At 40.9% G+C, this 72,089-nt stretch overlaps 1 protein-coding gene across 1 annotated transcript; it reads right to left on the bottom strand.

Moving 5' to 3' along the window:
- Positions 1–30,287: 30,287 nt before the first annotated feature.
- On the bottom strand, positions 30,288–41,074 carry SFRP2 (secreted frizzled related protein 2). Its single transcript, XM_072621305.1, has 3 exons — positions 40,325–41,074; positions 37,535–37,615; positions 30,288–31,802 (listed from the first exon to the last, which is right to left on the bottom strand). Exons 1-3 carry the CDS (start codon positions 40,824–40,826, stop codon positions 31,498–31,500), a joined length of 888 nt encoding a protein of 295 aa, XP_072477406.1. The 5' UTR covers positions 40,827–41,074; the 3' UTR covers positions 30,288–31,497.
- Positions 41,075–72,089: the final 31,015 nt, after the last annotated feature.

Raw genomic sequence — 72,089 nt, forward strand, 5'->3', positions numbered from 1 at the left:
AGTGGGTCCTTGACCTTGGATGGGAAAAGAAATTTTTCCTTCCTTCCTTCCTTCCTTCCTTCCTTCCTTCCTTCCTTCCTTCCTTCCTTCCTTCCTTCCTTCCTTCCTTCCTTCCTTCCTTCCTTCCTTCCTTCCTTCCTTCCTTCCTTCCTTCCCTCCTTCCTTCCTTCCCTTAACATTGTTCTTAGGAGTCCATAGGACTCACCAGATTGCCCTAGGAGAGCATTATACAGAGAAGTTTAAGAAGCATTTATCTAGTACCACTCCTCTCATTTTGCAAATGAGGTTACTAGTTAGGAAAAGTAGATTACTTTTGTCCCTGCTGTTTTAGAATATGTTCTCTGGAAAAGAAGATTCTTTTCACTCTGCTGGAATAGTGACAAGTGTTAATTTTTCACAACTATTAATAAACATGAAAGAGGTTTAACTTAAGCAGAGAAAGTCTTTCAAATTCTGCATATAAGAAGAGAAATTTAACTGAAAGTCCTGCCATTCCCCCAGTATACCTGATATTCAAGACTTCCAGCTCATGCTGAACTGAAACCTTTCAACTGAAAGGTAGCATGTGTCCAAAAATTATGGAAAGGAAAAAACCACAAGTGACCCAAATATGAAAATGGAGGGAATGGAGTTAAATAGGATTCCATTTCTAATTTAATTGGGTGTTGAGTCAGTGTAAACTCTTAAGCTATGTCTTTATGTATACAAAACAAAAACCCCTGATTTCATCAGTGTACATACCCCCTCTACAGAAAAATGCAGTGAAGAGAATGCTTTCCTTGGAGTTAGTAAGCCTCCTACCTCAGACACACTAGCAGTGTGACTCTGGCAAGGTCACTTACCATCTCTGAACCTCAGTTTCCTCATCTGTAAAATGAAGAAAATAATAACACCTCCCTTACGGGGTTCCTGTGAGCATCAGGTGAGATTATGCATGTAAAGTGCTTTGAAAACTTAAAAATGCTATATACATTCAGGCAATAACAACAATTAGTGCTGAAACAGGTCCTAACTCCTCCTTGCCTTCGCTGTGAGTGTTTGTGAGTTTCTATGACCAAAATGACTGAGCTGGTGGCCAGCCTTATGCAGATGAGCTTCTACATTGAGCTAATCTGGTCTTCAGAAGAAACAGTCCATCGCTGGGCTTGTGCTTGAAGCCTTTCCAACTGGACAGGACCTGATAGACTTTGTGTTTTGCTGGAGGTCGTGACCTTCCTGAGGTCCTCTCAAGAGGACAACTGCTTTATCCTTTTATTTTTGCCACTTTACATTTAGTATCAGGCAATGATGTGGAGGAAATTTAGGGAACCTGGAATTTTTTCATCTACTCTGCCATCTTCCCAGAATCCCTCCCTCCCTCAACCTTCCTGGTTAGCTTTCTAAGACACAAGGATGACTTCACGACTTCCCACTGCAGTGATGGATGGCAGCCTGATGGAAAGTGAGCATTGCAGTTAGATGGGCCAATCAGCTGATGACTAAGGTTTTCATCCGCTTGTTGTCATCATGTGTGTAAGCAAGTCTTCTTCCCAGCACACTCCATTCTCCAAATACGTTTGTTTCTTTTGTGGTTTATTTTCATTGCTTCACTGCCTTCTCTCAAGCTGCTTAAAGATCCTGGTGCAGAGAAGACAGCCTGACTAGCTCGACAGGAACTGACTTAAGAGGAACAATGTATAGTAGAAAATGACATCCATAACAGAGAGCTTTACCATCTATTATCTTACTGGAGCCTCACAACCATTCTGCGAGGTCCCTTTTTTATGGATGGGGAAACAGAAACTCAGAGAGATGAGTAAGTGATTTGTGTATGGTCACACAACTCATAAGTATCAGAAGTAGGTCTTCCCGACTGCAGGTCTAGAACATTACCCACAATGCCAGGCAGCCTCTCTTGATCAAGAACTTGTCTGAAAAGGCTCGAAGGATCAGTTTTTGGCCTCTGAAAACCTGGCTTCAAATTCCAGCCCAAAGAAAATGGAAAAGTAGTATTTGGGACCTTGCCTTTGTATATATACATGTATACATACACATGTTCATGTATGTTTACAGTGTATACATAGGAATATGCACACACATGTGTGCATAAAACATGCGAATATATGTATAGGAGTGTGTGTGTGTGTGTGTGTTCACTTTGCATCTGCTGCCTTGCCTGATTTTAATTCCAAGGAGCAAGATGCCCCCCCCCCCCCCCCCCCCCCCCCCCCCCCCCCCCCCCCCGTGTCCCATCTCTGCCCTGATTCTTATCTCCTGTTGGGTGTTGCCTCCCTCTTTAATGCAAGGGCTAGCTATCTTTCACTTAGCACAATGCTTAGTGCTTAATAGCTTAGTAGCTATTAGTAGCTAGCTTAGTAGCTGCTTAATAAATGTTTATTGGATTAGATTGGTAGATGTGTGTGTGTGTGTGTGTGTGTGTGCGTGCGTGCGTGCGTGCGTGCGTGCGCGCGCGCGCGTATACACATGCCTTTCCCCTCCCCACCAAGTATAATGTATTTATTAGCAAAGCTAGCAGTTGCCAATAGTAGAGGCCAATCTCCCTTTCCCCCTGCCCATGACCAAAGACACACCTTACGATCAGAGCAGTTTTTTAATACAGTTTGGTGGTTACATAAAATCCAATGATGCAAATTAAACTAAGACTGTGGTTGGTCTATGATTATGCAAAAAGGTGGGGGGAAGTGTTTTCAGAATTCATGGTAATGAGGAAAACACAGAAATGAATATTCTCTGTTGCAGAGACAAGGTGTCCCAAAAGTCTTAGTGTTCTTTTAGGCTTTAATAGCTTCAGAATCATAACAATGAGAAACATATCAATATTTTAAAATTTTAAAATAATTAACTTAAACACCTCCCTCCCCCCCATTTGTAGTAATCATATTTCTGAGGTTACTAAAGCTTTAAACTGAACTGAGACTTTTGGGACATCCTACATGTCACACCACTCCTCTCTGTTAGCTACTAGGAATCTTTTTTCAGAAGGACTACACAATTGCCACAAGGTAGGCATCATATGTGCTCATGTGTTTTGCTTTGAATTGGTCTAGTAGGTCAAAATATCTACATTTATAGAAGAAATGTCAGGAGAGAATTCCCATGACCTCTACAAGAGAATTGACAATCTTTTCAATTGTGAATATCAATTTCTTCAACTAGAAGGAAAACAAGTTTCCATTTTATGCATTGCTAAAGACACCTTCCAAAAAGGGTAGGGGCAGAAGCTCCATATAGCATAAGATTATAATAAGAATGAACTTCATTTCTTCAACTTTTTGCTTAAAAAATGATCATGGCAGTGCCTTCCTTCTCCTGACCCTGACTTCTTATGGGACAAGAGCCTGCTCAAACATATTTTCATTCACACAGAACCTAAGCTGAACATATCTATTGCATAAAGTCACACCAGTAGATAGATCGATAGATAGACTGACAGATCAAAAAACTGATAGACAGAAATGAAGAGAGATTACTAGCTGTGTGATCCTGGGCAAGTCACTTAACCCTGTTTGCCTCACTTTCCTCATCTGTAAAATGAGCTGGAGAAGGAAATGGCAAACCACTCCATTATCTTTGCCAAGAAAACCCTAAATAGGGTCACTACTGAAATGACTGAACAACCACAAGTGTTCCAGGCACATCTGGGTGGAAAAAGAAGCAAAGAATGGTCCTTGCTGTCAAGGACTTCACAGTGTAATCGGAGAGACAGCATGCAAAGAAATATATACGAAGCAAGCTATATATGGGATAAATAGGAAAGAATTAGCAGAAGGAAGGCACTGGAGCTGTGATTAGGTTCATTGAACCAAATTGTGTTATTATAGAAATTTTATTTCAGCAAAAATTCTCTAGGATGATGGAAATCTAAAACTATCAAGTGGCAGACCTACAAGAACTCATGTCAAAGCAACTTTCCTTGCATATTCTTGGGTGGGGAGTTTTGGAGTTTTTCAGGTTCTATGTTTCATAGCATGGTACTAATTTGCATTAGTTCTTCATCAGGAAGGTGTAATATGGAGGAAACAGCACAGGAGTTGGAAGTGCTTACTACCTGTATGGCATTGCGCAAGCCTCTTAACCTCCCCGGGCCTCAGTTTCCTCATTTGTAAAAGAGGAGGTTGGATTAGATGGTCTCAGCGATTTCTTGCAGCTGTAAATCTATGAATCTATGATACTATGTTGACAATAAATGTCAAGAGGTAACATTGCTAGTAAAGCAAAACAGGACCAGCCCAAGCTGGTTCCCATTAGAAGGAAACTCTGACTTCTTATATTCTAAATTATAGCCGTAGAGAAACAGAAATGACTTCATTTAAACTTAAGCAATCCCATGAGATTTTTTTTTCATTTCTGAATTTGGCAAGAGCTGGACCTGGAATGAGGAAGACTTGGATTCAGATCCAGTCTCAGACACTTACTGTGCCTGTGCGACCTCAGGCAATTCACATAACCTCAGTCTACCTTGGTTTCCTCATCTGTAAAGTGAGAATAAGAGACATCTAACTCCCAGGGTAGTTGTGAAGATAAAATTAATATCATAGTTGCAAAGTGCTTTGCAAACCTTAAAGTGTCATTTAAATGGTAGTAGTAGTAGTAGTAGCAGTAGTAGTGGTAGTAGTAGTGGTAATAGTAGTAATGGTAGTAGTGGTGGTGGCGGTGGCACTCCTCCTCCTCCTCCTCCTCCTCCTCCTCCTCAGAGTAAAACACCAAAGAAATGCTCATCAAGCATGGGTCAGCTGAGAAATATTTTCTAACTCCAAGCTACAAAGTGATCAGATTTATTGAGAAATTCAATTTATTTAATAGATTTAAGCCAATTCAATTCAATAAAGCATTTATTTATTAAGCACTTAAACACACCAGATGCTGTTCTAGGTGTTGGGCATACAGAGTTAAGAGCAAATCAATCCCTGCTCTCGAGTTTACCTGCTGGTGGAAGTGGGAGGTGGGAGGATGGTGCACTTGACATGTTCCTATAGAAGTAAATTCGAAGTATTTGATGGGTCAGGGAAGAAGCACTAACATCTGGTAGGAAGAACACCTGAGCTGAGTCTTGAAGGGAATTAAATCAACTGTCTTCAGATCTGAAAAAAAATTATTTTTCAGTGTTTTCTGGACAGACACTTTGCCAGAGCCAGGCAAAATAGACATCTGGTTAGAGTTCAATATAAGTGGGCAGCTAGGTGGTGCAGTGGATAGACCACCAGTGCAGGAGTCAGGAGGAACTGAGTTCAAATCTCACCTCAGACACTTGACACTCACTAGCTGTGTGACCTTGGGCAAGTCACTTAACCCAAATTGCCTCATCCTGGGTCATATCCAGTCATCCTGATGAATATCTGGTCACCGGATTCAGGTGGCTCTGGAAGAAAGGTGAGGCTGGTGACCTGCACAGTTCCCCCCCGCCCCCACTCAAAAAACAAAGTGAAGTGCAAGTCATGTCATTATTTCTCTGATGGCATGGTCTTATTTAGCAATGAAGGATGAACACACACACAATATAAGTGAAAGGACCTTTTTTTTAAGTATTAAAATTTTTTTTGAAATAAAGTTTATGACAACAGATTTACAAATAGAAGCTTTGCCCCATATGCTAAAGTATACAAAAAGAGGATTCTATCTTAAACTGCAAATTCCCATTTAATCCTGATTGCTTTAACGTCTCTCCCTCCTTCCCTCTCTCTCTCTCTCTCTCTCTCTCTCTCTCTCTCTCTCTCTCTCTCTCTCTCTCTCTCTCTCTCTCTCTCCCTCCCTCCCTCCTTCTCTCTCTCTTACCGTCCCCATCTTTCTCTGTCTCCTCTTTCTCTCTGTATATGTATGTGTGTGCGTGCGTGTGTATAATTGTAACTTTAGAAAAAGTCCTGCTTGCCTGCACTTCCTTCTGAAATTCCTTCTGTTCTCTTAAAAAATTTGTCTTGATATCTTTTGTTTTATATCACTAATATTTTGCAATTAATCTCCCCTTTAATAATTGAAATAATAATTGAAACAAGAAAAAAAAGTTAAATAAAGCTAATACAGCAAAAAAGCCTGACTTTCCATGTGGTAGTTCACACCTCTGGTTCCTCTCTGAAGCCTCTTCTTCCTCCTTTTTGGGGCCAGCCTTAGTTATTCTAATGTCAGAGGTTTTAGTTTCAATTGTTTTGTTGTTTTTCCCATTTAGATTGTTGTGGCTTACTTTATTTTGCCTAATTTCATATGCCTTCCCATGCTTCTTTACAGTAAGATAAAAATGTATCCTTACATCAGAGTTACAATCACTTATTTAAACATTCTCCAGTTAAAGTTTTGTGATTACAAAAAGTGTTGTCCTAAATATTTTGGTGCGTATGAAGTTCTTCATGAGGGAGGTGTAATATGAAGGAAACCACAGAGAAGCTGGAAGTACAAAGGATCCTCTGATGCTTGGGGACATGTTACTAGCAGTGGGATTTCTGGGTTGGGGGTTATGGACATTTTATTTATTCTTTTCACATAATTCCAATTTGCAGTTCCACTAACAATGCAAGGAATATTTATGTTTAATGCCAGAAACAGTAGTCTCTGTGGCACATAGGTGTTAAGTTAAATTCAAGTCTTGTTAAATTAAACAAAGTCTTGCTGCTAGTCATACCTATCAGATTGGAAAAGATGACAGAAGAGGAAAATAATTTTTAGAAGGTATGTGGGAAGGTCGAAACATACACTGTTGGTGGAGCTGTGAATTGCTCTAACTGCTCTGGAAAGAAACTTAGAACTATTACACTTCCAAAAGTCACTAAACTGTGCAAAACTTCCTGTTCTGTCAACCTTTCTATATTTGTGTCCAATGTAGGAACACTGCATTTGAAAAATGAGCTTAGAAATTTTAGTTGCCTCAACTACTGAACCTCTGAACTTCCATTGGTGTTTCCGCTGTGGAGGCACACCTGCATGGTAATAATAATAGACACTTAAGTAGAGCTCTAAGATTTGAAGTCTTATTTGTATTTCATATCATCAGAGCCTCATAACAGCCCTGAGAGACAGACACTATTGGCAGGTTTATCTTAATTTTACTTATAAGGTTACTGAGGTTAAGTGATTTGCCGGTGGCCGCACAGTAGGCACATCATGAAAATCAGAATAATCTCTTTGTGCATAGACTTATCTCTCCAGTTCATTACAGGTAACTTTCCTCCTGAATTATATAAGTATGTATGTACACATATATAGAGCTTGTATATTTTAAATCTATATACCTTATCAACACCTTTAAATTTAATAAAATTAATTAATTAGTTTTTGTACTAATAAGCAGAATCTGGGCCAGGTAATTTTAGGTCCAAAAGAAAAGGATCAAATGTCAAAAACCAAATTTTAATTGGGAAGTTTAGACTCTCCAGTGCTAGAAAATTTGAACAAGTAGGGGCCTTAGATATCCAGTCATATAATTAAGGTTTACAATTAGGTGGCATAGTGGATAGAGCTCTGGGCTTGGAGTCAGAAGGACTTGAGTTAAAATCTGACCTCAGACACTCACTTCACCCTGCTTGCCTCAGTGTCCTCATCTGTAAAATGAGTTGGAGAAGGAAATGGCAAACCACTCCAATATCTTTGCCAAGAGAACTCCAAATGTTTTTTTTTTTAACTTCTGTACTTGGAATTTGTATTATCTTAGGTTCTGCGTTAAGTCTTAAGAAAAGCGTGTTATGGAGATTCCTACATGGAGAAGAGGTATATCTTTCCTAAAGTATTGACTTGTAGGGCTGACTGAACTCCCTGAGAGAGCTTTAGAAATTATTCTAAAGTAGAAAAAGTAATGAAAAACTAGGAAACTCATCTCAGCTTGGCCCCTAACCTGCCACATGACCTTGGGTCAAGTCACTGAAGTCTCTAAAATCTCATCTAGAAAATCAGAAAATTGAGCCATGTATGCTCTGAGCATTTCCTGCTTGAAAGTGCTACTGTTTGAAGAATGAACCTTTTTTTTAATCTCCAGGAGTTTGTGGATATTTGGAAAAATCCAGGTGATGACCATATTTTTTCAATTTTTCACTTGAATGCCTGGTTTTAAAGAAGCAAAGAAATATGCAAGAGAAAACTGAGCAGCTGGGGGCAGGCTTTGGTGGGCAGGGTGGAGGGGAGATGAAGATGATCTTGAACATAGTATTTCTATGCCTCTTTAAGGTTTAAAAAGTTTTTCTCATGAGTTATTTTCCCCTCTGTACAGCAGTTCATAAAAATAAAATGACTTACTGAAGGTTACTCAGCTAATAATTCATGTTTGTTTTTGTGGTGCCCAATCCTCACTTGGGATTTTCTTGGCAAAGATGCTGGACTGGTTTGCCATTTCCTTCTCTAGCTCATTTTCAGATGAGGAAACTGAGGCAAACAGAGATAAGTGACTTGCCCAGGGTCACAGAGCTAGTAAGTGTCTGAGGCTAGATTTGAACTTAGGGAGATGTTTGTCTGATTCAGGATCTGGAACCTAGATAAAGTCAGAGTGGCATAGTGTCTAGAGAGCTGGTCTTGAAGGAAGGAAGTGTTTGCATTCTGCCTCCACCACACACTAGTTGTGTGATCTTGAGCAAGTCACCTAGGCAAATCTCTAAGACTCCATGTTGCGAAAAGATGCTCAGATGTATTGGTAGAGTTTCCTTGCTCAAGAGGTGCTCATGCCAATAAAAACACAGGTTCCAGTCCCATTCCTTTGTTGTATGTTGTTTATCCTTTTTTCTTGAAGACCACCATGACATCAGGAAGATGATGCTATGACTTGCAAGTGAATTGAATTTAAGTGAGGGAGGGCTGGGCAAGGTCACCAGCCTCATTTTCTCCTCTGGAGTCATCTGGGTCCAGTAACCAGATATTTATCAGGACAACTGGAAATACCCTGCCCCTCATCCCATCCTTTAAGGTCTGCAAGTAAGTCCTTTCCCAACCACAACCAAATGTCCTGCTGGTATTATTTTTTCCATTTTATAGATTTGTAAACTTAAAACTGATAGAGGAGAAGTGATGTATGCAAGATCACATGGTCTGGAGTATTGGAATCCAGATGAGAACCTCTAATTTTGATCTTTTGGCTGCAAGGCTAGGACTTTTCCTACTATATCATGAATTCTGAAATGTGACTGACACGAATGCTTTACTCCCCCAAGTCCCTTCCTCCTCCCTAAGTCATCAGAGGATCACATCCATAAACCCCTCTTGAGTTGTCTATCTCCTTTATAAGCAAGAAATAGCACGGAAAAGAAATTTGTCAGAGCCAATGAGGAACAACACTGGTGGGAGGCAGTAGCCTCACTCTACCCCATTTCTTTGTTTGTTAATGTCTTTTTTTCTTGACTTTCCGAATGTTTGTGTACAAATCTCATTGTGATCCCTTCTCCTGCTTTATCAATAGCAGAGAAGCCTTGAACAGCTCTGGAGGAATCTCTCCTAGACGATTGGCATCATTCCTTTCCAAAACCTTTGCTCTTGGAGTGCCCCCTGCTGGAGAATGCTGTAGCTATCTTTGTTTTGGGGGAATGGACAGTTGTATTAGAAGTGGATAACTCCGAATTTTATAGCTAGATGAATGGTAAAGTCGTATCTGCTCCATGCTTCTCATTTTACAGATGAAGAAACTGAGACCTAGCAAAGCAAAGCAACTTGGCCAAAGCCTCATGGGCAGGAAGTGGCAAAGGTGAAATGTATCTCCATCACCTTTCTAATTCCAAACCCACTGATCTTTCCCCTGGACCATTCAGTGAGGAAACAAACCCAGAAAGGGAAGAGTCTTGCCTAAGGTCACACAGGCAATACCTAGTAGAGTTGGGGTTCAAACTTGATCTTCTGGCCCCAAATACATTAGTTTTTTTTATCATATCATGGTGTATTTATACAGATATGGAGATTCAACTTTGTAGTATTGCCCATGTATCTATACAATAATAAATAAATCTACAGAAATTCCCAGTAAGGTTCAGTTTATAGTTTTTTTCTCTTACAACTATCTCTCTGAATACTTTCTAAATTCTGGGAGAGGTGAAATTGATTCAGCTAAAAAACATTAATTATCTCTGATGAAGCACACAAACAGAGAGAGTGGGATAGTGAATAGAGGACCTGCCTTAGAATGCAGAAGATCAAGGTAAAGTCCTGTGCCTGACACATACAAGCTAAATCACCCTGTGCAAGTCATTTAACATTTCAACGTCAGGGGCTAGGAGACTCCAAACTTTTTTGATTGCACATTCTTCTCAGTTAAAAACAAATTGTTGATGACATAGCTCTAATATATGAATATTCATTTATAAATTACATCCAAGTATTATATTTATGATAAAGCATACATGTAGAAATTTTAAAAGGAGGCCTTAATGAGAAAATAAGGAAAATTTTGGATTTATTATAGTATTTTAGTATGAAACTCTTTTTGCTCTCACTAAGATATCACTCTTATGAGTATGGGCATTGTGATGGAATACACTTCATCATTTTTAAAATAATCCCTATATATTCTAGAGGCAAACATATAAATTACAATTGTTGATTAAAATGGATTCTTCAGGTAAGTTGACCAGTGTAGCTAAGTGAATTTCTGTGGTTATAATTTTTTAAATCAAAAGACAATATAAGAATGGGATATTAGGATAAAACAGAGAACAGAACACCTTTTGAATAGGAGTCGCATTTCACCAGTTTGGGTGCTCATCACCAAAAAGCAACGCAGAGACAATGGGAACAATTCAACTTGTCTCTGATTGAAACTCAAAGAGAAGTTTTAAAAATAAGTTCGTTCTCTTTATGTAGTTCCTTTTAATGGGCAGTTCTGTATCATGCTTTCCTGTTTGTTTTTAGGCATTTTAATTATGCTTTTGGATGAGTATGGAGCCTAGCAAGATGGCCAATTTGGCAGGAACGAAGAATGTTTGGAGAGGCATAAGTGGTGACAAGCATTAGGTTGGGGCCAAGTTGTCAAGCCTTTTAAATGCTGAATAAGAGAGTTTATATAGGGGGCTGGAGATAACAGGAGGCTACTAGCTTTTATTGAATGAGAATGGTGGTGGTGGTGGTGATGGTGACATGGTCAGACTTATTATGCTTTAGGAAGATCAGTTTGGCGGTTACATGGGGAAAGGATGGATGGAGAAGGGAAATAATGAGGGAAAGACACCAACTAGGAAACTACTGCATTAGTCCAAGTGATGAAGATTTGTACTAGGATGGCATCTTCATGAGTGTAGAGAAGGAATGGAGAATAGAGCTGTGGTGGAGATGATATAGTACAGTCTTGTACAGATGAAGAAACTGAGGCATGAAGAACCTGAGATAAATTTTCTCCTGTGTGAAATGAAAGGGTTGAACTAGAAAGGTTTAAGGTCCCTCCTCTTCATCTTTCCCTGCTCATGCTCATCCTTATTTCCCCTTCTACTTTTTCCCTTACCTCCCTTCCTCTTATTTTCCATCTTCTATCTGCTTTATCACCCACTGCTCTCCCCACCCCTGCTTGCATCATACGATTTAGACATGGAAGGGATTTTAGAGCTTATGGAAATCAATCTCTTTTGATGAAGGAAACTGAGATGCCGAAAGATGAGGTGATTTGTCCCTTCCTTCTTCTTCTTTTTCTTCCCTTTTCTCTTTTTCCCCTTTCTCCTTTTTCTACTTTATCCTCTACTTTCTCTATTCTCTCTTTGCATTGTTCCAGCCTCCCTCCCCCATCTTATCTTCCTCACCTTCTCCTATCTGCCTCTCCTTCACCACTTCCTTTATAGCTCTCCTTAAGCTCTCATTTTTTCCTTCATCTTTTTTTATCCTCTTGTCTTCCTATCATGCACTTCATCGCCTGTGCTCATCTTCCTTTTACCACTCCTTTCTCTCCTCTTTCATGGCTGTTGCTATGGTCTGTCAGGTTTGTACCATCCACCATCCACAAGGCCAGTGCTGCTTGCATCCCTCCTTCTCTCTCTCCTCTCTCTCTTCTGTCTCTTTCTGTCCTCTCTCTCTCTGTCTCCTCTCTCTTCTCTCTTTCCTCTCTCTCTCTTTCTTTCTCTCCCTCCCTCCCACCTTCCTTCCCTTCTTATTCTCTAAGCAAGGCTTTCAGGGGCTTTCCAGGCCAACATCAAGCAGGGGAATTTGAAGCATTGTGGCTGCCTGTTTCTCAGTCAACTTGGTGCAGAGAGGGTTTGGTTCTTTGGTAGCTACCCTGGGGGTAGCTACTTCCTTTGATAAAGGAAAAGAGAAGAAGCTTACTACTGGCCACTGGAATGAATGAATGAGGCATTTATCAAGGGCTTACTATAAACAAGGTGCAAGAAGAAGCTGGTAGTAGGAGTTGGTAAGGCAAACAAACTCAGAAAAGGAATGATGGTGCCTGCCTTGGCAGTCTCATGGCCAGAATCACAGAAGGGAAGGACCCTGGAGATCACCTAGAATCTAGACAATGTGTGGCTGAGAGTAGAGACTTAATAAAAGCTTATTGGTTTGGATCAGATTGGATCTAGTCTAATTTATGCTGGTCAAGAATCTACTCAACAATATCCTTAACAAATGGTCATCTAATCCATGTTTGGGCAAATCACTTCCATTCAATAAACACTTAATAAGCACCTACTATGTGCCTGGTGCTATGCTAAGCACTGGGGATACAAAATGAGGCCTCAGTTTCCTTATCTGTCAAATGAAGGGTTTGAATCAGATGGTCCTGAAAGTCCCTCGCATCTATAAATGCATTATGAATTGTAGTGATGGGGAACACACTAACACCTAAGGAAGTCCATTCTACTTTTGGAAAGCTCTGATCATTAGGAAGTTGGGAAGTGACATTTCAAAATGGGAATTTTGCTGAATTTGGAGTCAGAGGATCCAGGTTAAAATCCTGCCTTTGTTGCTTACAATCTTAGACAATTCATCTTGTTTCTCTGGAGCTCAGTTTTCTTATCTGCAAAATGGAAAGGTTGGACTAAATCTGGTATGCCATGAACTTTACAGGAAGCCTAAATGTGCCTCTTTGTAACTCCCATCCCTTGCTTCCAGTCTTGTCCCTGGGTTTATGCTTAACAAATCTAATCCCTTTTCCATATGACAGTCTTGTAGAGAGCTATGATTCCCCCAAGTCTTGAAAAACATGGCTTTAAGACAGTTATGATGCCTTCAAGTCTTCCTTTTTCTAGGCTAAACATGCCTTATTCCTTGGACTGCTCCTCATATAATATGATCTAGAAGTCCTTCACTGCATACTTTCCAGCTGATTAGTATCATACAAAATGTGATGTCCAGAAGTAAACATAGTACTCCATACGTGGCTTTGACCAGGTCAGAGTCATTTAACTTTACTGTGTCTCAGTTTCCCCACCTATTCCAGTTCTAGTCTTCTATAATTCCCTGAAATTTGAAGTTAGAGCAATGGATGAAGATGTTAAGGCACCAAAGGGTAGGAAATCTAGGGTCCCATTGTTGCTATCAGCTCTTCTGACAACATTGAGATGAGGAGTCCTGAGTGCTTGTAAAGGTTGCACCAGACGAGTCAACCGGTTTTCCCCGTCCTTTTAGTAGCAGCTTCTTTAGCCAGAAGAAAGTTGCAACTTTTCTTAGGGGCAAAAGGGATTTTCCACACCTTGGCCAAGATAAGTAGCTTCACTTAGGCACTAACAATATTGAATCAGAGACAGGAAAAACCAAGGATGGTAGGGACTCGTTGCTCCTGGAGGGAGTCAAGGAAGAGTTGGTGTAGAACAAAAGAAAAGAAAAAGAGAAGAGACAGCTGGGTCTGTAGATTCCATTCTGACTTGGGGATTTTCTTTTCTCCAATGGCTAACTTTGGCTAAAAGGTTGACTGGGACTGGACAGAGCAAATCTAACCACTAAAGCCATGAAGCGCTCACCCTAGAGCTGTAACCAGGGCACTTGAGGCTTTTTTCAGAGTGCCAGATATAGAAGGTGATGACCATACTTGCAGTATTTCGGCAGCTAGATGCTACAGAGCTTAGCTCTTAGTTGGCAAGAATAATTAGCTAAATTAAGAAGTTACCAGAGTGGCCTCTACGACCCACCCTGCTTCTCCCTTGTCCTCACCTCCTTAAGCATTACAGGCATTGGGGATAGTCAATGCAAAGGCATGGAGATAATTGAGAGAATTGGGTGTCTGCTTATAATCTACAAGGTAATGTACATTTCTGGTACCTTTCCAAGAGGAAGGTGGAGAAACAGAATGCTATTGGCTTTGCCAACCCTTGTAAACTGCTAATGAGCCTTAAAGTGCTGGGCATTTAGACTGAGAGGCAGCATGGTAGTCATGCCAATTATTGTAGACGTTTGCATAGCATTTTCAAGTTTATCTCATTTGATAATAGTACAATAACAAGGATATAGAGAGATTAAATGATTTTCCCACGGATACTCAGTTAGTGTTTGGTAGGATTTGAACCTCGGTTTTCATGACTCCATCTACTCTATCTACTATACCATGTTACTGTACTCTACAGCCTGGCTCTCCTTTCTTCTTTCTGTATGATCTTGGGCAAGTCAAGTCACTTAGCCCATCTTAGCTTCAGTTTCCAAAGCTGTGTAATGGATGCTGGCCAATGAGTTGTGAGGACATGTGTATTTGGTGAGCTTCCTTCTGGAGTAAAAGGGCTTAACTCTCCATTTCTAAAGTCTTTCCCAGTTTGCTTCCTGCAGGCTTTTTTGATTGGTTGCTATGGCAGAACTGGATATGCAATGCAAAAAGAATGCCACCAGGGAAACTTAGCCTTCTTTCCTGAATGACTGAATTTATGTGAGGAAGCAAGAATTGCTGTAAATCTTTGGGTGTAGAGAGGGAGGAAGGGAGAGGAAGGGGAGGCCTCCTCACACTGGGGTTGTCATGAAGTCATGGCTGTGTGTCCCTGTTAAATTTATTCTTTCCTACCTTAGATGAAGGAATATTGGGCTGCCCTGTGAGCTTCAAAATCAAGAAAGCCACCAGAGGTCTAGTGGTGGGAGTCCATCTGGAGCCTGTGACTAAAGCCTTGAGAAACACCTATGGGACCCAGTTCAGCAATGAATTAGATCTGGTGGATAAGATGCTGCTTTCTGGTGTGACTTTTTAAAAAAATAAATTAATTTATCTTTAGTTGTCAACATTCACTTCCTTAATTTTGTAAATTTTCTCCCCCTTCCTTCCCTCCGCCTCCCCAAGATGATGTGCAATCCAATATAGGCTCTGCGTATACATTCTTATTAAACAAATTTTCACATTAGTCATGTTGTATAGAAGAATTAGAACAAATAGGAGGAACCATGAGAAAGAAAAACAAAACAAAACAAAAAAAAGAGCAAATAGCATGCTTTGATCTTCATTCAGATTCCATAGTTCTTTCTCTGGATGTGGATGGAATTTTCATCTTGAGTCTTTTGGATTTTTTTAGGTCCTTGTATTGCTGGTAGGGTTTGCCTATCAAAGTCACTCATTGCACAATGGGACTCTGAGTGTGTACGTTGTTCTCCTGGTTCTGCTCACTTCACTTCGCATCAGTTCATATAAATAAGTCTTTTCAGGTTTTAATGAAGTCCACCTGTTCATCACTTCTTACAGCACAATAGTATTCCATTACATTCTTATACCACAGCTTGTTCAGCCATTCCCAGTTGATGGGCATCCTCTTGATTTCAAGTTCTTGACCGATGCAAGCAGAGCTGCTATAAATATTTTTGTACATGTGGGTCCTTTTCTCATTTTTATGATCTCTTTGGGATATAGGCCTAGAAGTGGTATTGCTGGGTCAAAGGATGGAATGACTTTATGGATTGACTATACAACATTTAGATGTGAACTTGGTAGAATGAACGTTTGAGTCCATATTCCTCTGGACCAAGGAGGCATGGACGAGAATGTGACCCCATTCAGGAGAATAGGTTATACTTCTATTCCTGCTATATCTCCTCAATAAATGTAAAATGGATGTTCACTGATTGCTGCCAATTGGTATTAGGGAAAATACACCAGAACGGGGGCTTGAGCTGGTAGTGGAGAAAGAAACCCCCAAGGGTACTCCTTGAACCCTAAGAGGAAGATACAGCCAGCTTTGCTCGGGAGGACATAAATTATCAGTGCTAGTGAGAGCTGGGATAAGGAACACTAGAGTTTAGAAGAACTCCAAAGATAAAAAGTGACCGTTGCACTAGAGCAGTTACTTCCAAACTTTTTAGATCAAGCACTTCTATCAACAAATAGGTGTGGGTATTCCTGAGGAGGTGGAGAAGTGAGGGAGGGGATTTCCCCAGTAGTACGTATGCAACTGCTGCTGTGGGTACCCATTTGTGGATCAAGTTATAACTGTACTGAGTCACTCAAGTGAGGGTTAAAAAGAGGAAGGTTGGAAATTCATATGGGGTAGGAGGGGGGATAGTAGGAGAGTGTTGGGCTATAATGAGGAAATGGTAGGTGTGGCTGGACTGGAGGTAAGCTCTGTGATTGGCTATTGTGCAGAAAGTGGAACAGAACAGATTTTCCATTCCTCTTACTGTTTCATCACGTATCATGTGGAGGTTGATCCGTAGCCATCACTTTGAAGAACATTGGGTCAGACGATCTCTAAGTTTTCATCTAAATCTAGAGCTGCCTCTGACCAAATGATAAGCAAGTGTATTTTTCCTTGTTTCCTCTCACTCTCGCCCAGGCATCCTCCCTCTTCAGCCAGGATGTAGCACTATAGACAGTACTTATAGGAATTATTAATACTGTTTTCCCGTTGGGAGATTTTATGCCCTCTGGTGGCCTGTGTCCCAAATGACCATCTGAAGGAAGAGAATCACTGGAGGCTCAGTTTTTTGTTGAACTGCATCCCTTTGGCAAAGACTGAACAACATATGTTCCATTCCTAAGGGAATTAGCAAGCAAGGGTCAATGACTTTATGCACTTTGTCCCCCAGAGCAAATGGCTGACTCCTGAGTCTGTCATAAATTCCTGGGATGAGACAAAAATCTGTCCTGTTATTCCAGAATTCCACATGGTTCAATCATCAAGGACCTACTCCAAGCTTTGGTGACTCTTTGACCTTCCTGTTTGATCTTAATGGATGACTTGGTTAGGCCATGGTACAGACTGCCCACAATCATTCCCAGGAATTTTTCCTTTTGATAAAATCAATAGAGTAAATACATTTTATTTCTGTTGTTCAAAACCCTGCTCTTTCCTGAATGTCAGTGTTTCCTTGTTTAACCTCTCATGGCTTTAGGTGGTGGTGATGATTGCAAGGACAGACGAAGTGAAATCCTGACCTCGGAAGCAAAAGAGGTTATCCAAATGAAAGTCGATGATGCTGCCTCTCTCTGAGAATTCATTTGTCAGGAATTAGCACAGAACCAGACAACTTCTTTTTTTTATTGGACTGTCCTTTATTTGCTGATGTCCAAATCCAAAATTGTATGATCATCAGTTAAGGGGGAGAAGAGGAGAGGAATGCTACTGACGTTGTAGATGGAGTCTTTGCCTTGGGATGAGGAAGAAAGATCTAGGTTTAAAGTCTGACTCAGACACTTCTCAGCTGTTGAATCAATAGATAACTCACAATTTCCTTTTCCTCATCTGTAAAATGGGGATGGTCACATCTGCAGCACCTAGCTGACAGGGCTGTTGAAAGGATTGAATGATACAATGTATTTAAAGCGCATTGCCAACATTGAAACCAAACATAAATGTTACATTTTATTGTTGTTATTATGTTAACAAATGCCCCTGACTGGATAATAGTGCCACAGGCTGTCTTGCAGGAAACAATTAGTTACCATTCTAAGCACTTTTTTCTTCCCTTCATGTTATTTTCTGGACCCAAGTCTATGCATTGACCCCCTATTAAAGTTGGCTCCATCTCTTCCAAGTTTGGACACCTATTACTGTCTAGTTCCCAGAATCCGTCCCCTTGTGGATTTGGGGCTTTGAACTTTAGATGTGACTAGAGAAGCCTCACGGTATAATGTGGTTAACCATAGACACCTGGCTTTGAATCCTGGCACTGACGATTGTGTGGCCATGAGTAAATTACTTCTCTCCTCTAGAGAATTATCTTCCTCATCTAAAAAACAAGAAACAACCTCTCTCTCTCTCTCTCTCTCTCTCTCTCTCTCTCTCTCTCTCTCTCTCTCTCTCTCTCTCTCTTTCTCCCCTCTTGCTCAATTTCTATTTATTATCTATCATGATTAAAACAAAATTGGAAAATGTTTAACAAAAGAGCTAAAATATGGTACAACATAGATGATGTTAATTTGTGGTGTTCTAAGTCAATATGTAGGCAATAGAGCTACATTTCTATTTGAGTTTGAGACCTACGCTGATGAAATGATCCCATTTAAAAAAGTACTATAGAAATGTGAGTTATTGTATTACCAGTTGCCCTCTTTGATCCTTGGATTGGGGCATTAGGCCTAGATCCCTCCTATTTCCTTGGTCTTATTGACTCTTACCTGATACTCACCCTAATCGCTGGCCTGAGCTGGCCCCCTAGAGCTTCAGGCTCTCATGCCTAGCCTATCAAACACTGTCTAATTAGGGGATATGAATGACAGGCACAGACTCATAGAATTTTAGAGATGGGAGTGACCTTAGCAGACTTCCAGTCCAACCAATATCGACGATTAACTGAAGACTTTCATGGGTGTATTCTCACTTTTTCAGTGTATTTTCATTCAGTGGCTAAATAGTCATCCAATCTTTGAATAATTCGAGTAAGGAGGAGATCACTCCTTTTTGAGGAAGTCCTTTCTGCTTTTGGCTAGCTCTAATTGTCAGGCAGCTTTGCCTTACATGTGGTCTGAATTTGTCTCATTGGGACTTTTAACTGAGGTACTCGGAGGCAAAGGAACACATTTCTAGTTTCTCTTCTATGTGATAGCATTTCCATTATATACACACCTTGTTTTGTTGCACTTTGCCTTATTATACTTCACAGTTATTTAATTATTTTCTACAAATTGAAGATTTGTGACAACCCTGCATCAAGAAAATCTATCTACGCCATTTTTACAACAGCACATGCTCACATCACATGTCTATGTCACATTTTGGCAACCCTAGTGATATTTCAAACTTTTTTATTATTATCATATCTGTTAGAGTGATCTATGATCCATGATCTATGTGGTTACTACTGTAATTATTTTGGGGCACCACAAATCACACCCACATAAGATGGTGAACCTAAGCCATAAATGTCGTATTCAGACTGTTCCACCAACCAGCAGTTCCCCACCTCTCTCCCTCTGCTAAAGCCTCCCTAATCCTTAAGACACAACAATATGGAAACTAGGTCAACCAATAACCCTACAATGATCTCTAAGAGTTCAAGGAAAGGAAGAATCAATCGATGCAATTGTTATCTTATTTTAAGAAATTGCCATAGCTACCCCAGCCTTTGGCAATCACCATCCCAATCAGTCGGCAGCCATCAACAGCGAAACCCTCCACCAGCGAAAAGATTGTGACTCACTGAAGGCTCAGATGGTGCTTAGCATCATTTATTTGTTCATCTATCTATCTATCCATCTATCTATTTATTTGTTTATTTATTTTTATCAATAAAGCATTTTAAAATAAGGTATATATATATATATTTTTAGATATAATACTATTACACAATTAAAAGACTACGATATGGTATAAATGTAATTTTTGTACGCACTGGGAAACCAAAAAATTTGTGTGACTTGCTTTATTGTGATATTTGCTTTATGCCTGTACTTGAAAAACTGTTTCATGCCCTCTGTGAATCTTCTCTTACCCAGGTTAAACATCCCTAGTTCCTTCAAACTAACATGGTCCTCTCCCATCCTGGTTGCACTTCTCTTGATGCTCTCAACTTCACAATGTCTTTCCTGAATTGTCATGCCCAGAACTGAACACACTATACTAGATGTGGCTGGTCCAGGGCAGAGTACCGTGGGATCATCGCCTCCTTAGTTCTGGAGGTGATACCTCTTTTAAGGCAGTCCAAGATCACATTCCCTTTTTTGACTCTGATGTCTCTGCAGACTCATATTGAGAATTTAATCTATTATCAACAAACATTTATTAAGTCCTACTATATGTTAGTTGCTACATTAGGCATTGAAGATGCAAGGACAAAAAAACGAAATTATTCCTTGCCCTCAAAGCCCAGGGCAAATAATCCATCCTGGAATGTACTCACTCCTAAACTCCAAGGAGTCCTTCTCTTCCTTTAAGAGAATGCTCAAGTACAGTCTTCTTCATGAAGCTGCCCCTGGTCCCCACAACTGCTAATGCCCAGCCCCCAAGCTAGCTCACATTTAACTGCTTTGTACTTCTTCATTTCTTATTTTTGCTATCTGTAGTTATAGGGGTACTTGTACTACCCTGCCTCCATTCTTTGTACTTGTCTTAGCCTAGCACACTGCCCTGCACATATTAGGCACTTAATAAATGCTTACTGAGTGAAGGATCTCTTTTTATTCACAGGTCTTCTTTTTCATGACTTTTTCCCACTTTTCATGTGCAAGTAATCATTTGTAATGTGCTGCTGTTCAGTTGTTTTTCAGCAGACTCTGGGATTTTCTTGGTAAAGATACATGAATGGTTTGCCATTTCCTTCTCCAGCTCATTTTGCAGATGAGGAAACTAAGGCAACTAGGAGTAAGTGACTTGCCCTGGGTCTCACAGCTTTTAAGTGTCAGAACAGATTTGAAGTTGGAAGACAAGTCTTCCTGATTCCAGGCCCAGCACTCCCCTAACACCTGTCAGACTTCTCAACATGCTTCTGTGTGTGGATGACATCATGCTAAGTGCATCAAGTGTGAGAACATCATTGAGATTATTAGTTCTGTAAATATTTTGTGATTTTTCATACTAACTTTAACATCTCTGAGTTGAGTGATCGCTGACTAGGAATTAATCTTTTGTTTGCTACTAGTATCCATGTTTAGCCTGGAGAATGAAGCAGTTTTTCAAGTATAGGCATTAGTAATATTTACTAATATTCCTAAACCTGGAATGTCCCAGTCTGCTCCAGGTGTGGGCACAGAGAAACTGTTCGTTGGTCACTTTCAGATGCCATCCTTAACCTGAGTGATGCTTTCACTGGTAATGTCCTACACAGTGAAGTGTATCCTGAGATTAAGTAAGACAGACTCCTGCCTTTGTTTTGAAAGTTAGCCCGACAGTGTAATGGTCCAAATGATGTTTACTGGGAGCCCTCATTACTGTGGTCTTTGTTTCTCATCATTGATGGGAAGTTAGGAACAAAATTTCCAATAGCATCTTTGAACATAGTGAATATGTTTGAAATTAAAATTTTTCTTGTTATTGAGATTGTTAAAACCTTTAGACTTGTAGTGCTATTCTGGGTGGCCTGTCCTCCCAAGGGGAAAGAATTTGAGCTTCCTTGGGAGCCCAGGAATCCTTCCTTTTGTTGGGTCTTTCTTTTCCTTGGAAGCCACACAGCTTCCATAACTTGCAACATCAGTGAAGGATTAGATCTGGGTTGCTTTTCCCTCGCTCCCCATTATGTCTCCTTTCTGTGTCACTGCCTGGTCTTGGTTTTTTTCTTTCTTTGTCTTCTCAATCATGAGGAACTCTCTGAGAATCAGGTGTCATTTTCCTTTGGACAATTTCTTTTTTCTCCTTTCCGCTTCTGATTTCCCATCTGGTGCTAGTTTCTTATTGCACATGGGTTGGGAGGGAGGAAGGATATGTAGCCCTGAAGAATCAGGGAACCAGCTTCTCTTAGGTGTGTGGACTGCCTGTGAACCTGAGTCTATGCCAGGACAAAGACCTCATTAGTGGGGCAATGAGGGTCAAGATAAGCCAGGGAGACACAAGAGGGAAGAAGGACTCACAAGATTACCGTTGGTACATGAATGGGAGCAAAGGCTGTCCTAGTGAGAATCCGTTTGAGGGGAAAGGAATATCCTGGAATTACAGAATCATCTCCTTAAGCCTTTAAAAACCTACGAAGTGTTCTTAAGCCACTTGGAGAAACTCTATGAAAGTCTTCAGCTGGAAAATCCTCATCTTCTTAAACTTTTTTCTGCCCACTCCAGTAAAATTCAAGATAAATGAAAATGATGTATTTTTCAATATTATCATCTATCTGCACTTTGGGGATTTCAAAGTTGGTATATCCAGCTTTATCCAACTTACTTGTCTTCTTAGTTTCTGTTTCTTTTGATGGCGTTGCCTTTCTCTCAGTCCTCTAAACTTGAATCCTGAGTCATTTTTTACTCACTTGCCCTCATATAAAACCATCTGCCAAATTCTGTCAATTCTACCTTCATAATATCTCTCATTTTCCCCTTTCTCTCTACCACCATCCTCATTCAGGTCCCTCTCACTACTCACTTGATTTATTATAATACTTCTCTGATCTACTGATTTCTAGTCTCCCCTCTCCAGTCCATCCTCAAAACAATATCCAAAATAATCTTTATAATGAATGCACCTTGCTCCAAACCCTTCAGTGATTTCATATTTTCTTTAGGATAAAACACAAACTCTTCTGTCTGGCCCTTAAAACTCTCCCCCAGCCTGATTCCAAGCTACCATTCCAACCTTACTCCACATTATGTCCCTTTGAATGATGTACGTCCAGGTCTGCCACTGTTCTCTGAGATTGCCTGCCATTTTCTGCATGTATCCAGGGCATCCCTCCTGAGCACTGCTTGTGAACATCCTTTACCTTCTTGTAGGCTGAGTTCAACTGCCAAATTCCCTCAAAAGTTTTCCTTGATCTCTTCAGCTAAAATTTTTCTTCACTGCCTCAAATTTTACCATAATATGTTGTATCCTTCACTTGTCCTGTCACCTCATACCTTGTAATGCATACACACATATGCATAAATGCTCCTGTGAGCATATGTGTTCTGTGCACATGTGATATTCCCTTTAGTGTTCTCTAAGCCTCTTGAGGTCAGGCGTCTTGCTGATTTGTATCTTTTTATCCCCAGTACAGTGCCTTGAACATAATGAATGCTTCATAAATGTTTGATGAATCAAATATGGCGGAAGCAATTTTCTGCAGTTTTCATTGTAGTTCTTCCATGTTTCAGGTAAATTGTGGGTTAAGTGAGTTTCTGTGGGCTAGCCTGCGAACCTAACCATAATTTATAACATTGTTTCCATGGGAAAATGTGTTTTGTACTCTAAATAACCAACTTACAAATGAACTTTTGGAACGTGGCCCTTCTGTAAGTTGGGGACTTCCTGTATTAATGTTTCTTGGCCCTTATGTAGCCCCGTGGCCAAAAGTGCATAATCCTGACATGTGGTTTAAGGTTCATATAACAGCCGGTTCATTTAAATAATGTTAACTGGAGCTCAGTTTTCAGGTTCTCAGATTTCTGGCTAATTTGAAATAGTGGAGACAACAGACTAGAAGCAACAATTCAGTCAATAACATGGACAGAGCACCCAGTATTAAGTCAAACTTTGTCAAGAAAAAAATGGGAAAGACACAATTCTTGCCTTCAGAGAATTTATAACCCAGGTTTTGGGAAGTAAGCATCTCTGTTATGAAGGTAGAATCGACAGAATTTGGCAGATGCTTCTATTTGAGGGGCAAGGGAGTAAAAATTTAGCCCTGTTGAGCAATTGATCTTAGGAAAGAAAAGTTCCCATTTGGGAATTTGTAGTTTCTAGCCTCAAACTTCCGTTTAGGTTATTCTTATTTATTGAGAGCAAGGATTCTCTGGGCAGGAGGAGAAATCTATCTAAATTCTCAGTGGGTCCCTTGTCTTTCCATGTCTTTTTTCCTTTCCTCATTTCCTCACCCAGAAGTGGCCTCAGTTCTACATGAAAGTGTTCAGAAATCTTGAACAAGCCTAACATTTCTAATCTGGGACTGCTGTTCCTGAATCAATAAAATATCACAAATATGTCCCATTTTGAGATTTCTGAGACCACTTAAAGTTGGTCTCTGGGCATATGAGGAGGCCCCTGAGTCCACTGAGGATGTTGCTGGAAACCTCTGACATGGCTTAGAAATTATATGGGTTAGATTTAGACTGTTAGGTGACATAGTGGGTAGAGAGTTCAACTGGGAGTCAGGAAAACCTGAGTATACATCCTGCCTTAGTCACTAACTAGCTTAGTGACCACAGGCAAGTCACTCAATCTCCTTTTTGCACCTATAAAAAGAGGATAGTCATATCTGCAGCACCTGCCTCACAGAATTGTCATGAGGATCAAATGAGATTTTGTTATTTTTCATTCACTTTCAATCTGACTCTTCGTGACTCATTTGGAGTTTTCTTGGCAAATATACTGGAGTAGTTTGCCATTTTCTTCTCTGGCTCATTTTATAGACAAGGAAACTGAGGCAGATAGGGTTATTTGACTTGCCCAGGGTCACATAGCTAGTAAAGGTAGCTAGCTAGTAAGCTAGTGACTTAGGTCTTCCTGACTTCAGGTCTGGTGTTCTATCCATTGCAGAGCCACCCAGTTGCCCCCAAATGAGATTATATGTGTATGTATGCATGTATATAATTGTGTGTGTATGCATGTATATATGTTATATATAGTTTGCAAAGATGCATGTGTCTGTATGTATGTATATATACATATATACACAATACATACACATATCTTTGTCAGCCCTCCCTCACTCAAAACAAAGTCAAGTGCAAGTCATGTCATTATTTCTCTGATGGCATGGTCTTCTTTGTCAACGAAGAACAAACACACACTCACATATCTTTGTAAGCCTCAAAATTCTATATAGAGATTAACTAATATAATAATGATGATGGTGGAGGTGGTGATGATGATAATTACTATTCCTGGTTAGCCCTAGGAGAGTGCCAATGGTCTTCCTTGATCTTAGGGTCAATGATGAGTGTCTATTGTATGTTCAATACACAAAGGGCAGGCTATCATGAGAAAAATCTCCATAAATCTTCCTTTAGTCTAACCTTTACTGGACCCTTTCATCTCTAGGGACTTATTATTTTTTAGTTATAGAAATATGGAAATAGAACCTGAGAGTGTGGCCATATCCCTAAGTCACTGTATCCCAATTGGGTTTATCTAGTAGTGAGAAGTGCCTGGAGACACAGACTCAGAATCCCAGAATCCCAGAGCTGGAAGGGACCTCAGAGTCTACTGAGCCCACCTCTTCAGGGGTCTCCAAGTCAAGGTTAGAAGTGGGTCACCTCACACCTTATTGAAAATAGCCATTGAACCTCTGGTTGAAGATCTCCAGAGAGGGGGAAACCTATGACTTTCTGAGGACATTCCATTTTTGACAGCTTTAGTTATTATGTTATGAGCTGGGGTAGCCAGGTGGCACGGAGAGTGCTGAGCCTGAAGTCAGAAAGACCTGAGTTTAAATCCAGCCTTAGACAGTTAGTAGCTGTGTGACCTCGAGCAAGTCATTTAACCTTGTTTGCTTCAGTTTTCTCATCTGTAAAATGATCTGGAAAAGGAAAGAGCAGATCACTCCATTATCTTTGGCAAGAAAAGCCCAAATGGGGTTTATGAAGAATTGAACGTGACTGGTCAACTAGAACAGCAGTACCAATCATTAGATGGCTTACATTCTCTTCTTTGCAACTTTTCCAAAATCCTCCGAATTTGCTCTTGGGGGCCAAGGAGAACAATGCCATTCCCTTCTCCTGCTACAGCCCTTGAGCTGCCAAGTGGCACATAAAAATGAACCTGGAGGCAGGAAGACCTGAGTTCAAATGGTGACACAGATATGTACTAACCCTGGGCAAGTCAGCTAACCTCTGTCTGCCTCAGTTGTTCCATTAATAAAATGATGATGATGAAGAAGATGATGAGGATGACTATGACAGTGACAATAAAAGCACCTACCTCCCAGGCTTATTATGAGGATCAAATGATCTTGGTGAAGTGTTGTGCAAACCCTACAATGCCATATAAATAGTAGCTATTACTATTGCTGTTCTAGCCCTTTAGATCTTTAGAGCTAGCTAGAACATTCCCTTCTAAGCCTGTTCTTCCTCAGGCTAAGCATTCTCAACTATTTCAATCCAACCTCCTACGGTGTGGATTCAACACCACCCCCTGGCCCCCACTTCACCATGTTGGTTAGTCTCCTGGGGATACCTTTCTGCTTGCTATATTTTTTGAAACTGTGGTGCCTAGAATTTAAAATAATATTCCAGATCTGATCTGACCAAGGCAGAAAAGAGTGATTCTCTTGCCTTCCTAGTCTGGCACACTGTTCTCAAAGCAGACCTTTTAATCTATAGATCACAGGTTTTAAAATGAATCCTAGCCTAACTCAAAGTTATCAGACCCTAGGGGCATCCATCAGATTGAATCACACAGTGACTTCGGAAGATATAGCCTTCCCATTCTGGGGAGAGATAGTGGAAAATGTGTATACCGGATATGGAATATTGCAATGGTATTGTTGTGATATTCTAGAGAGCCATCTGAGTTTTGGTTCTGGTTCTGTTACTTCCTACCTATGAGACTTTGGACACATTGGTACCTCTCCAGGCCTCAGTTTCCTCATGTGTAACAAGGGGGTTAGACTAGATAGTCTCTAAGGTCCCTTCTGGGGTATGTAGGGTGTTCAGAAGAACTAGAATCTTGGTGTGAGGGCTGCTCATCTACCTTTGGGGTCCACCTGATTCATCCAGTTCTCACCTGTGGCTCCAAGAAGCTGTAGCATGCGTAGCAGTCACATCCCAGTAAACTATCTGGGCAGATGGGCTAAACCAGGTTGAGGGTAACTGATAGGCCTGCAACCCTGGGGTAAGTTAGGGGGACATCTACCTCAAGCATGTGAAGACTTCCCCTGGCAGACTGGGTAGATTTGTTCCACCGACCATGAAGGTGGCTGAAGCAGGTTCTGTGGAATGCTTAAGGCTTGGTCAGATATCAAAGATGCCAAGGACATCCACTGCATCCTGAGCCATTGCCTGCCATCTTGACTTTTGTCATGCCACTGGCCTTTGATGACTCAGGAAGGGAGAGTGAGGCTGACAACTAACACTGCCTCCCTTAAATCCAATTCTCCTGAAAGTCAAGACATCACACTGTGATATCATTTGTACTCTTTGAAAACAAAGGACAAATGATAAGAATGTTCCTTCTAGCTTGAAAGCCTATGACCTTGTGATCTCAATCACAGAGGCCAACCCCCTTTTGTCATCAACTCAGAGACCTATGAAAATTACTTACCTAGCCTTTGTTTTATTTTTAAAAGATAGAATTAGCAGTTTTCACAATCTAATTCAGTCCTGAATAAGTATGATCTTAGGGACATTGAACTGTATGTGACAACACCCACAGCTGCAGGTAGGAATAGGTGTGTGCTTCTCTACCTTATACAGAGAGTAAAGCTGAGTTATTGACAAATGAAAGAATAGGTGCTGAGCAGAAGCCAGGTCTGAGAAGTCCAGCAGAAATCTTTATCAAAAACAGTGGGAAAATCTGCCTTTTGCTACATAACACTCAAATGAAAAAAATGCACGACAAATGAGTATTGGAGATACAACTGCCTTTCCAGTTTATTCTATTAATGCAACAATCCTAGCACGTCACATAATAGCTTAGAAGAGGGCACACATGGTGTTCGTTTTTGTAATAAAACACATACTTGCAGCATTTTGGAATACATGAGAAATTGAATACTGACTCGGTTGTTTGTTGCTGTTTCACCTCTTCTATTGGGAAGGATTTAAATGATTCCAAGCAACGCAATAGTTATAAATGGAAATTTTGTGCAGGGCGTGTTGTTCAATTAGGACTGTTCTTTAAATTTAATATCTCAGTATAAAATTACTTATGCATGCTTAATTTTTACAGTAAACAAAGTCTTGCTGTGTCTATGGAAGAGGAAAATTTTCATTGGCATTGTTAGTGGGGTGGGGGCCTGGCTTCCTAACTTAGTATCAAAAGGCCTAGAAAAATAAACTGGATATTGAAGGGTTGGGCTGGTCTTTGCTAGTTCAAGAAAAATGACCTTTAGATCTTCTGGGAATTCCTTAAAGGTCCGTTGGAAGTGACTTTACAACACAGTGAAATTTTCTTGGAGTTTATCTATTTGAATATTTCAATTCAATCTAATCACCACCTATTATACTCCTAGTGTACAGAGCACCATGTTAGACTCTGGAAGGAAGAAAAATTTTAAATATAGCTTTTCTTAGAGCTGAGTCTAGTAGGGAAAGGACACCAACACAGATAACCAGGAGACAGTGCGGTGTAGTGGAAAGGGCTTTGGAGTAAAATGACCTATGTTTGAATCTTGCTTCTGTCCCTTACCAGTTTGGGGCAAGTCACTTAAATTCTTTGTTTCAGTTTCTAAATCTTTAAATGAAAGGATTAGATTTAATGACCTCTAAGGTCCCTTTGAGCTCTGAAGCTGAGATGCAAATTATTTAATTCATTATTTAATTATTTGATAATCATTTATTTATAAATTAAAATTCATAATGTTGCATAAAAAGTTGAAACCAAGCACTATGTCAGGCCCAAGGGGAGGGAGGAGAAGCTATTACTTGCAGAGGGATCAGAAAAGGTTTGTTTTATGGAGCAGATGGCATTTGAGCTGGGCTGCAGGAGTAGGAATTCACCCAACAAAGAGGGTTAGGGAGGCCATTCCAATACATGGAACTCTCTAAGCAAAGGCTTGGAGGTGGGAAAACTTAGAGTATGTTGAGAGGAAAAAGAGTCATGTCATCTAGTTGGAGTCCAGAATTGATTGAGGGGAGTCTTATGAAACACATCAGGAAAGGGTGAGCCAGATTGTAGAAAGCTTTAAATGTCAAATAAAAGAGTCTGAATATTACTCTGTAGGTAATAAAATGCCACTGAAGATTTCTGAGCAGAAGTAACATGGTGATAGATTATATGGGTCCATAATAAATATGGACTCTGGCATAGATACTTCTCCAAACCCTCCTCAACTAACCAATAACTTCTCCTTTAATTTTTCCAACAAGCGATCTGCTCAAAAACCAAGACCTTCTTGTCCATCCTGCCATCTGTCCTTATATCTGCTCCTCCCTATCTAGATCAGTAACCCTCTAGACTTGACCTTTAAGGCCCATGTGGTCAAGCTGTTTCATTCAATGGGTACAATATGGTGTAAAGTTATATACAAGAATACAGTGTTTATCTGAAATATTTATAGAGTTGGGTGAAGCAATATTTTACAACTTTTTTAAGCAAATCACTATGTATGTTATAGACAGGGTATACATGGTTTTATTGTAAAATTAGGACTGAAACAGGCGCTATGGAGTGCTTAGAGCTTGGTCAGACATCAAAGATGTCAAGGTCATCCACTGCATTCTGGGTCATCACCAGTTGTCTTCACTTTTGTCATTCACTGGACTTTGATGACTCTGGAAGAGAGGGTGAAGCTGACAACTTTGTGCAGCTCTACTTCACTTAAATCCAATTCATGCGTGAGTCAAGATGTCACCCCATGATATCACTGGTTCTCTTTGAGAAGGAAGGACAAAGTAACAACATCTGAAATGAGTCTTAAAGTTGGAGAATGGGAGGGAGGGTATTCCAAGCATAGGCATAGCCTGTGTGAAGATACAGACAAGGGAGGAGTTCTGTGCTCAAGGAATTCCAAGTAGGACTCTTTAGCAGGACCGTAGAGCACCTGAAGGGCAAGTGAATGTAAGAAGGCCAGAAAGGTAGGAAGGAACCAGGCTGTGAAGATCTTTAAACATCATACAAAGGACTTTATATTTGATATTAGAGATAACAGGGAACCGGTGGTGTTTATTGAGGGCAGTGTGGTGGTGGTGGTGGTGGTGGTGACATGGTTACATCTCTGCTTTAGAAACATCAATGTGGCAGCTGAAAGGAGGATGGATTAGAGTGAGTAGGTCACAGTCCTTTGGGGCCTCAGTTGCCTCATCTGTATACTGAGAGGAATGGATTAGATAACTGCTGAGGTCTAATTTAACTCTAAATTATGGGTTCTTAACCCTATTTTGTTGTTGTCATGGACGCATCAGTGAAGACTATAGAACCCTTCTCCGAATATTTTTAAATGCACAAGATGCAATGCATAGGATTGCAAATGAAACCAATTTTATTGAAACAGTTAATCAAAACATAAAAAAGTTGCAGATCTCAGATTGGCTAAAATGACTTTAAATTGATGATCCTATGGATTGCATTAAGGCACCTGTAGGCCCATGACTATTTGTTGTTCTTTGTACGCCATGAGCATTTGTGCCTTATGGATGTTCTGGCCCTAAGATGCGCCAAGTGTGTTACCTAAGAGACTGACAGTGAGAAAACAGGACAGACACAAACATTTTAAATGGTTGAAAGGTTGGGTAGTCAAGCTCTGTGCTGCTCCTTTTCCAGTCCCTCCTATTAAAAGACATTCCAGGACAAATTAGAAGACAATGAAAGGGTAAAACATGGTGTAAAGTTTATATACAAGAATATAGTGTTTATCTGAGATATTTACAGTGTTGGTTAAAGCAATATTTTACAACTCTTTTGGGTAAATCACTATGTATATTACAGGCAGGCTACAAATGCTTTAATTGTAAAATTAAGTAAAATTAATTTTTTTAAAGTTTAATGTTGTAGTCAGTTATAATACTGTTAATCTGTTTTGCCTTTTATTGGAAGGAAACATGCTAAGAACATGAATTAATGTGTTTTTTATCAAACCCAGTCCTGTACCTGGAAATGGAATGCCACATACAAGAGCCATAATTTTCCAACTGTGATGGAATAATAACAGATGAATGTTGAAGAGCTCAGCCCCCAAGAGCCAGGCCTGAGCGAAGGAGAGCAAGGGGTTGAGATAACAGCCAGCTCTATCTCAACCTAGTTTGTTATACACAATAGAGACTGGTTATATAGAACTGTGAAGCATTAGGCACGTTACTGCATTGTAAGTGACAAATAAAAACTAGATGTTGCAAAAAAGGAAGGAAAAGATTTTAGGCCCAAGTTGTGTTATTTTTTAATGGAGACTGAGTTTCCTTATCTTGACCCGGTTGAAAATGCAATGGACACGCTCTGGCTTGATCCCATAACTGATCAACAGAAAAACTCTGACCTGCTGTGTTTGCAGTGCAGGCTGTTTCACTCTTCCTCAGGCAGCTTGGTGGTGCGCTGCTGGACTTAGTTTGGGACACTGGGTAAGGCTTTGGTCCTATTCTAACTCAGAACTCCCGAGCTCAGGTGACCCACCATCCTCAGCCTCCCTGGAAGCAGAGATTACAAGGTGTGCGTCATCATGCCTGATCCACATTTCCCCCTATCCAAGACTAGCCTAAAGCAAGCTATTTTAATATTTCATAAAAATATCCATGATTTTTTATTACAATTTTAATATATACACATAAGATTTGGGTGTTTTTTTTTTCTATCTTCCTTTTTCTTTTAAGTGAAAAATAGCTCTCTATTCCCCAGGCTTCCTGGGAATTTCAAAACTCAGGAAATTCTGGGGTGAGAAGGTGCAAAAGGCAGTGGAGAGTGTAGGGCTAGGTGTGGAGGCTTGTTAAGTGAGAGGAAGGAGTCCCTGGTGGACATGCTCAGCCTGGCTGGGAGCAGAACCACCGGGATGTGTCAGGCAGGGAATCCAGGCAGACGTGAAGGCTTAGCACTGGAGCTTGCGGATGCTGCGGGAGATTCGCTTAAACTCTCGCTGCCCTTTCTGCCACCGCTTCACGGAGGTGATCACCAGCTCCCCACCCTGCTTCTGTCCCATGACCAGGTAGGGGGCATTGATGTCATTCATCTCCTCACAGGTACACTGCAGGCTGTCTTTGAGCCACAACACGGATTTCTTCAGATCCCGCTCGGACACTCCGTTCAGCTTGTAAATAGTTTTGCTTTTTGTTTCCAGGATGATCTTGGTGTCTCGGTTGATATAAGTTATCTCTTTCACTTTGATCTTCAGAGCTAAAGGGAATAGAGTGGGTCAGGGTTAGTAAGATGGAGTATGTGAGAGAAAGAGATCCTTTCTCCCTTCCATTCGTGCACAACAACACAACCTAGAGGAGGGAGGGACTGCAGGCTTCCATGGAAGCTAATGAAACTGTCAGAGGACAGCAGGATGGGAGGCAGGCAGCAGGTGGCTTCATTTCTATAGACTCAAAGGCCTTGCCAGGCATTTTGCTTCAAATCAACCATCCCTTCCTCCCCACTCCCTCCCCTTCCCTTTATTTTTTTTTTCTTTCTGGGACTCAATTAACTTCTCTCCTAGTTTCCTAGTACTTCCAAAAAAAGGCCCCAGAGTGCATGTGTTTGTATGTAGAGTGTATGTGGTACATGCCCAACAATTGACTTCCCCTATTGGAAACTTCAGTATGAAAAGAAACGTCTGACTCTTAGGTGAAATGTGATCCTTACTGTGGCTGTAAACTTTAAACTCAATTTATTACGTTGGAGAGGTTTTTGGACAAACCTGTAAGGAAATTGTATTACACAATCATTGTTTTCTAAAGGACAGATTACAGGGAAAGGGAATTGATCTCACAGCTGCATTTGATTTGGTAAAGTAACTAGGAGGGGGAAAATCCCATGCAAGGCTCTTTTTAAGAGCACAACATGTTTAACTGTAAAAGGGTTTCTCCGAATACCTCATCGTCATATGCTATCACTGGCTTAGCCAAGGCACTTACAGATCATATATGTACCATTTCCAAAGATGGATAAGTAAACTCATTAGACTGCTAAGACTAAAAGTAAGTGGTTTGCTATAAAAGACACATTTTACAGTTATGAACAGGATTCCTACGGACCAAAAAAACCAACTACAAACGTATCAGCTGTAATTAGAGTTCAAGACTCCATAAAAGCAGAGAAAGTAAGGAATGGTAGAGCTGAAAAAGGTCTTAGAGATACTCTAGCCTGGCTCAGCTATTTTGTTCTTCATAGATGCGGAAACTGAGGATCACATGGGTCAAGTCATGGCACTAGTTAATAGTAGAGCTGGAATTAGACTCTCAGCTTTTTGACCTCCAGTTCAATGTTCATTCCATGATACTACATTGTCTCTGGAGAAAGAGTTAAATTACTTAATTTTAATCTCAGCATTAACTATTGTAACAAATATCATATAACTATCATTACTATTTTTTAAAATCAATCTTAGGACTGATGGAGGTGAATCTGGTGTCAGGGTACAGGAAGATCCTTGGACAACCAGAAATTTCATTCTTTGGAGTATCTGAGTATAAGGCTTACAATTTTTCCATTTAATTACTGTAGGATTTTTTTTTTTAACTTCTAAAGAGTTTGCATAAACTCTGAATATGGAAGGAAGCGTGTTGAAATGGAGAAGGTACTGGATTTGCAGCCAAAGGACTCCAATCCTGGTTCTCTCATTTCCTACTTGTGTGAGTCACTTTACTTCTCTCTGGGCCTTGGTTTCCTCATCTGTAAAATGAGGGACTCATGACTTCTAAGATCTCTTCTTGCTCTAAACTCACAATTCTATGATCTCACAGCTTCTAAGAAGTGGCAAGCATTCAACTGAGCAATGTTGGGGCCTGTGTAACTTCTGCGTGGGGTTTTGCCTGCACTCAAACTACAAGACCAAATCTTCAGCACTTATGAGACTTAAGTCATGGAAAAACAATCTAAACATAGTGGTGATGTTGTATTGTGTCTTTTAAAAGGGAATGGAAATAGCATTGGCCAACTCTTCCTGCTGTCTCTTGTATCTCCCTGCTTTTTGCTTTAGGGCTGACAACAGAGGGAAGATAAAGTTTGAACTAACTTGAGCATCATGAAGAAAAGGAGTCAGCATCAGAAGGATTGTTCCTACATCTCTCACCTCTTACACTTTGCCACCCAGATTTCCCAGGGAACTCACTGACTTTGGAATTGAGAAAAATATAGGAAATTCTAAATAATAATGGATCTTATTTTTTTCCCTTGGAAAGTTTCTGGTATGGATGAAAAATGTGATAAAAAGGCAGGGTTATTCCCTGTAGTACATATCCAATGGAGGTGAGAGGAAGAAATATGCAGGAGTGAAAGTCTCAAATGGATCTCTGATTTTAAAGTGCAGGACTTTAAAAATATTTATGTCTTAGTGCCATATTGGAGAAGGGGCGTATGCTTTCTAGGGTAAATTAAAATGAAGAAAATGTATCATTTCCACTTCTTTCTCTTTCCTCTCAGCCCCTTCATTGTTCTCCCCCAGAATTTGTGCTATAGAGCATAGTGAGAAGAAAATCTCCTGGCTCAGATGGAAGGGAAGGAATATTCTGATCTTTGCTGCAAGGTTTACCTTCCTCATCTACTTGAATGGGTGACACCAGAAAGATGATTGTGGAGGAGGGAATGATTGAAAAGCTATTTATCAGCATAGAGAACCATGCAAAATGCAAAACAAAATGGTCAAAAAAGCTATGTTTAGTTTTAACTCCATGATTCCTACTATGAAAAGAGTCAACAGGTCTGCATTCCTGTTGCAGGTAGGTAGGCATGGAAAATTATTTCCCTGCCATGCTGTGCTATCATCATCTCTTGCATTTGCTTAATGTTTTAAAGTAAATTATCTCTCTTGACACTCCCAACAATGCTGTACGTTTGGCTGGGCAGGTATTATGATGGACATTTTGCATAGAAGGCAAATTTTGGCTCAGAGTGTTTAGGTGATTTGTCTGGGTTCACATAAGATTAATTGGCAAAGCCAAGCCCTGAATAAAAGTATTTGACTCGAAGACAGAATTTATCCAGGATTAGGCCAAATATACTGGCTATTCTGTATAAAGAGTTGGGGGGAAGTGATTTTTCTCCTTCCACATTCAGGCATCTATATTGTTAGTATCTTTTTGGATGGAAAGAGAAAAAAAAAGAGTACAATACCTTATATATCTTACATTTTTTCTTTCTTTTTTAAAAATTTCCCCTGTAATATCAGTTGAGGGGGAAAACACTTCTCTAGATTATTGACTCATTCATGACAGCAAGGCCTATTTTACATTCATTATATAGTTAACTCTCAATCTGCTTTGTGGCTAATCCATAGTGACTTGAAAGCTCTTTGCTTTTTACTCTATCCCATGGTTCTGGAAGTGTGAGTGACTGTATTCCAAAGTGAAATATATTGGAGATCATCTATAAAGGGCAACCTGCTATAGGGTGGAATTCCATACCAAAAGTATGTTTTGGATGTTGTCCAAAGGGACATCAATTCCTGGAAGAAACTCATTATGGTGCCCTAATCCCTTATAATGAGGTACCTACCTTAGCATGTAACTTGAGATAGCGCTTTAAAGAACTTCCAGTGATTTTTTGGAACATTCATTTTTCAATCTTAATAATGACCATTTAGGAATTTGGAAGGTTGAGAATTTATGATTTTCACCAAATCACAAGTACTTTAGAATCAGATGGGCCCTTAAATACCATCTAATACCCAAACAGCAGTATTTTCTAAATACAGCAGTATCACCCCAAAGAGATGTGATGCACACTCTAACTGAATGTTTTCAGTGGTGGAGAGGCAGCCCATTCTGTTTTTGGAAAGCTTAATTGTCAAGACATTTTTAAGCACCTCAAAACAAGGAAGGCAGGACTCTATATCTTAGTGATGTGAAATCAGCTGTCTGATATACTAACATGCTGTGTGACACTTTAGATTCATGCTTAGCTATCATAGGAACATAACTAAGACATCTCTGCCTCTTCCTCTTGCTACCCTTCCTTGTCAGCTGGGATTCCATTCCAACCTCAAAGCTGTGGAGTGATTGACCTTCTTCTAGCAAGTGAAATAGTTATTTGTGTACCTTTTCACCCAGGCAGGTGCCACTGAGGTTAAAGGTGATGGTGGTGATGCCAGCTGAATTTCTGTGTATTTTGCTAGCCCACTTTAAGCTAGGGACTTAGGCTTGGAGAAGATTCACTCAGCATGAGGCTTTGGAAAGAACACGGCTTGAAGCACATATTTTTAGAGACCCTTTGACTGATGGGAGACCAGATTGTTGGGGGAGCTGATGACCATTCCTCCCAAACTGGGAAATGAGGACAGATGGAGAAAGAGTTGGAAACATGATTTTCTTCAATCAGTATAGGATACCTCCTTAAGTAGCAGTGATTATAAGTACGTACAAATCCTTTATGTGTCTGACATGGTCTATTTATTTCAGGAAGCATCAGGGATGGAAATAGGGGATTGTTTAGGTGGTAAAGAGCAGGGGCCATCTCTGTTTATCTTGTTTTATTTCCAAGATATTACAAAACTATGCACAGATTAGTGTTTTATAAATTTAAAAAAAATTATGTTGGGGACACCTTGGATGACTCGAAGCTAGATGGTTAACTGGCCTTGGAATATAAGAGTAGGAGGTTGAGTTCATAGGAAGCAAAGTTAAGTTTTCAATCCATTTGAAAGTCCATCCATCCTGAAGTTATGATCTAATATCTATTATACAATCTTTTCCAGTTATATCTTCTCCCCTAGGGGGTAATGCTTCATTGGTGGCTATATACTATTAATGTGAACTGGAGCACATCACTGAATCTTCTTGGACCTCGCTTTCCTTATCTGTAAAATTAGGGAAGCTGGACTAGATGCCTTCTAGCTCTAGATCCTAATCCTTTCTAGCTCTAGATCCTATGATCCTATGTGAATTTGGAAGTAATTCTCCAAATCCCTTTCCCTTATAGTAATACCAACCAAAGTACAATTGGGAGGCTATTAATTGTTTCCCAAAACCTTGATAGAGTGGTACCTCTATTGCATGTTCCTAAAGTGAATATTTTAAATTTTTATTTAAAAATGCTTCAGATTACATTAATACCATCTAAATAAGAGGGATTCTTATAGCTAAATTGTATGGATTTTTAAGGTCTGCTTATTATGTTTCTCTACAAGAGATTATAAATACCCTTGTCATATGACTCATTCTGATAATTAAACACAGAATTTAATTATTTTAAAAACAGATTTACCATACACACAATTCTTAACTCTTTCATTATGGCAAGAGGCAGGGGAAAAAGGGGGACATAGATGATGATAATCCTCCCCAGTAGAGTCCAAAATAATGTATTTGGCTTTGGAGTGAATTATGATTCTTTTTGGTAGCAGATTTACTGAGGATCATAATATTTTAGAGCTGGAAGGGACCTTAGTGATCATCTAGTCCCCCATCCCTCATTTTACAGATGAGGAAACTGAGGCTGGGAAAGATGGAAAGACTTGCCTAAAGTTACAAAGGTAGCAAGTGGCAGAACCTTGGTTTAAACCCAGTTCTTCTGACTTCAAATCACTTTCCATTCCACTACCTGATGAAATGTTACTAATTTTTACTAAATTTTACTAATTATTTTAGTTTGCATTACCTTGACAGGCATCAACTGACCAGAGAAGAATGGCCCTACCTTTCTTATTCTTGGGAACAGGGAAATATTAATGAATTAATGTGGGATTAAAACCAAAAAGCAAAATAGATAATGTACACAGAGGTAATAAAGACCTGACTGTACTTTCATGGAAAATGTATTACATCTGTGTGGATAAAACTTAATACAATATTCTTTAAGTGATGAGAAGGAAATGAGTGGTAATTGTCGAATGACTGGTGAAAACATATTACATAGCTACTTCCAGTAACAACCTTTGATAAAACTTTCAAAGCGTGAAATGATTTGCGGGAGCTCCTGTTTCCACTTACCAAAGTCATTTTTGCAAAGGGTCTCCATAATGTCGTTGTCATCATCGTTTCTGTTTTTGCAGGCTTCACACACCTTAGGAGCTAGAAATGGGGAAAATGGGGTTGAGTAGGTTTGGTTAAAAGGGAACAGCAGGTGGCGTTGGGTAACTTTAAAAGGAATGGTCACTTCTCCAGTCATCAGTTGGAGAAGTCTACAAGGCTTCCCTCAGTAACTTAGCTCACACCTTCCTTTAAGGTTGTGACTGCTTGCTGGGTAAATATTATCTTTTTTATAAAAGGAGGGGAACCATTTGTTTCTAGGGGACTAAAAGCCCCCTTTTTGGTCCATTACATTCTGGAGGAGTGTAATAGGTTCTTCCAATGAATGGCTAATGAATGGAAAGTAAAAATTTCATCTCTAGAGGGCAAGATTGGGAGTCTGTGCACAGTCCCCCATAACCACAACATAGACCTGAACTGATTTTGGCTCTTTTTGTATGCAAAGTCTCTGAGACCATCTCTTGACATAACGTATTTCTGCAAAGACCTTTGTCTTCAAAGTCCATGTCATGAAGAAGCAGGGTTTTTTTCCTGGACAGCTCAGAGGAAACAACAATGAAACAAAGAATCTTTTGGCTTTATTTCCTGACCACAAATTTGCCAAAAGCCCAAGCCTCCCTCCCCAGTCTTCTCTTCCCTCCTGCTGGAGGGAGAGGGGGAAGGATGCTGGTAGAGCTAGATTTTTCCTTCTAGATCAACAGAGCCCAGAGTTTCAAGTGAAAAATTCCAAGATATTTTGATGGCTGAAATATTGGGTTAATGTTTGAGCAATTCCATCATGGAGACTATTTGATCGATGAATACCTAGGACTTTGTGGGAGGGTTGTACTTAATTACATTACCATATTGGAACTGATTCTGCATTACCTTGCACATGTAGCCAGCCTGGTACTTGCTACTTCATATTCTAAGAGTTCTTCAGAATAGTTCTCTTTCTTTTGTTTCTCTCTCACTCACTCATACTTGAACAACTACTAAATAGAGACTCCATCCAAAGATAAGCAAGGTGGGCTGTGTAACCAATCTCTTGTCTTCAAGACTGAACATTTTTGTGGGGGTGTCATGAGCATACCCAGTGCTTTATCTATTCTAGGAGAGGATTTGGAACTTTCTGTCCTAAGAAAAGCATTTGGGGCAGCTAAGCTACCGTTTTTTTTGTTTTTAAACCAAGGCAATAATTTCTCCTCCAGGCACTGCCATTTTATATTGTATTTATTTATTCACAGTGTCTCTGAAGACTAAGCTGAATTGGATGATTGTCATTAATGCACACTTGAGCTTTCTTTTAAGAAGCTGTTTGTGGGTCCTACGAGGCAGAGACTGCTTATGATCCTTTATTATGTTAGCTACATACATGGCAAAGAGCAAATATCTGAGCATGTAAACTTCATTTTTGGAAGGCAAAAAAGTCCTTTGTGGAGCAATGGATAACCTAAAACATGGAGGGAGAGAGTGTAAGTAATCCGAACCAAAAGCAACAGAAGGAACCACAACATTTCCATTAAAGCTCTAGGAATGTATATAAAATGTTACTAACCTGCATTGGTTGGTCTATGGTATATGTTGGACAAATGCTTGAAAAATGCCAAACATTTGCAGTAAATTAGAAATCTAACCAATAAGATGATTGCAAACTCCCAATGCATGCCAGGAAACACTGCTAAGCAGCTTTGCATTTTCTTTAACTAATGATGGCTGTAGAAAGCAATTAGAGATTGAAAAAGGAGATCCTGCTGAACGCCCTGAAAGGGATTAGGGAGTCCCCTTGCCATCCCATAAGGAACCCAAATCAGTTCAGGCACATTGTATATTTTTTCCTTTTGGGAAAAATATCAAGAGCCCATGAGGTTTTCATTGCTTTGATGGTTTCTGTACAGGAACTTTTCCCCCCTGTTTTTAAAAACTTGGGAAACTCTCTTTTGCATGATTTTCCCCAGTTAATTAAAACCAGCCCTCAGATAAAAGCAGATAGTGGTAGGAAGATTATTCCCTGGAGACTCCTTTGTGCCCTCTTCACATATTTCTTCTTGTACCCAGACACCATGCATCTTCCCCATCTCCTTCTTCCTATTGCTCCTCTGTAGGAAAATTAACTTGAATGCAATGAATGGCTAACATGCCCTCTTCTGAGCTTCCTGCAGGGAGTAATTTCTGACTTTGTTTCCATGATATAAATTAGAAATGGACAAAAAAGTGCCCGTTAAGGTAAAATCTAGCTGAATATTTTCTTCTGCAGATTTTGGGATGGGGAATGCAATTATAACCGATGGCAATATTGCATTGACAGTAAACACCTGTGGAAGCCTCTGATCTTCCTTCCTTCCTTCCTTCCTTCCTTCCTTCCTTCCTTCCTTTCTTCCTTCCTTCCTTCCTTCCTTCCTTCCTTCCTTCCTTCCTTCCTTCCTTCCTTCCTTCCTTCCTTCCTCCCTGCCTTCCCATTCCCACACGGAATGGGAAGGGGGGACGGTAGCACCTATAACCCTCTTACTTTATGCTTCGTGGCTAGGGAAAATCACAGGGTCACGTCTACCAAGTGAGAAGTGAGAACTTCGGCTGGTCTGGTCCTCAATCAGGTTATTTGGGGTCGGTGGGAAGCGTTGTCCCGGGTCCAGCGGAGCAGCCTGACCCCGATTCCCTGGTGGACTGTACTAGAGGAGAGAGGGGGAAGGCGCAGAAGGTCTGGGAGCTTGCGGCGTGAGTTGCGCCGCCTTCTCATCTCTTGGGGACAACTTCGGGGGGCGGGGCTCTTACCTTCCTCAGTGGCCAGCAAGAGGTGGTCGCTGCTGGCCAGAGGGATGCAGAGGTCGTTGTCCAGAGGGAAGCGGTCACATTCCAGCATGTCGGGCCAGGGAAAACCGAAGGCCGACATGACCGGGGCGCAGCGGTCTTTCACCTGCACGCACAGCGAATGGCAGGGCTGAATGGTCTCGTCCAGGTCATCGAGGCAGACCGGGGCGAAGAGAGAGCAGAGGAACTTCTTGGTGTCCGGGTGGCACTGCTTCATGACGAGCGGGATCCAGGCGCCCGCCTGCTCCAACACCTCCTTCATGGTCTCGTGGCCCAGGAGGTTGGGCAGCCGCATGTTCTGGTACTCGATGCCGTGGCACAGCTGCAGGTTGGCGGGGATGGGCTTGCAATTGCTTCTCTTGTAGGAGAAATCGGGCTGCCCGAAGAGGAAGAGCCCCCGAGCGGAGCCCAGGCAGCAGTGGCACGCGAGGAAGAGCAGGAGCAGAGAGCCGGGCCCCTGAGGCATCTTGGGCCACTCAGCCTCGGAGAGGGAGCTAGCAAGGGGGGAAAGCAACCGCGACCTCCTGAGCAGCCCCACGTCCCCCCGCCCCCTCGACCGAGCTCTCCGCGCCGCTGGTCACAGTCAAGAAACTAGGCAGTGGCAGGGGGGAGGAGGAGCGGGAGGGTGGGCAGGGGCGCGGAGAAAGAGACAGCGAGGGGCGCTCCGGGGGCCTCCCTAGCCCTCATTCAGCTGGGGCTGGGAACGGGGGGCGGCCGCCGATCGGGTGCTAGGGGCCAAACAAGCTTTCCTGGCTTTTTTATGCAAATCGAGGTGGGGAGGGGAGAAAGGGAGGAGCCTTCGATGGTAATCCGAGGAGGATTGGTCACTACTCCTCGGGCTGCTTTTCTTGGGGGTGGGGAGGGCGATGGGAAGGGATTTCTCTACCCCCTCTTCCCCTGGCTGGACATTTTTAACGCCCCCCCTGCTCCCCACCCCTTTGCCCCAACCACCCAAAGCACTACCCAAAGCGCTTGTTTTATAATTGTTGCAAACAAACAGCCGACCTCACTTTAAGCGCAAGCCCCCCGAACAAAGAGCTAGGTGACGGAGAGCGCGCGCTGCGGTCCTCAGTGTTCCCAGGAGGCGGACAGAGCGCGCGGAGCCCGCCGCCCTTCCCGGGAGCTTTTTGCAAGGAAAGCGGCCCCGCACCGCCGGGGTCACCAAGGCTGAATCCGTTTCTGCCCTCCCCCCTCCCCCACCCCACAAGCAAAGGGCGAGCCTCTGTCTCCGCTCAAACCTGGGTGGCAAGGAGGGATTTTTTTTTCTTCTGGGGATAGCGCATTGGTTTTGAAGGATCTGAGCAGCTCCCACCACCCCCAGACTGAGAGCGGCTGGAGGGGAGGAGAGGTGCTGCTTTGTCCAGCCTAGCTCAGACTCCTGGTCTTTCTGCACAGCTCCGTCTGGCCCAGCCCAGCCCAACTCAGGAGGATGCTGCAGCTCCTTCTATGGTTCTCTAAAGTAAAGAGCGCTGCTGTCAGACTGTGGTCAAAGAGTTAATCCGCCCCTCCCTCCCCCTCATACTTCTTACTGAAAAATCTCTGTGATTGTCTTGATTAGTACATATGGTCATAAAGTGAGTGCGGGAAGGTATTTTAGACGTCATCTAGTCCAACCCCTAAATTTTACAGAGAAGAAAACTGACAGAGATGAAATAACTTGAAGTGGAAAAAGTCAGAATTTGAACTCAAGTCCTTTGAGGCTAAGTTCAGAAAACGGATTATCGTGGGGAATGGAATACCCACTGTCATCACCACCATTAGTGGCCAGAATACTAGATTTGTGGGTCTGTATTCGAGTACCAGCGTGACGACTCGAAATCCTTCCAGCTCTGACTGTCATCATTAGTATTCCTTTTTCATACTTTGCAGGCGAGGTTCTCCCCAGCTTGCTCTACCTCTTCCACAAAAAGGAGGACACTTCTACTGGTTCGGGAAGAATCTCCACAGACCACCTGAAGTTTGAAAAGGGAGATCATTTTCTCTATAACCTAGGCACTCTTTCCAATAACAAAATTTTACTACCTCTTTAAAAGTGATTTTTCTTCTTGAGTTTGTTTTTCTGCTCATCAACTGAATAACCTTGTAGAGAGTCATTGAGCATCAGATGTAAGCCCATTGTTCTAAAATTAAGATGCCCTTGTAAGTTGGGGGATCAGGTGTGACACACTAAATATCAACCTAAAACAGCACTGTCCTTGAAAAATTTTGTTCAATTTAATTGAACACCCTATAGACCATAGAGGTTTCCCACTGAGCCAGTAGAAAACAGGGCAAAGACTTTGATAACCATTGCTCTGCTGATGTTATTTTTTCTTCTTTCTGTGACTTCCTTGCAGTGAGGATCTCTTGGTGTGGAAACTCAACATCAGTGCAGATGGTCAGCAGTTCTGAAATGTACAGCCTTATAGAGTTGTCTTGGAGCACACATTCACTTGTCTGTGGTCCCACAACTAATATATGTCACACGTGAACCCAGATCTTCTGGATCTAAGGCCATCTTTTTTATACACTATTATATGAGGCTGCCTCCTGCACATAGTGTGTACTTAATTCTCTACTTAATTAAAAAAAAGTTAAATTGAATTGAAAGCACTTAAAGCAAGTTTCTGTTTTAGTGAATAGAGTTTTTAACTAGGCATCAATGGTTCTGGGCTCTAGTTCCAGTTAAACGACTCAGTCAGAACTATGACTGAGAAAGTCATTTCTGTTTGTCAGTTTCTGCTTCTGTAAAATCGGGCATAGTAACCCTTATCTGATGATTTCTTTGCTTGTGAAGATAAAATGATACACACAGAGACATAGCATGGTTTTGTGTCAGCCTCACTGGATTTGGCTCAGAGAACCCTTGGCTTTGTGACGTACTACCTGTTCCACTTTGGGCAATTTATTTACCCTCTCTGTGTTTCAGTTTTCTCATCTGTGAAGGGAGAGAGTTGGAGTAGAAAATCTCTCTTCTGGATTGAAGGATTATTGTTCTGTAATGTTTGTAAAAGTATTCTCTAAATTGAAAAACCCTATAAGGTAGACTCTCTGCTTAAAGAGCCACCACCTCATCAACTCTCTCTCACCTGGACTATTTCACTAATCCCAGGTGGTCTCTCTCTTCTTCAATCCACCAACCACACCAAAGATCCCCAAAGGGATCTTCGTAAAACACAAGTAGGACCAAGCCATGCCTCTGCTCAACACTGTTGCCTCTAGGATGGAATACAAGGGCCTCTAGCATTTGAACCCTTCTCATTCTAGCTCCAGCCTTCTTTTCTAGACTTATGGGGATATTACTTTCCTTCAAGGATACAATCCAATAAGTCTACTTACTCTTCCTCATACAGGACTTGTTTCTCTCAGCTCTACCATTGTTGTCCGTCCATGCCTTGAATTCACTTCTTATCCCTTCTAGACCTTAGAATCCTTAATTCTTATAGAATCCCTAGCTGCCTCTTTCAAAATCAATTTGGCTACTACCCAGTGCTTCTAAGGGAAGACCTGAGTGGTGGCTGGGTTGTCTTCCCCTCTAGAAGAGCCCTTTCCTGATCACCCCTTCCCCACCCTAGTTAGGAATGTCAGCTTCCCTCCAGTTTTTACTTGTATATAGATTTTAAACTTTTCTTGTATATGTACACAGTGTTTTCCCCAAGAATGTACACTCTTCAAAGAAAGGGCTGTTTATTTTTGTCTCTTCCTCTAGCTCCTAGAACAGTGCCTGAGATTAATAAATGCTTGTTGATACCGAGGATGATGATGATTGTGACCTTTCTGACAGAAGCCTAAATCTTCAGTAGGTTTGTGGATAGTCAGTCATCTGCTCCCCTCCTAACTATAATCACTTCCAGGAATTGCCTTGAAAGGTTCTATTGGTTTTCCAGGGAGTCTTTCCAAAGGCTCACAGGGTTTTTCCTAAGACCCTCCTTGTATACTTATTGCAGTATGTAAAATGAGGAGCTGGGGAGGGGGAAAGTGGAATGAAACAAAGGCTGATTTCTCTCACCAGGTTCCCCAGATAATACAAAGCTCCTTCCTTTTACTAAACTACTAGGCAGAAAGAAATATCTGGGATCAGGGACCTAGAGCTAGTGTTTTTAGTCTTAAAAATCCATTGGTCTATACCTTTTGGTATAATACTCAGAGTGCCCTGGGAGACAGAAGACACTTTGCTTTCTCTCAAGGGATCAATACTTGGGTTTCTTGCGGCTCTGCATATATTTGACTAAGAAGAGAAAATAAATGTCCCTACCCTCCATTTCCCTGAAACAACACAAACTATTAAAGTCTGATTATCCCACAAAATGGAAACACACCTCTCCAGGCTGAATAACCTGTCTGCGCTCCTGGGGGAGGTACTTAAGAAGGCACAGATCTGGGGAGGGAATGGGAAAAACTGGAGCCAATGGGGCATGGTTTCCAATTCCCCTCCACCTCTCTTTAGCTTCACATGACTGATCACATCTCAGCGATGCCCCGTCAGAAGTTTGGGGTCCAAGCTAAAGGCTTATGACCTAGGAACAGACTGTCCCAGACACTTTCCCCTCACAGTTCTCAGATGGGGTCAACACAAGGCTCAGCTACATAACCATAGTTTAAGCTTGTATCTCCAGCTTCCCCCTCCAGACACCAGTGGAGACAACTTCCCTGTCTCCCTTTCTTCCACCACACCTCGCTTTTTCGACCTACCTTTTTCCAACCTTGCCTTCCCAATTTTAGTCTTTTCTTACTCGGATGGCTCGGGCCCCAGTGCGCAAAGTCCCATGTGCACCCACCGCTCCAGCTCTGAGTGGCCACCGGGAGGCGCGCGAACTCCTTTCTGTCTCTAAGGATTGAGGCACACGGGTGGATTTTCAGGGCAGCGCCCTGTCTTTTCCTCCTCCCATCCTCCTCCACTCTGGGAGCCACGGGCGCTCGCGCACACGATTTCACACTTTCAGTGGGTCTGCGGTATAGGATAGAAAAAGGGAAGATACAAAGCCACAGAGCTGGAAGTCCCTGGAAACTGGTTGTCCTTTGAAATGCTTACAAAAAGGAACGTGGTTAGTTCTAGGTCTCTTTCTTCGGGTTCTAATAAGCCTCTTTGGGATAAGCGAGTCACAATCATTCCACGTCCAGTCAGAGGTTTCTAAGTGACCCATCATACAGGGGAACAATTGCAGTGCGTTGCTGTGAATTACACGAGAGCAGACTTTCAATCGCAATCCCTTCTCAATTTCCCATTTAAAGGTCTCTTGTGAGAGCTATCTTTAAACAGATAAAAGAATTTAAGACAAAAAAAAAATTAAGCTACTTCCTCTGCACACACAGAGGACTGACACACCTCTCTAGTAGTACCTGGCCATCTTCTAGGAACATGCCCCACGCCACCAAAAAGGCAGGGATTGGAGAACTGGGGTCCGGGAACTCTTCACTGTTTAACTTGACTGGTTCAGGCTGCCTAGGGGAGACCTTTCTTAAAGAGAAGCTGTTCTAAGGGTCATTGCTTCAACAAAACGAGTTACCCTTCCCTAAAATCCCAAATGATCAGGAACAAAAACCTTACCACATAACACAGGAATACTCATACTCCTCACCAGTCTTTCTTGGGGTAGGGGTAGGGGAAGAAGGTCCTACTCCAGATTCAGTAGTTCTCTGTTTTTTCCCCTGTAGTCAGGACCTGGGATAGTTTAAAGAAGGAAAAATAAAACCATCCCTGTCCCAACCCTTCCTTCCCAAACCTCCCCAAACATTTCATCTTCTTTTGTGGAGGAGGGTGCCAAGATCATCTCCAGAGAGCTTTCTCAATCTTGGTACATACAGGCCCTTTGAAATCAGGTTCCTGCTTTGTTTTCTTCTACATCCAGTGCTTCTAGCATCAGGAAGAACAGGGACATCCAATTCCTCTCCTGAGAATGCATCTGCTCTGGTTGGGGGTGTGGTGGACCTGCTGCCGACACCTCAGCCTTCGATGGAGACTAGACCTCCCTCGTGAACTCCAGCAGACTCATTCCGTACTGCAGGAAGGAGCAGAGAGGAAACCTGAGCTCTAGGCATAAGAGCGGATGGTTAAGATGCCACCATCTGACATGCGCTCTGTCATTCTCTCCCCCACATCCCTCTCCTAATTAAGTTTAGGGATTTTTATGTATGAGAGAATGATAGAGACAGAGACAGGAGCATGGAATGAGGCAGGAAGAGAAGTGTTTGAAAGAGGAAAGTGTTGAGGGCCTTGAAATCTTTTCTCAATAACATGGAAGATACAAAGGAAGGAAGTTGGGCCTCTGGCTCACCTTAATTCCTCACTGACATTATATGGGGTCATGCAGTTAGCTTGTGTCAGAACAGGAGCTTGGATCTAGTTGTCTCTGATTCCAAGGCTGTATTTGTCTTCTCTTCCATGGCTGCCCCCATGCTTGGAATGCTCTCTTTCCTCACTTTTGTCTCCTGGCTTTCCTTCAAGACTCTTGCAGAAGGTCTTTCAGTTCCCTCTCTCCCCTGCCCCCACTACCTTCCTTCTGAGATGACCTTCCATTTACACCAAATATATATCTTCTATAGACAATAGTTATTTGCATGTTTTCTCCCTCAATGGCCGCATTTTTGCCTTCCTTTTGAAGTTTAGTACAATGCTTGGTACCTAGTAAACTCTTAAATGCTTGTTGACTAACTGCCCAAGGGCTGCCTTTCCCATCTTATCCCCAAATACCAATCCCTTGACCTGTTGTTGCATCATTACAAATAAATTTCTTTGGTTCTTGGCACAGGTGTGCATAGAGGTAGATCATGGTGCATAGAAGTGGGCAGAAGTAGAGGGGTGGGCTTGCATGCAGGAAGGCTTAGGAGGAGTGTTACAGGACACTGGTATAGCCAAGTACTCTTGGCCCATGTTCTAAGCATAGACGTATGAAGGCCATCTTCTTTTATGGAGCATGTTCAGAGTGGCCATTACTGCTTACAGTGAAAATGTGCTCTGGTGTTCTGGAGCTTGATTGTTTTTTCCTTCCTGTCTCTCCCCACCCTATCTAATGACCTTGGGAAAGAGATAGGAGCTATCATGGTATCTTTAGGACTCCAAGTCCCCTATGGAAATGCAAATACTCACAGAAGTTGTCAAGTCTCATCAACTCACTTTAGCATCATTCCCGAAGCTAGGTGAGAGCAGATCCTGAGAAAGAAAGGTTTCTTGACAAGAATTTCCTTATATGTCATGAAGTAGATGAGTACTAAATTTCTGCTTAACTTATCCACCTTTGCTGGAAAAGTGAGAACCAAGGGCAGGCTTTGGAAGCCATATATTTCCCTTATTTCTGCAGGTAGCACTACCACATTCTGTTCTGTGAACTCATTCTGTTGTGTGCTGGTAAGTTTTTCCCCTTCTTTCTTCTCGGCTGTGCAGAAAACTGTTCAGATTTGCCAAGGACAGGGTCAAATTGGCTGGTGATTTCCAGTATTGCATAGTTGATACCATCTACTGAATTAGTGCCTTTTTATGGGGATGAGTGCAGCCACATAACTGAATCTGGCCTGTGTATGGTGGGGCATTTAACAAAGAAGACAGTGTTCTTCCTTGTGGTGTTTCCTGAGATTTGGCTGTCGTTGAGTTTGGAAGGGGCCCAAAATATGCTATACTTCTCAATTCAGACACCTGCTTGGTTATTTGATTGCTATTTGGAACTACCTTGTGCTATACTCTCCCTTCCTCACTTTTCTTCTTGTCCAGTGAGGATATTAGTTATTTTTGACCTAGGTTGTTGTAATGAATAAATTCTAGAGGGCACATCGGTGGTGCTGGGTCAGGGGTCAGGAAGACCTGAATTCAAATTTGGCCTTAGGTCCTAGCTGTGTGGTCCTCAGGCAAGTCACTTAACCTGTTTGCCTCAGTTTCCTCATTTGTAAAATGAGCTGGAAAAGGAAATGACAGACCATTCCAGTATCTTTGCCAAGAAGACCCCAAAAAGGGGTCACAAAGAGTTGGAAATGACTGAAAATGACTAAACAACAATTAATTCTGGAAAGGCATTGAAAAGTGGGATTGTCAGCAAAGTAAGTGACACTCGAAGGTTCTCAGTACAGATTTCTGATCTTGAGATGGAATCTGCCTTTTTCATTTGAAAAGCAGGGTCAGAGTGCAAGATTCATTGGTTAACTGTATGTCAAACCCAGGACTCTTGCATGCAACTCTTTTACTTATCCTCATATTTAAAGGGGACTTTGGGATTTCTATTTGAAACATGAAGAAAGAAAGATGAATTTGAGTCACCACTAGATCAAAGGGCTCTGGTTCCTCTGAGGATCTCTTCTCTTTGAAAGACAGGCTTCATAACCATATCCAGTCCAATGTATTGCTTGCACTGAACAATTAATTGTCTTCTGTCTTAGGAGAGGCTGAAATACCTGGCTGATGTATTCTTCCTTCTTTCTGTAGGACCCGCACACCTGATTCTAGGACACTGTCCAGAGAGAGGCAGGCTTGTCATCCATCCAGTTCCCCAGACATTATATTTTTCTCCTTTGCTTATATAAAAAAAGATAGATTCCTTATTGAGGAAGGTTTAGGGCTAGGATGGGGAATTGAAGGGAGGAGGCTGGAGTTAGAAGGGAGGGGACTCAGAGGAAAGAAGGGGAGAGAAGAAGAGAGAATTGGGAAAAGCAAGAAGGGGATGAAATGGAATGTTCGATTAGGTAAGGTTCAGGACAAGGATTTCCCAAATGACTGCTGTGGGCATTGGGTTTCCCAGGAGGACAAGTGACAGGAGAGTTCTTTTTGTGGGAAACAAGGCTCCTTCAATCCTTCCTGACCCACAAGGGAACTCAGCTGTGGAAAACAAATTGTGAGAAAGAATGAGGTGCCTGCCCCAGGATGATGTCAGAGTATAGGTAGGTAAGTAGGTGGCTTGTGTCAAAGATACACTGTGCACTCTGTGAAGCTGACTATCTGTCCTTTATGGTTCTCCTACTTTAGCTCTTTCTGGACTGCTCTCCCTCCTTGTCTGATGCCTTGACCACCCTGGAATAATTGTCTTCAGACTTGCTTTCCTAATTGGTGAGTCTGTCCCTGGGATTGCCTGTCTTCACTTCCAGCTCAGTTCAACTCTCTTCCCTGCTCCATCCCATCACCAACTGCCCTGCCCCAGCCTCCATTTTCCAGCTCCTCATTATGTTTTGCCTTCCTCTATTAGAATTTGAATTCCTTGAGAATAGTCTTGTTTTCTTGCATTTATATCCTTAGTGCTTAACAAAGTGTCTGGCACATAAGTGCTTAATGAATATATGGATGCATGTATTTGTCTGTCATCTTTATCTATTTCATTCCTCCCTCTTTCTTTCCTCCTTCCTTCCTTCCTTTCTTCCTTTCTTCTTTCCTTCCTTTCTTCCTTTCTTCTTTCCTTCCTTTCTTCCTTTCTTCCTTCCTTCCTTCCTTCCTTCCTTCCTTCCTTCCTTCCTTCCTTCCTTCCTTCCTTCCTTCCTTCCTTCCTTTCTTCTTTCCTTCCTTCCTTCCTTCCTTCTTTCCTTCCTTCCTTCCTTCCTTCCTTCCTTCCTTCCTTCCTTCCTTCCTTCCTTCCTTCCTTCCTTTCTCTCTTTCCTTCTTCTATCATTTCAAAGCAGTTCTGTTGGCCAGGCAAAGCTGACAAGTATGAAGAAAGGCAGAAGCAGCAAATCCACACATTTGAAATTCAGCTAAAAAACCCCAGCCCTCCCCAGCTGGAAGGTGAGGCAGTATATTTTAGTGAAAGAAACATGAGGTTCAGAATCAGAATCTCTGGGGTCAAGTGCTGCCTGTACTGTTTACCAGCTTTGGGGAGGTCACTTAACCTCTCTCTGAGCTTTAGTTTCCTGCTCTGTAAAATGGGGATCATAAGGTAGAGTGTGTGAGAGCACTTTACAGATAGAGAGCATTTAATTGCTATTACAAGCATGACTAAATTTGCATGGGCATTTGGAAGTGGAAGGTAGGGCAGAGGAAAACACTTACACAATATTTTTTCATTCATGCCAAAGAACTCAAGCTAAGGAAGTGAAACTAGGAGACTTTTGTCTCTAGTTGGAACTAGTTAGGGACTAATTTTGAAAGCCTTGAATACAGAAGCACGGAATTTAGGTTTGAATCTAGCTCTGTTGTGATCTTGGGCAAATCATTGTATCTTCTTTGGGCCTCAGTTTCCTCATCTGTAAAATGAAGGCTTGAACTAGGATACCTTGTAAGGTGACTTCCAGATCTTAAGGCTATGCTTTTTTCATCATCAAAGAAAAATTTTGGGAATTGTTTACCTGGGCAATTCCAGGGGTGAACAAGACTAGGGTGGAAACTGAGGAGTGGGGCAGAGCATAGACTTGACAAACAACTGAACTGTACTATTCCTACTTTCCTGGGCTTTCGCTCCTCAAAAAGACTCTTGTATTCCTTGCAAGATATTCTGTAAGATGAAATGTCTTTTAGTAGATTCCTCTAAAAGAGGATTACTACATGAGGATTGTTGCATGCTGGTAGCACCTGGCACCATCACCATCCCCTACTTGAGGTCTTGAATATGTGATAGGTCAGTAATTCTTCAGTTCCTGGCTCTAACAAGACTTTGAATCATTAAATGTTCTTCTTTCTCTCTTGCCCTGTACCTCTCCCCAGCCCCTATCTTGCTGTTTCTTTCTGGGGTTTGGGCAGTTTATTATTTCATTGATCTGTCCCTTCTGAATTTTCTTTAAGGTTTAAGTGAAGCATCTTGCTGCACACTCGAGGGAATCCTGAATGGAAACAGCAAGTAACAGAAACAATCAGGTAGCGCAGCAAGAGATCCGTGGAGTGTCTTAGACTGGACATGTTCCATTGTCTGTTTTAAGCAGCAGGGGTCACTGGTGAAGTTGGTGTTCTACTCTGGACAGGATATTTATTGCCATCAGATAAGACAGCAAAGTCAATACAATAAAGTCCACTGTCTTGAAAGCAACAGATGGAATCTGAGTTACTGAACATGCCACACACAAACACATAGTCTTTTTGGTGAGAATCCTAGAGGCAAGCTTAGATTTAAGAAAGGATTCCATCATTCTGGCTAGAGGTATTTGGAGCAATGTTTTAGCAACTGGCTTGTTTGCTTTATTCTGGGTTGGGAAAGCAGAAAGGAGATGGTTCAGATTCTCTCAATATAGGGACTGATCTAAGCGGGCACATGTGTTCTTATACTCACATTCATGCATTGGGCTTGAGACCATCAATGGAGTCATTCATGCATTTATTTTCAGGGCTAAAAGGGCTCCATTAAAATGGAAAGACACATAGTCTCACATGTATTCATAGCAATGAAGATGTTCATTAATTGGATTTCAAAAGAACCCTCGTTCTTTTGATTCTGTAATTTCAAACCACATGTCCAGAAGAAGCAGCCTGGAAAAGTAGGTAGAAAGCTGACCTTGGAGCCAGGAAGACCTGGTTCCAGTCTTGATTTTGAAACATACTGGCTATAACCCTGGGCAATTCAGTTAACATGTTAGTGCTCTAGGTCAGTGGTGTCAAACCCAAATAAGATGGATCCCTGCAGGCTTCATATCGACTTAGAAAACCACAAATTAATATTATCAAGCTTGTATTGTATTTTTATTCATTCTGTTAAATATTTCCCAATTATGTTTTAATCTAGTTCTTCACTGAAGAGTATTGTAAGTCTTCTGCCACTGTTTGGTGGAATATTTGACACCTCTGCTGTAGGCAGTTCTCTTAAGATCAACTTCCTCAGTTGCAAGTTCCCTATACCACTGAGATCATACATTGAGTCCTTAGCCTTATGTGCAAAGGATATGGTTGGATCACTGGAACTGAAATTACTGCGAACATTTTCAATGTTTCTTTTTTGTCTACTGTTTTCTAATAGTTTACAGATCTCTAATTGAACATTGTTGTTTAGTTGTTTTTAGTCATGTCTGACTCTTTGTGACCGCTTTTCTTGGGAAAGATACTGGAGTGATTTGTCATTTCCTTCTCCAGTTCATTTTATAGATGAAGAAACTGAGGCAAGTAGGGTTAAGTGACTTACCCAGGGTCACATACGTAGTATCTGAGGTCAGATTTGAACTCAGAAAGATACTCATCTTCTTGACTCCAGGCCTGACATTCTATCCACTGTGCCACCTAGCTGCCCAGATGGACCTTAGGAAGGTAGTATAATCACCTTTCCAAATGTGACATTGGATTTATTGTTTGGATGAACAGTCCATAACATATTTCAAAGTGCTTCTGGCTATGATGTACAAAATGATACTGCTTTGTTTCAGTCCTGGCTCCCTGTTTTAATTTTTTTTTGTATTATTTAATGAGAAAGATTCATCATGGGAAAAAAATAAGTAAAATAAGATGTTTGAAAATTATTTCCATTTGTCCACTCTATTATGGGAGATGGTGATAGTATGCAAAGAGTGTTGACTGGAGTGAAAGGAACTTCGTTTGAATCCTACCTACTACAGTCTGTATGATCTTCAACAGGCTGCTCAAACTCAATGCCTTAGTTTCCTTTTCTGTAAAGTGAAGGGCTTGGATTAGATGGTCTCTGATGTTCCCTCCAGCTCTGGACTTAGACTGAGAATCACCTCCCAAAGCCCAGCCTGGCGTGAGCTTGGTAGAAGCAGCAACAATAAAAGGCATAGAATTTATATAGTGCTTTAAAATTGTCCAAATTCTTTATAATATCATCTCATTTTATCTTCATAACAACTCTGGGAGGTGGGTGCTATTTTTATCCCCTATTTTACAGGAAAATAAGACTGGAGAGAGGTTAGTGGGACTTTCCTGAGCTCACATTTTTAATAAGTGTCTGAAGCAGATTCTGAGCTCGGGTCTTCCTGATTCCAGATCCAGGCTGCATCACCTCCACCTCTCTGTTGTCCATACCTCCATATTCTCCACTTCATTTGTATAGCTAATGGAGAATTATAGCATAGTTCTCTTTCTTGCTTTTCTTTCAAAGTGCAAGTTTTGTTATTTGCTCCGTGTGATCACAAACCATACACTACTTTCCCTTCATTTTAAAATTGCCATTATTTTCCTCTGACAAGTGGTCATGGATCTTCCTTCACTCAACCTATAATTTGGGTCACTCTGTAAAGAGAGAGAGAGGGTGTTCTAAAAGTGTTTCTAGGCTGTGGGAATTCCCAAGGAAAGTTGTAAGGAGATCCTTGACTGCTATTTAGTCCTTGGATTTATTACCTTTCAACATGGCAGGGTTTTTTCCTTTGACCTTTCCTTTTCTTGGTCAACCCCCTTTCCTTCATTATAGCTTCATCTTTGTTTAAGCCAGACCCAGCTTTTTCCTAGTCTGGCAGCTGTATCACATTAGTGCCCCAATAACCTCAAATCCCAGTCTCCTTCTCTGGACTCCTGTATGAAGTAAAACTGAACATGTCTTTCTGTGAGAGTACAGTCACAATCAGAAGAGCTTCATTCAGTGAAGCTTCATTCAGTGAGGTTTGGTTTTCATTGAATGAAGGAGTGGTGTAATTACAGAGGTGAAAATCTTCACTCATTAAGCAGAGCCCTGGATAAAGGACCAGAATCTTTTCTGAGTATATAAATATCTCCAGCATTGAGGCATCCTTTCTACACCTTGTTGCAAATCCACTTAACCTCCATATGTCTTTTTTGTCTGGAGTGGACTTGTGGTTTCATTGATGATGATGGGGAACTGCTGTGAGGAACTTTTTCTCCCAAGGCAGCTCAATACCTTATATAGCCTGGAGCACTCAAAAGAGAAATGATTTGCTCAGGGTAACACATCTAATGTGTCAAAGTTGGTACTTCAACTTGAGTCATATAGGCAGTAACTGAAAGAGGCAAGATTTGAACCCAGTACCTTTGCTTCCAAAGTAAATGTTTGTTATATTGTCCCATACCAACATCTTAGATGAGTTATTAGTATATAAAAGCTCTGGGGCTCTTTGTCTCAATTCCCACTCTCTTGGATGAGTCAAGACCCAAAGCAGGATCACATCTTTTTCCTCCACCTCCAGAGTTCTCAGGGAGTATCTCTGAGGGGCAGTGGAGTGATTTTTCTAATGCTGTCAGCTTGATCCCTTTTTCTGGTGTATTCTCCTCAATAGCAATCATTAGTTAGTATTTCCCTTTTATCATTGATAACTTCCAGTCATCATTACTGCAGTATCCCTTAACCAATAATGCCAACTGAAGTGGGGCCAAGATGGCAGAGTAGAAAAGTACTCAGCCGAGTGCTCCCAACATTCCCCTCTAATCAACTTTAAAATAACACCTCCAATAAAATTCTGTTGTGGTAGTGCCAACAAAAGGTCAGAGTGAGCCATCCTTACAGCCCAAGGCTGCTTAGGAGGTGGGAGAGAGAGAGAGATCCATGATGAAGGGGAAAAGGCTGAGCCAGAGTCCATGTGGATGGATTAACAATGATAAGACTTGATGGTGGTGACAGAAGCAGCAGCAGCTTCTAGGGCTGTCAAGTCAGAGAAGTTAAAGGGACCTGGCAATTGGCCAGAAAGAGATTTCTGGAGACCCCTGTGCTAGTACTAGATACAGGACCAGATGCTGTTTGGCAAATCCTTGCCTATACCCACTTTTGGGTCACAGTTCAAGGGCAAAGAAGAGCACTTTCAGTCAAGAGGGAGTAGGAGCCCTGAGGGACAGTATCACTTCTGACCCTAGGGGATTAGGGACTCTTAGAAACAGTATCATTTTTGGTCCCAAGGGAAGAGAGGCCTTCAGGAGCAGTATCCATTTCAATCCCAGTGAATCTGAACCCCTTCCTAATTAAGGACCAGAGCATAGATCAAGAGAACAGTGACCAAACTTCTTTCCTGATCACAACACCTTGAAAGTACTGAAAATTTCCCAAACCCCGGAACTAAAACAGAAGTGAAGAACTGAAAACAGAAGTGTAAAAAGCCTGAAGCTTGGAATAGGAGCTCTCCTTATCCCTCAGGAACAGAGACCAACTTTAACATAAAGTTCCAAATCAAGAAATAAAGTGGAAAAATGAGCAAAAATCAACAGTAAAAGAAGCTAACCCTTTATTGGCAAATATTCAAAGAAATAAAATAAAAATACATTTAAAAGGAAAATATAATAAGAATAGAAATAGAAAACATTCTTCCTAACAAAGGGCGTGCTCTCTCCATGGTTCCAAGGGGGAGTGGGTTCAAACTTATAACTTTTGCTACTCAAGTGTTCATTCCACCAAGTTCATTCCCAATGGAGATGGGGCTAATGAATGAAGTTGTTCTAGAAAGCAGCATCTTTACTATTGGATCTGATTCAATGCTGGGCTGGGTTTTACAAGTTGTTGTCAGGATTTTGGTGGCTGCAAACGGTGGCACAGACTTTTGTTTCTGGACTCCTGGCAGCTTTCTTGTCATTTAATAGCTCACAAGGTTACAGCCTAATTTGTTGTATCTCCAATACTCTTTCATATAAGGCAGGAAAGAACAGATACAATAGGGACAGAAGAAGCAACTTGTTTCTTCTCATGACTTCATGTCAACCTGGGTGGGGTGAAAGCACTTGGTGGTTTACAAAGTGCTTACTTTCCAACAGCCCCATGAGTTGTATGTAGTACAAGTATTTAATATCATCCCCAGGAGATGAGGGAACTAAGGATCAGGAAAAAGAAAATGTCTTGTACATGGTCACAAAGCTAGTAAGTATCAGAGCTTTGGACAGGGGTTGAAAAAGTCTTGATGGGTCCTTCTCCTCAATTTGATGTAGTCCTGAGTTTAAGATGGCTCAGCCCATTGTGTGAATTGTGTGAATTCTTCAAATTCCTTCCAATAGGACTGGAAATCTTTTTGCTTTTGGGCTACCTGGAAATATTCCAGGAGATGCTTTTCCTTCTGCTCTTTTTAAACTTATAGTTTAGCGTCAGTTTGGTTTATCCAGAAGGAATTTCATATCTTTCCGTGAGAATAAAAAAAAGGAATTATACTTTTTTCTAACCTCAAAAATGATGTGGTTAGATTTTGAGAAGGTTTAGGCCAGTTCTTATTTTTCTGAGCCAGTTTTCCCATTATTCACTTGTTAAAAATCCTTTTAATGAAATAATTGGAATGATTTTATCCACAGAGAAATCTATACTCTGGGAGCCAGGAATTTCCAATTCCTAGGGAATATACTTGGTAAGCCCAGTTCTTCCTATCATAGTGAGGATGGGAAAGTAGTCATAAGACCTAGACTTGAATCCTGGCCTGCCTACTTATTAGCTGTGTGATCTTAGAAAAGTCAGTTCATTTTTATAAACTTCATTTTCCTCATTTATTAAGTAAGGGGACTGAACTAGTCTATTACCATGTTCCCTTCAAGTTCTGACATCATATAGTTCCATTATTATGCAACTTCTATCCTCCATTCATCGTTTTGTTCAAATTGGGAGAGTGTCCTTACTACTTTGTGCACTCCCCAAAGGAGACATGGCCAGGGCTTGACTGGGGGGCACATATGAATGGTACTTCTTATACAGAGTATAGGTCTGTTTCATGTACTTGGAAGCAAGCATTTGTTTCACTACCTTCTAATGCATTGTCAGTATCTTAATATGGTGCTTATGACCCTCCATCAGTAAAAAATGAGCCACAAATGATAGTAATGAGTTTCTGTGATCCTTGTTATCATGAGAGGCAACATAGCACAATAAATAGAATGTGGAGTTGAGAATGCCTAGGTTTGAATCCCACCTCAAACACGTATAAGCTCTGTGACCTTGGCCAAGTATTTTAATGTCTCATTCTATTATTCTTATTCTATAAAATTGGAAGGATAATAATTACATCTGCCTAATAGAGTTGTCAGGAGGTTCAAATAAGAGGATGTCTTTGAAAACTTTAGAAGGCTGTATGTCAGTTATTGTGATTATTTGCCCAGAACACAATGACATACATTGTTAGATAGTTTAGTAGGATAAAGAGTTTTGTTTGTTTGTTTGTGTTTGTCCTTCATTTCCAAAAAAGACTATGACATCAGAGAAATGATGACATGACTTGCACTTGACTTTGTTTTGAGTGAGGGAGGGCTGTGCAACGTCACCAGCTTCACTTTCTCCTCCTGAGCCCTCTGGATTCAGTGACCAGATATTCTTCAGGATGATTGGAGAAGGCATTTGTCACTGTATTACACTGTTTCTGGTTTCTTCTGCTGTCACAGCTTTCAATCTATGACCCTCTATGGATGATTTCCAAGCATTTGGTTTTATCAACAAGAGCCTCTTATTAGCTTGTGTCTAAGCTGCCATAATTGTACGTACAAGTATCAAATACAAATTTTACATTTTATATTATGCTCTCAACAACACCTAATTCACTCTTACTTCATTGCCTCAAAGATTGTGGTTTTGTCCTCATGGGAATCACTGACATCATTCATGACCCTTCTTTGCCTAAGACTTAGAAGATGGCATATAGTGAGCTGCTATGGCTGAGTTTCACTCTATAACCCAGATGATGGGGCCTCTCTGAACTTAACTTGGCTAATAACAGCATGACAGCTATTCAGTCACTCTTCAGGGTCATTCTTTTTTTTTTTTTAATTCATTTAAAAAATACTGAGCTCTAAATTTTTCTCCCTTTTTCTTTCCCTTCCTTCTTTCCTCCCTCTCTCCCTACTCTCGACTCTCCCTGAAATGGTAAGAATTTGATATAGGTTATAAAATGTACAATCATATAAAAGAAGTTTCCATATTAATCATGTTGTGAAAGAAAAAAAGACCACATAAAAAAAACATGCTAAAAATAAAGTGAAATTAGTATGCTTTGATCTGCATTCAGACTCCATCACATCTTTCTCTGGATGTGAATAGCATTTATTAACATGAGTCCTTTGGAATTTTCTTTTTTTTTAATGTTTATTGTTTTTAGTTTTCAACATTCATTTCCACAAAATTTTGAGTTCCAAATTTTCTTCCCATCTGTCCCCTCCTCCGATCCCAAAACACCATAAATTCTTATTACCCCTTACCCCCATCTGCCCTCCCTTCTATCACAACCCTCCCTCCTTCCCTTATCCCTATCTTCTTTCTTTTCTTGTAGGGCAAGATATATTTCTATACCCCATTGGCTGTATTTATTATTTCCCAGTTGCATGTAAAAACAATTCTCAACATTCTTTCCCGAAAATTTGAGTTCCAACTTCTCTCCCTTCCTCCCTTCCCACTCTTCCCCACTGAGAAGGCAAGCAATTCAAGACTTTCATAATAGTCATGTTGTGTAAGACTAAGTATATTTCCCTCCATCCTATCCTGCCCCCATTTATCCTATTCTCTCCTTTGACTTTGTCCCTCCCCAGAAATGTTTACTTCTAATTACTCCCTCTTCCCATTTTCCCTCTCTCCTATCATCTCCCACCCCACTTATCCCCTTCTCAACTACTTTCCTGTAGTGTAAGGTAGATTTTCATACCAAATTGAATGTGATGAGAGTAAGATTCACTTTTTCCCTCTCACCTCCCCACTTTTCACCTTTATTGAAAAAGCTTTTTCTTGCCTCTTTCATGAGAGACAACCTGTCCCATTCCATTTCTCCCTTTCTCCTCCCAATATACTCCTCTCTCACCTCTTAATTTTATTTTTTTTAGATATCATCCCTTCCTATTTAACTCACTTTGTTCTCTCTGTCTATAGATATGTGTATATTCCCTCCAACTACCCAAATACTGAGAAAAGTTTCAAGAATTACAAATATTATCTTTCCATGTAGGAATGTAAACAGTTCAACTTTAATAAGTCCCTTGTGATTTCTCTTTCCGGTTTACCTTTTCATGCTTCTCTTGATTGTTGTGTTGGAATGTCAAATTTCCTTTTCAGCTCTGGTCTTTTCATCAAGAAGGCTTGAAAGTCCTCTATTTCATTGAATGACCATTTTTCCCCTGAAGTATTATTCTCAGTTTTGCTAGGTAGGTGATTCTTGGTTTTAATCCTAGCTTCTTTGACTTCTGGAATATCATATTCCAAGTCCAGCAATCCCTTAATGTAGAAGCTGCTAGATCTTGTTTTATCCTGATTGTATTTCTACAATACTCAAATTGTTTTATTCTAGTTGCTTGCAGTATTTTCTCCTTGACTCTGGAATTGGCTACAATATTCCTAGAAGTTTCTCTTTTTTTCATATCTCTTTTCAATATTTATTTTGCCCTCTTGTTCTAGAATATCGGGGCAGCTTTCCTTGATAATTTCATGAAAGATGATGTCTAGGCTCTTTTTTGATCATGACTTTCAGATAGTTCCATATTTTAAATTGTGTTTCCTGGATCTATTTTTCAGGTCAGTTGTTTTTCCAATGAGATATTTCACATTGTCTTCTATTTTTTCATTCTTTTGGTTTTGTTTTGTAATTTCTTGGTTTCTCATAAAGTCGTTAGCTTCCATCTGCTTCATTCTAATTTTGAAAGAACTATTTTCTTCAGTGAGCTTTTGAACCTGCTTTTCCATTTGGCTAATTCTGCTTTTTAAAGCATTCTTCTCCTCATTGGATTTTTGGACCTCTTTTTCCAATTGAGTCAGCCTATTTTTCAAGGTGTTATTTTCTTCAGCATTTTTTTGGGTCTCCTTTAACAAGCTGTTAACTCACTTTTCATGATTTTCTTGCATCACTCTCATTTCTCTTCTCAATTTTTCCTCCACCTCTCTTACTTGATTTTCAAAATACTTTTTGAACTTTTCCATGGCATGAGACCATTGCATATTTATTTTGGAGGTTTTGGATGCACAAGCCTTGCTTTTAGGTCTTCCTCTGAAGGCCTAAATTGTTCTTCCTCGTCTGAAAGGACTGAAGAAAATACCTGTTCACCAAGAAAGTAGCCTTCTAGAGTCTTATTTTTGTTCCCTTTTTTGGGCATTTTCCCAATCAGTTACTTGACTTTTGAGTCCTTTATCAAGAGGAGGGTATAATCTGGGGATCTGTAAGTCTTATTTCCTCCAAGGTGGCATAATCAAGGGAGAGGAGTTTACTCCTCTCCCAGCCTGTGCTCTGGTCTGGGAGCAATCACAAGCACTCTGTTCTTCCCAGGATCTGCCAGTAGGGTTGCATCTCCAGAGCCTCCACCAGCTCCATCACACCAACATTCCTCCTTGCCCCAGGGCTGCCTCTCTGGCCTGAGACCCAGATCAGAGCCTCAATTCCCCCAGGGGTTTTAAGCTGCAGGCTCCAAAAATGGGTGCTGCTGCTGCAGTGGCTCCTGCTGGTGGGGTTAGACTGCATTCCCTTCTCATCCAGGTGAAAGAGCTTTCTCACTGACCTCTGAAGCTATCTTTGCCATTTGTGTGTTGAGCAATCTGGGAACCACAACTGCTGCTGGGGATTCTGCCCCTGAGGCCTGCTTTGGTCCTGTCCTTGCCATGCTGTGCCTCCCAGCCAAGGCTGGGCTGCATTCTGCTCCATGCCTGGTGTGATAGACCTTTCTTGTCAGCCTTCCAGGATGTCTTCGGCTGGAAATCTCTTTCACTGTGTCATTTTTTGGCTTCTTCTGCTCTAGAATTTATTTAGAGTCATTTTTTAAAGGTGTTTTATGGGCTATGGTAGAAGAGGGGGAGTTTCTACATGTCCGTCCTTCTATTCAGCCATTTTGGCTCCACCCCCTGGAATTTTCTTAGATCGTTGTATTGCTGAGAAGAGCTAAGTCATTCATGGTTGATCATTATGCATTGTTGCTGTCCTGATTCTGCTCACTTCACTTGGCATCAGGTTATGTCTTTCCATGTTTTTCTGAACTCATCCTGACCACCATTGCTTATAGCACAATAGCATTCCATTATGATCATCTACCACAACTTGTTCAGCCATTCCCCACTTGATGACATCCTCTCAATTTCCAATTCTTTGCTACCACAAAAAGAATTTCTATAAACATTTTTGTGCATATAAATACTTTTCCTTTTTATGGTCCCTTTTTATGGGATGCAGACCCCAGACTCATTCTTGAAGCTTTCTCAACACTGTAGGGCCTTCCTGAGTTTGTGTACTACTTGCCTAGGATCATCACCATGCCATAATGAGACATTAATGGATGGCTTTAATGTAGCAGAACACTGTGGGTGATCAATAATCTCAAACAACAATTTCTCATAAGTTCAATGTGACATTGTGGGTAGGTGGAGGTAGAGCTCCTCCATTGTCCTTTGGGTGATCCTCAACCTCTGAGTTAGGAAGACCTGGGTTCAAGTCATGGCATACCAGCTACATATCTCTGGGAAAATAACTTTATCTTTCAGTTTCTGGCAATTCTCTAAGACAATAGGTCTTAATGGTGTGTGTGTGTGTGTGTGTGTGTGTGTGTGTGTGTGTGTGTGTGTGTGTCTGTGATGAACTCATGGCAGTTTGGTGAATTCCATGCATGTCTTCTTAGAATTATGTTCTTCTAAAATATTTTTTTGTAGTGTATACTCTTTTATTTTCTATTCCTAATTATATGTAAAAACACTTTTTAACACTTAAACAATTTTTTTGAGTTCTAAATATTTTTCTTCCCTCCTATCCCTCCCCTCTCCCTGAGAAGGTAAGCAATTTGAGAATCCTGTTCTTAAATGATAAAATAAAACACATAAGATTACAATAAAAATCAATTTTATTGAAATACAGCTATAAAAATATTTTAAAAATAAACACAAATTCAGAGACCCAGGTTAAGAATTTTTCCTGGAAGGCTATACATTTCAGAGTCAGAGCCCCTTAATGACCCAAAGGATACAGAATTCTCTATTCAAATGAAATCACATGTCTAGTATAAAAAAAAGTACAGTGTTAAGATACATGTACAGACCTATTTATTAATTTATCATGAAGCCTCTTTAAAATATTGTTATTTGGACAGAGATCTGGGTTACTTATAGACTAATTATATTGGATCAAGTTTTTATTGAGTAGAGGGGTTATGTTTTGAAGGTTATGAGTTGATCTATGGCATGGGGAAAGAGCACTGGCTCTGGGATCAGGGGACCTACTTGTCTTAGGTAAGTCATTTAACTTTTATGGGACTCAGTTTCCTCATCTTTAAAATGAGGGAGTTGGATTAGATAGCCCCATCCAGTTTTAAATCTGTTATCCCATGATAATATATGACTGGAGTCCTAGGAATAAGGGCTGAAAATTCAGGGGATACACAAAAATGACCCAGTAACTGCCTCCAGTTCTTCCCCTCTAGAATCTTTTTCCTGCTCCAGAACTTGAATAGTTAATCTGACCTGGGATCACACCTGGATACCTCTGCTGATTGTACAGATTGTAATTTATCTCTGCCTGTTTATCGCATGTCACTCTTGTTCATGTCATCCTGATAATCTGCTGCTAGGAGTTTATCCAATATGTTTCAGGTCTTCCTCTTGTTCTTCCTGCTTGGTTATCACTTTTTGTAATGAGGTTGTCTGATTTTTTTTCCTGGTCATACACTTCTCTGATGATATCCTTCTCCAGAATAAGGCTTCATCTGTAGTGTGTTTTAGCCTGCTCACTCACCATGAGCCCCTCCACTACCCTTTGGGTTATCTCTGACCTCAATTCTTTCAAGACTGTGGTATTCCATGATTCACAGCCATATAATACCAGAAGAATTTTGGTGGGAAAAAAGATTTTTGTTTCAATGAGAGGCCAAAGATCACTGGAGGAATTGTGCAACTTCTCAAAAGTAGTACAGTCTGCTCACCTTTTACTACTCAGTTCTGGGCCCAGTGTGTTTCCATCAAAGAGGCACTGAGGTATGTGCTCTATAGGATGACCACCCAAATGTATACATGACCTGGGCCATAAGAATTCTTATTCATTTTGTTTTTCCTCTGTGGATAGTCATTTGAGTGATTACAGATCTCATTGAGGAGACTCTGCAATGTTCCAAGGCTTAATGTGATCAACACAATGTCCTCCTACAGACAGGGGCTGTCCACTGCATAAGTCTGGACTCTGTTTAGGACATCCTCCATGACAATGATGAGCATATGTCTCCTGGTTTTGTGACTCTTTTTTTTTTCTTTTTTCTTTTTTTTTTTTTATTAAATTTTTAATTTTGGGTTACAAATTTTCTCCCCTTTTTTCCCCCTCCCCCCCCAGACCCAAATTTTATAATTGCCCCTGTGACCTATCTGCTCTCTCCTCTCTCCTCCCTCCCTGCCCTTGTCTCCGTCTTCTCTTTTGTCCTGTAGGGCCGGATAGCTTTCTTGACCCCTTAACCTGTGTTTCTTGTTACCCAGTGGTAAGAACATTACATTTGGTCCTAACACTTTGAGTTCCAACTTCTTTAGCTCCCTCCCTCTCTACCCCTTCCCCTTGGAAGACATGCAGTTCAATATAGGCCATATCTGTTTAGTTTTGCAAATGATTTCCATACTAGTTGTGTTGTATAAGACTAACTATATTTCCCTCCATCCTGTCCTGTCCCCCATTACTTCTATTTTCTTATGGTCCTTTCCCTCCCCATGAGTGTCGACCTCGTATTGCATTCTCCTCCCCATGCCCTCCCCTCTATCCTCCCCCCCTTCCTGCTTGTGCCCCTGTCCCCCACTCTCCTGTATTATGAGATAGGTTTTCCTATCAGAATGAGTGTGCATTATATTCTTTCCTTTAGTGGAATGTGATGAGAGTAGATCTCATGTTTTTCTCTTGCCTCCCCTCTTTATCCCACCACTAATAAGTCTTTTGCTTGCCTCTTTTATGAGAGATAATTTGCCCCATATAACTTCTCCCTTTCTCCTCCCAATATTTCTCTCTCACTGCTTGATTTCATTTTTTTTTTTTTAGTATATGATCCCATCCTCTTCAAATCACTCTGTGCACTCTGTCTCTATGTATGTGTACGTGTGTGCATGTGTGTGTGTGTGTACTCCCACCCAGTGCTCAGATACTGAAATGTTTCAAGAGTTATAAATATTGTCTTTCCATGTAGGAATGTAAACAGTTCAACTTTAGTAAGTCCCTTATGATTTCTCTCCACTGTTCGCCTTCCTATGGTTCTCTTCATTCTTATGTTAGAAAGTCAAATTTTCTTTCCAGCTCTGGTCTTTTCATCAGGAAAATTTGAAAGTCTTCTATTTCATTGAAGGACCATTTTTTCTCCTGAAGTATTATACTCAGTTTTGCTGGGCAGGTGATTCTTGGCTTCAGTCCTAGTTCCTTTGACCTCCGGAATATCCTATTCCATTTCCTTCTATCCCTCAATGTAGAAGGTGCCAGATCCTGTACTATCCTGATTGTATTTCCACAATACTTGAATTGTTTCTTTCTAGCTGCTTGCAATATCTTCTCCTTCACCTGGGAACTCTGGAATTTAGCCACAATGCTCCTGGGAGTTTCTCTTTTTGGATCTCTTTCACGCAGTGTTCTGCGGATTCCTTGAATATTTATTTTGCCTTCTGGTTCTAGAATCTCAGGGCAGTTTTCCTTGATAATTTCGTGGAGGATGATGTCTAGGCTCTTCTTTTGATCATGGTTTTCAGGTAGTCCCAGAATTTTTACATTGTCTCTCCTGATTCTATTTTCCAGGTCAGTTGCTTTTCCAAAAAGATATTTCACATTATCTTCCATTTTTCGAATCTGCGCGGTATGTTCTGAGATATCTGTCTTTCTCGCAAAGTCCAAAGCTTCCATCTGTACCATTCCAGATTTGAGAGATCTATTTTCTTCAGTGAGCTTTTGAATCTCCTTTTCCATTTGGTTAATTCTGCTTTTGAAAGCATTCTTCTCCTCATTGGCCCCTTGCACCTCCCTTGCCAGCTGAGTTAGGCTAGTTCTCAAGGTGCCAATTTCTTCAAGATTTTTTTGGTTCTCCTTTAGCAGGGAGCTGATCTGTTTTTCATGCTTCTCCCTTATTCCTCTCATTTCCCTTCCCAGTCTTTCCTCCACCTCTCTAACTTGATTTTCAAAATTCTTCTTGAGCTCTTCCATGGCCCGAGCCCATTGGTTGGGCTGGGGCACAGAGTCCTCGATTTCTGTGTCTTTGCCTGATGGCAAGCCTTGTTTCTCCCCATCAGAAAGGAAGGGAGGAAGTGATTTTTCTCCCATAAAGTACCCTTCAATAGTTTTATTTCTTTTCCCTTTTCTTGGTATTGTCTCCCCCTAGTGGCCTGACCTCTGAATGTTCTCCTCACATCCACCTCGCCTCCTGGTCCTCCCAGCCAGCGTTTGGGGACTGAGATTCAAATGCTGCTTCCCGCCTTAGGATTTTTGGCGGAGGCAGGGCTGTTATTCAGTGTTAAAGTAGGCTCAGGTGCTGAGGTCAGGGGCAGGGCCGCCTCTCTGGCTCAATTCCCTCAGGGGGTTTATACACAGACCTTCCACAATGGATCCAGGCTCCCGCTCGTTTGGGGAGCCCCCGTCCACAGCCGCCTCTCAGCCCCCACCTCCCGGGGGGGCCCGAGCTATGGGGGCACCACGCTCCCCTCTCAACCCGCCAAAGAGACTCTCTCACCTACCCCCCCCGTCAGTCACCTGTTGGTGGGGGGCCCGTGCAGCTGCTGAAGATCCCGCCTCCGGATCCCTCTCAAAACTTTGTCTCTCGGAGCCGCGGCTGCTTTCGCCGCTGCAGGCGGGCTGGGCACCGTGTCTGCAGCGCAACGGACCTTTTGCGAGAGGTTTGCAGGTCCCTCTGTGGGTGGGGTGACCCGCGTGGCCGCTGGATCTCTTTCCCGTGGTGTCGCTGCCGCGGCAGGGCTGCTCTCCTCTTCCCGCCCCGGCGCCCAGTCCCCAGCGTGAAGGTCCCCCCGCGAGAGGTTTGCAGGTCTCTCCGGAACAGAAATCTCCCTCGCTCCAATATTCCGTGGTCTCTGGGTGCAGAATTCGCCCTGGGTTAGTCCCCTCTGCCGTTCTGTGGTTTGTGTGTTCGGAGCTATGTGTATGTGCGTCTTTCTACTTCGCCATCTTGGCTCCGCCCCTCGTTTTGTGACTCTTGATGAAAACAATTTGAAAGTTACCAACAGCCATCACTGTTGTTCCATCTTTCAAGGTATCTTAGATGATTTTGACATGTGGTGGAAGATGCCTCGTGGGAGGAAAATTTTCAAAGTGGCATTTTTTTCTTTCCAGATAAAGTATTTTTTTTTGGAGGGAGGAAGGCAGGAAAATTGGGGTTAAGTGACTTATCCAAGGTCATACAGCTACTAAGTGTCAAATGTCTGAGGCTGGATTTGAACTCAGGTCCTCCTGACTTCAGGGCCAGTGCTCTATTAACTGTGTTATCTAGCTGCTCCTAACTTGCTTTTTTTTATAGCTAACAAAAAAGTAAAGACATTGGGACCATCAAGTCTCTACAATTTAAGTCAGTCATGTGACTGTAATGGCATGTTCTGCTGTAGAAAATTGTTTGCAAAAGCCTTCCTCCTTCTTTCTCATAATTTTAGGAATTCCCTTACGTACATGTGTGTGTATAGATTGTTAACGTAATATTCTCTACATCGCTTTTTTTGGGTGGAGTGGATAATAATAAAGTCTTAAATTTTTCTGACCTTTTGATATCTCCCTCCCTTTTCAGATACATTGAGAATTCCCCTAGTTCCTCAGAATTGCATAACCAATGCCCTAGATCTTCCTCTTTGTGTCTCTGGTAATCTACTGCTTTTTTATCCCTTGTTTCCTTCTTTGTCATTATCTTTTACTTATTTCTTTTTATTATAACACAACAAATATTAATAGATTTCAACCTTTTTAACACAAAAAATAATAGAAAAAGAGAACATTGTATTTGACAGCTTGAATCTGTGAGGAAGAACTTATTCCATCAGTACTATTTCCACTTTCTCAAGCAGCTCACATGGGATGTCTGTGTTTCCAGTCAAAGATAGTGAGAGGCTTCTCCCCAGCTTCATTCAAGGCTCAGCTTAGGTGATCTCCTATGGAAAGTCTTTATTGATACCTGTATTTGTTAGTTCCTTTGGCTGAGTACATGTTTCATCTCCTCTTTCCCTTCTCTCCCCGAATATAATGTACTCACCTCCAAGTTATTGTCTGCCTCATCTATTTAGCTTTATATAACCTAGCACAGCACCTTATACACAGTAAATACTTAAGAAATATTGAGTTGAAAAAGCTTATGCTACTGGGTGATGAATTAAATTGAATGCTTTTTTATTTTTGCCACTTTTAAAAATTTATTTTATTTATTTATTTAATTTTATTTTTGCTATTTTTATTGGGAAACAGAAGAGACATGAGGCTTACAAGAATGTGTCCTGAGAGATTGAAGATTCTTAAGAATTAAAATCATTCTCTGTATTAAATTACTTTGAAAAAAAATATGAACTTCAGAAATAAAATGAGCATTTCCATTATAAAGCAGAATTTAAAAAAAGATTGCACATGAAACTGCAACTCTATTATGTATAACTTGTTTTTCTTTTTAAATATATAATAAAGTTGTTATGTAATTTTCTTTTCCCCCTCCCCCATTAGACACAAATGTGTGTGTACATGCACATACATATATATTATATATGTGCGTGTATGTAAAGCCATGCTATACGTATTTCTGTTTATCAGTTCTTTCTCAGGATATAGATAGTATCTTCCTTCATAGTTAATTTGAGTATTTATAATAGTCAAAATGGCTTGGTTGCTCCAAGTTGTTCTTAAAACAGTACTGCTATTACCGTATGCAACATTCCCTTGGTTCTGCTTGTTTCACTCACTATTTTGTGCAAGTCTATTCACTTTTTTCTAAAATCATCCAATGCGTCATTTTTTATAGCACAATAGTATGCATCATGATCATGTACCACAGCTTGTTCAGTCATTTCCCAATTGACAGACATCCCTGCAATTTCCACTTTTTTGTTACCAAAGAGAGATGCTTTAAATATTTTAGAACATATAGGTTCCTTTCCTTTTTCCCCAATCATTTTGGGAAATGACCTACTAGTGGAATTGCTAGATCAAAGGGTAAAGAAAGTTTTATAACACTTTAGGCATAATTCCAAATTGCTCTCCTATTAAATTACTTTTAATGTATTCCTGGGTAAGTTGAAATGTGTGGGTGTGCAACTCCTCCTTTGCCTGCCTTTCTCCTCCCCCCCACCTTTTTAAAAAATCCCTGTTTTCCCTTCCTCCCTTTCCTCTCATGTTGTCTCTTTTCTTCTCTTTTTCTTTCTCTTCTATTCTCTTCCCATTCCTCATCTTTCCTTCCTTCATCTCTTTTCTTTCTCCTCCTCCTCCTCCTCCTCCTCCTTTTTCTTCTTCTGTTTTTTGTTCTTCTCCTTCTCCTTCTTCTCTTTCCTCTTCTTTCTTTTTCTACCAATCATCACTAGATTTCAAAGATGACTTATTCTGGCAATGCTAGGTGAGCTAGCTATGAAAATGTTTAAAAGATCTACATTTCCAGGAAATTTGATGAATACCTAAAATGAGGTATGCATGATAAAAGAGCAATCAAACTTATATCTGTACTTTTATTTTTCATGGCACAGAAAGAAAGATATGGCTTAAAACTTCCAAGGAGATTGAACTTCTTTGTCAGAAATGAAAAAATGAGGCTTGCAGATGTTTTCTTAAAATCTGTTCTTGAGCATAGTTGCATCCAAAGAAAGTAGATTTTGTGATTCAATTTCTGGGTGGTTCAAGGCATGCATTTGGCATTGGAAAGAATTTGGCATAGTATAAGATGGGCTCAAGATAGAAATAAATATCTCCAGACCTCCTACAACACTGTATAGTTGTCAGTACTGGCAACCAAAGAGGTCCCCCTGGGAGCATATTACTTGGCTGTGAAAAAGGGTTAAAAGACTAGCCCAAGACACACAGAAAGCCATTCAATCATTAACAAATTGGGAATGGATATTAGATGTGTTGATGACCAAAACAACTTTGGTTTACAGTTTGATTGAACTGCAATATTAATTAGGGAAGAGAAATACAGGTAGTGCTAATAAACTCCTTTACAATGAATGATAATGACCCTAATTTTAAAACTGGTCTTTTTTTTTCAGGAGGAATAGTCCCTGAAAAGATTTTTATGGATTTCTTTTTTTTCTTTAAGCTATTTTATTTTTAAGCACTCGAAAATTATTTTTAGTCAGTAAAAATTCATCATCTCTATTATTCGATCCCCCAGTTGAGAAAGAAATATAAAATCTTGATTACAAACATGTAGAGTTAAGCAAAATGTATTCTTCCATTAGTCATGTCAAAAATGTCTTTTTTTTTTTACTGCTTTGGCTGCTTCATCTTCACCTGTTAGGAGGTGGGTAACATATTTTATCATGAATCCTTTGGAATCATAATTAGTCATTATGATGATCAGAGTTCCTAAGTCTTTCAAAGCTGTTTTTCTTTATAACATTAGTATTCATTATATAAATTGTTTTCCTAGTTCTGACTACTTCAGTCTGCACCAGTTCATGCAAGTCTTCCCAGGTTTCCTTGAAAGAATTCCCTTCATCATTTCTTACAACACAAAATATTCCATTACATTTATATACCATAACTTGTTCATCCATTCCTCAATCGGTGAAGATGCCCAGACCCCCATTTTTAAGTCTTTGCTTTTGCAAAAGAGCTATATAGAATTCTGTATGTCTTTAGTTAGTATGTTTTGCTTAGGACTAATCCCTCGCTTAATTGATTCTTCCCTTTAATTCTCTCTTTTTCTTTTTCCCTCCTAAATATATCTGGATCTGACTCTGTGTGTGTGTGTATGTATGTATGTATATATGTGTATATGCTCCCTTCCTTTGACCAGTTCAGATGAGAGTGAGGCAGTGTTAGCTGCTCTACCTATCCCTTTCTGACCTCATTGTCTAAGTTCTACAACTTTCTGACCTGAATTTACATCTAAGAAACAACCCTATGGACTTTCACCTTTGGAAGTTTCAACAGGATTGTTGTTGGATTTAGCCACTTTTAGACATTTAAAAATGTCAGCTAGTTTCCAGTTACAGAACTATGGATTTCTCTTTGGTTTGGGATTGCTGCGCTGGTTATTTTTCTGTAAACGTCAAACTGGGCTAGAAGCTGGAACTGGGACCCTCTTTCACTCCTGAGGTTGGAGCCACCTTCCTACTGTTTGCTTTTGAACTCAATCCTTGCTATTTACCCAGTCTAGGGCTCATAATCACTCCTTACCATGGAATGCTATCCCTAGGCACGGGTCCCTCTCTCAGTTTACACTGGATCTATGAGCTAGAACTGAGAAGTGACAGTTGTCAGTTGACACCTGTTTCTTTACCTTAAATGAATTTAGACCCTTATATGTTGCATTTTGGACCTCTTCTTTCCCTAGTGCTGAATCTTTCCCCATGTTGGCATAATCCATTGTGTGCTTCTGGCCCAATCCCATCTTTCTCTTACCCTCCTCATTGGAAAAAAAGAAAAATAAATTCTTAGTATGAAATATGCATAGTCAATGTAACCAAACAAAACAAATTCCTTTACTGGTTATTTTCAAAAAATATATGTCTCATTTTGCACCCTTCTCTCAGGAAGTAGGTCACATGCTTTATCATTGAATCTCTGGAATCTTGGACAGTCATTGCATTGATGACAGTTCTTACAGATTTCAAAGTTTTCTTCCTTGACCAAATTATTGTTTTTATATAAATTTCTCTGGTTCTGCCCATTCATTCTTCATCAGTTTGTAAGAAAACTTTTTATTTTTATTTATTTATTTTATTTATTTAACTTTTAACATTTATTTTCACAAAATTTTGGGTTACAAATTTTCTCCCCTTTTATCCCCTCCCCCCACAAACCCAAACATTCTAATTGCCCCTGTGACCAATCTGCTCTCTCTTCTATCCTCACTCTCTGCCCTTGTCTCCATCTTCTCTTTTGTCCTGTAGGGCCAGATAGCTTCTTTACCCCTTAACCTGTATTTCTTATTTCCTAGTGGTAAGAACATTACAGTTGATCCTAACACTTTGAGTTCCAACTTCTTTAGCTCCCTCCCTCTCCACCCCTTCCCTTTGGAAGACAAGCAATTCAATATAGGCCAAATCTGTGTAGTTTTGCAAATGATTTCCATAATAGTTGTGTTGTATAGGACTAACTATATTTCCCTCCATCCTATCCTGCCCCCCATTACTTCTATTCTCTTATGATCCTTTCCCTCCCCATGAGTGTCGACCTCGGATTGCATTCTCCTCCCCATGCCCTCCCCTCTATCCTCCCCCCCACCCTGCTTGTGCCCTTGTCCCCCACTCTCCTGTATTGTGAGATAGGTTTTCCTATCAAAATGAGTGTGCATTTTATTCTTTCCTTTAGTGGAATGTGATGAGAGTAGACCTCATGTTTTTCTCTCGCCTCCCCTCTTTATCCCTCCACTAATAAGTCTTTTGCTTGCCTCTTTTATGAGAGATAATTTGCCCCATTCAATTTCTCCCTTTCTCCTCCCAATATTTCTCTCTCACTGCTTGATTTCATTTTTTTTTTAAAGATATGATCCCATCCTCTTCAAATCACTCTGTGCACTCTGTCTCTATGTATGTGTGCATGTGTGCATATGTGTGTGTGTACTCCCACCCAGTACCCAGATACTGAAATGTACTGAAAGAGTTACAAATATTGTCTTTCCATGTAGGAATGTAAACAGTTCAACTTTAGTAAGTCCCTTATGACTTCTCTTTGCTGTTCACCTTTTCATGGTTCTCTTCATTCTTGTGTTTGAAAGTCAAATTTTCTTTTCCTCTCTGGTCTTTTCATCAAGAAAATTTGAAAATTCTCTATTTCATTGAAAGACCATTTTTTCTCCTGAAGTATTATACTCAGTTTTGCTGGGTAGGTGATTCTTGGTTTTAGTCCTAGTTCCTTTGACTTCTGGAATATCCTATTCCATTCCCTTCGATCCCTTAATGTAGAAGGTGCTAGATCTTGT

The sequence above is a fragment of the Notamacropus eugenii genome, chromosome 6 (genome assembly GCF_028372415.1).
Source record: "Notamacropus eugenii isolate mMacEug1 chromosome 6, mMacEug1.pri_v2, whole genome shotgun sequence".
NCBI lineage: Eukaryota > Metazoa > Chordata > Mammalia > Diprotodontia > Macropodidae > Notamacropus > Notamacropus eugenii.

Bases quoted from the DNA above. Each gene is read 5' to 3' on its own strand.
- SFRP2 (XM_072621305.1), bottom strand. From the start codon at position 40,826: ATGCCTCAGGGGCCCGGCTCTCTGCTCCTGCTCTTCCTCGCGTGCCAC. The intron at 37,616-40,324 runs GTAAGAGCCCCG...CCCCATTTCTAG, and splicing joins CTTGCTGGCCACTGAGGAAG to CTCCTAAGGTGTGTGAAGCC. The intron at 31,803-37,534 runs GTAAGTGGAAAC...TATTCCCTTTAG, and splicing joins CCTTTGCAAAAATGACTTTG to CTCTGAAGATCAAAGTGAAA.